The 64,114-nt window shown below is 36.9% G+C and overlaps 6 protein-coding genes and 1 non-coding gene across 9 annotated transcripts; 4 read left to right on the forward strand and 3 right to left on the reverse strand.

Annotated features, from left to right (window-relative positions):
- Positions 1-18,430: 18,430 nt before the first annotated feature.
- On the forward strand, positions 18,431-23,115 carry LOC133782937 (protein trichome berefringence-like 7). Of its 2 annotated transcripts, none has more exons than XM_062222415.1 (4): positions 18,431-19,851; positions 20,206-20,364; positions 21,798-22,088; positions 22,648-23,115. In XM_062222415.1, exons 1-4 carry the CDS (start codon positions 19,028-19,030, stop codon positions 22,670-22,672), a joined length of 1,299 nt encoding a protein of 432 aa, XP_062078399.1. In that variant the 5' UTR covers positions 18,431-19,027; the 3' UTR covers positions 22,673-23,115. The 2 variants fall into 2 exon arrangements, with proteins under 2 accessions (XP_062078399.1, XP_062078400.1); XM_062222416.1 differs by having other exon boundaries at positions 18,441-19,851; positions 21,798-22,104.
- A 12,949-nt stretch (positions 23,116-36,064) lies between these two features.
- Positions 36,065-36,409, forward strand: LOC133785841 (uncharacterized). The gene has a single exon (XM_062225057.1). It carries the CDS (start codon positions 36,065-36,067, stop codon positions 36,407-36,409), a length of 345 nt encoding a protein of 114 aa, XP_062081041.1.
- Positions 36,410-45,279: 8,870 nt separating this feature from the next.
- LOC133785842 (uncharacterized) lies at positions 45,280-45,747 on the reverse strand. Its single transcript, XM_062225058.1, has one exon. The coding sequence runs from the start codon at positions 45,745-45,747 to the stop codon at positions 45,280-45,282; it is 468 nt and encodes a 155-aa protein (XP_062081042.1).
- A 2,763-nt stretch (positions 45,748-48,510) lies between these two features.
- On the reverse strand, positions 48,511-49,020 carry LOC133785843 (uncharacterized). The gene has a single exon (XM_062225059.1). The coding sequence runs from the start codon at positions 49,018-49,020 to the stop codon at positions 48,511-48,513; it is 510 nt and encodes a 169-aa protein (XP_062081043.1).
- Positions 49,021-50,055: 1,035 nt separating this feature from the next.
- Positions 50,056-50,158, forward strand: LOC133787281 (small nucleolar RNA R71). Its single transcript, XR_009872311.1, has one exon. It is a non-coding gene; the product is annotated as a small nucleolar RNA R71 (small nucleolar RNA).
- A 3,531-nt stretch (positions 50,159-53,689) lies between these two features.
- Positions 53,690-56,876, reverse strand: LOC133782938 (pentatricopeptide repeat-containing protein At5g04780, mitochondrial-like). 2 transcript variants are annotated; one of them, XM_062222419.1, is made up of 3 exons: positions 55,128-56,876; positions 54,805-54,879; positions 53,690-54,715 (listed from the first exon to the last, which is right to left on the reverse strand). In XM_062222419.1, the coding sequence occupies exon 1, from the start codon at positions 56,697-56,699 to the stop codon at positions 55,224-55,226; it is 1,476 nt and encodes a 491-aa protein (XP_062078403.1). In that variant the 5' UTR covers positions 56,700-56,876; the 3' UTR covers positions 53,690-54,715; positions 54,805-54,879; positions 55,128-55,223. The 2 variants fall into 2 exon arrangements, with proteins under 2 accessions (XP_062078403.1, XP_062078402.1); XM_062222418.1 differs by having other exon boundaries at positions 54,805-54,976.
- Positions 54,027-55,126, forward strand: LOC133785844 (protein TRACHEARY ELEMENT DIFFERENTIATION-RELATED 7-like). Its single transcript, XM_062225061.1, has one exon. The coding sequence runs from the start codon at positions 54,027-54,029 to the stop codon at positions 54,978-54,980; it is 954 nt and encodes a 317-aa protein (XP_062081045.1). The 3' UTR covers positions 54,981-55,126.
- Positions 56,877-64,114: the final 7,238 nt, after the last annotated feature.

Here is a 64,114-nt window from a genome sequence, read left to right on the forward strand (position 1 = left end):
CCTCAATACACAAGTCAAGCCACCAAGAATCCTCCTACCTACGTATCTAGTTCCCTGCATCACACTAAAAGAAAAAGGAGTGAGCCTAATGTCCAGCAAGGAAAAACTACTAACATATATAACATAGAACATAAGACTATATCGAAACATATACTATAAAACATATATCACAATTCTAACCCATGTACATGGTAAACATTGGGGTTTACTAGCTAAGCAACTATAAGCCTCAAAATCTATTGAGGTTTGCTAGCTAAGCAACTATAAGCCCCAAGAAACATAAAAGTATTGGGGTTTGCTATTTAAGCAACTATAAGCCCCAAAAACATATATCATAACATAATATACTATAGCATAATCATAACATATGAGCATATAATAACTATCCTATTTTCCTTACCAAAACCGGGATATTTGAGAACAAATGCGGGACTTGAAACACTCCTAAAACCAACAATAAGAATGGTGAGTATTTCTAAAGGGTAAATAATAAATGTGGAAACTAAACCTTCAAGAAGAAACTTACCAAGAAAGATCTTTTAGTTTCAAGAACCTAATCAAAAACCAATATCAAAAGTTAGGATCTGAATAAAAGAAACTAAATAAAACTAAAGAGTTTTAAAGAACTGAACTTAAAGAATATGAGTACCTTAGTTGACCTTATGGATTGGTCTAACTTCAATACCGAAATACACTAAACCTCACTTCCCAAGTATTTTATAAAGCTTAAGAATGGCAAAGCTTTTTCCCAACCCAAGTGTTTATCACTCTATGGTAGCACTAACATCTTGGAGTCTCTGATCACAGCTTGAAGAGTGAGAGGAATGGCTAGGTACTAGTACTATTTATAGAGGTAAGGGGTGAAACTAACCCCATTTTGATTTGAATAAAAATAATGAATATAATTGAAAATATTTGAATATTCGTCAATCAAAGGCTTAAGACTCGGTCAAAACGTTCAGAGGTAGGTCTAAGTAGTTAAGGTTTATTTTTAAATTTAAAAACAAAAGAGAAAAAAAAATGTTACTAAGGGCGATATATCGCCCCTATGTGGCGATATATCGGCTCTGCCCTAATCCCGAGCCTCTGTTCGTACGTTCGTGCAACGTCAACGTGTTTTCTGTATCCTTCGTCAGGCGATATATCGGCTCCATGCTGCGATATATCGGCATACGTGAATATTTTAAACACGTAATTGCACTTTTTCAGCATAATTTAAATTGGATAACTGCTTTGACTAAGTCAAAATACAACCCTAACAGTTTCTGGTAGGCACTAAAGCTCCTATTTCTTTATTTTATCATTAAAATACTTAATTCCTTAATAATCATGCGTATGACAAGTGTCATGTTCTTATTGGCTCTATCTAAACTTTAGGTTATAATAAATAATATATCTAGGACTAGCAATATTAATCAAACCTTATGTTATAATTAATATTCTTAAACTATAGGTTAAACTTATAAAATCCATAACTGTTGCTATGATTTTCCAACTAAGTCCCGGTTTGAACCAAAATCCACGAAATCTAAAATATTACAACTACTACTAACTAGCTAACTAAGTAAATATTCTGGGACTCTACAAAAGCATAACTCAGCACTCCTAGTGCCCTTATCTAATATAAAAGCAGCCTTATGCATATCTTTCTCCTTGATCTTCAGCCGGTAATAACCAAATAAAAAATCGACCTTGGAGAATACCATCTTACTCAATAATTGAGCCTTTAGTTCTTACAATTCTGCTGAAGTCGTCCAATACAATGCCCTAGACCTGATTCTATCTCTGGCACCAATCCAATTACCATTCTATCTCTTTGGTTAAAGATAATCCTGACAAATCCCCTAGAAACCCATCCAAAAACTCACAGACTAATTCAGTCTGTCTTGATCCCACTGGCACAACCTAAGTGGTATCCACCACACTTGCTAGGAGTTCTACACATCCCTTTACAATAGGTCTCCAGCTCTAAATACATTTTTCATCAGCATAGTGCCAACTATCACAATGGTTTCCTACTCTTAAACCCAAGAGTTACTATCCTTTCCTTGCCATCTAACATTGCTCCACACTTGGTTAACCAATCCATATCCAAGATCATATCAAAGTTAGTCATAACCAACCCTATCAAATCAACTGATGAGTCCTTTCTACAATAATCTAACTCATTTCTCAAAATTACCAATAGAGTATCACATTCCCATCATAACATAACCATGTAACTTGCATATCAAGTCTATGTTTCTCTAGATGCAACAAGAAAAGAACAACATGACACCAAAACTAGTCAGCATAATACAAAAATCACAATTAGGAAGCTGACCTGCCGCCACTGAGGAACTAACCTCAGTCTCAGTCTCAGTCCCTGATTGCATCGGAGTGCACACTTGAGCTGGAGTCGAGCTGTCCTCCCATTTTTTCTCATCCTTCCTTCGCTTTGGACAATTCTTCTTACGGTGCCCAACCATTCCACAAAAGAAACATACCCTTGCTCATCATTCTCCCAGATGATGCCTCTTTCACCGAGAGCATTCTGGGTAGACTTTCCAATCCTTGTCCTTGCCCGATCCAATAAATGGAGGTATCACTGTTTGAGCTCCGTGCTCTCCGGCACTCTCCTTCTCAATTTGATTTCCTATGCTCTCAACAACAAAAGCCTTCCCTACCACCTAAGTGTAGGTAGATATTTCATGCACTGGGGCAACTCTAATGACTTGGGCTATTCTAGAATTCAATCCCTGGATAAACCTTTCCTTCCAAGCTACATCCCTGGGTACCATATCAAAAGAAAACTTGGCCAAACCATCAAATGTATTAACATACTCCGTTACTATTGCATTTCCCTGAACCAGGTTCATAAACTCATTCATCTTAGCAGTCTTGACTGCATCACAGTAATATCTTTCATTAAACAGCTGCCTAAATTCTTTCTAGTCCATCATAGTTGTATCTCGTGTCTGGGATACTACTTCCCACCATGTCCAAGCATCATCCTGCAATACAAATGTAGCACAGATCACCCTATCATGACCTACCACTCCTATACTGTCGAGAATAGAACTAATCAGGATCATCCATTGCTCAGCTCTGAATGGATCTAGGCCTCCCTCAAAAACTGGAGAGTAATACTCCTAGAATCTTCCACAAGAAATTCCCACCTGTTCTCAACCCTAGGCTGAGCCAATACTAGTGCCACTCCTGGCATAGCAAAGGAAGAGGTGTTCCCTGACAGATTCTACTGTTGTTTCAAACACCTAATCTCCTCCTCTTGCCTCTGCAATCTTAATTGCATATTTGTAAACATCTGCTGGAAATTCTGAGGGGCAGATGAAGAACTCAAACCCTGACCGTAATTCTTAGCCTCGGTATAACCACCACCAAGTCTCATTATCATCCTTGGATACATACTTGCTGATTGAATCTGCAGTCAATAACTTGACCCATTAAACATGATGAGCATATCAAAGGTCTTTCCCATGGGAACAATCATACCACACTACATTCACAACCACTGCAGTGCTAAAAACATGCCCATGGCATTCATACATTAATCATAATCCCTACTCTTCCAACATTCATACCATGCTTTCAACTCCAGCATGCAAATAACACATTTATATATTCACTGAGCATGTAATCATATAATCATATCATTAATCAAGAGTCAGGCTCTATCAAAATCCCATGCTCCCTAATACAATATGCAGGTAAAGCATTTACATTCTATCTAAGCAGTCAAGCACATAATCACATAAATAGTTACCATACCCTGAGTGAAGCTTGTCTTTATTGACGAGTGTACATACCCGGCTTGTCAACAAGAACCCTTAACTTTGGCTCGCTCTGATACCATTACGTTGTCTTTTTAAACAGTGCTAAACTCATTAATCGAGTCATTTGGTCATAATTGTGTAACTAAATGTGATTAACGGTTTGGGGTTAAAGATACAACATTTCACTAAAACGTTTACTGTATACATTGGGATCCCAAAATATATTTTAAAGGTTAATTACAATAAAAGATTTACAACCATCCGACCTAAGTAGTAAAATAGGGTTTAACCATAGTTCCTCTTTAAACCCTCAGCCGTGGTGGTCGAGCAACTGCATATGTACACATCGTCACCTAAGCTCTCCAACTCAAGGATAGTCCAGCTTTCTTTTGCCTTTACCTGCACCACATAGCACCTGTGAGCCGAGGCTCAGCAAGAAAACTCAATATGCTCATGAATAGGAAATAACATGTCACTGAATCATAATAGGCATGCCTAGCTATTGGGAATTATTCCCTAAAAGCATATGCAATAGACATTACTTTAAGAAATAAATAAATAAATTGAATTTGTTCATATATTTTATGGAGTATATTATTCTGTGATAATATTATGTAAATATCAAAAAAATTTCTAAGTTCATATATGTGATCTCAAACATGTATTGGTACGAGAGGATTGTGTTTGAGATAAATGAACTTGAATATTTTGTAGTAAAATAAAGTTATGGAATCTTTAGATTAATTACTGCAAGTACGGTCCACTAGTATTATGAATACATGTGATCTAGATCCAGATCACTAATGTAGTAGGACACTTTAGTGGAGGTACTTTATATATTAGAGAATATATAGAACTGGACCAGATATGTTTATTAATACTTAGTTAAATACCGTTTCGAAGTATGAATTAAATATATCAACTGATGATCATATACACATAGATCTTAATCCTGAAGTTACAATGAACCCATGTTTGTGTTATATGAGTTTTTTTATTCACTCGTTAGGGTCTGTCAGAATGATCAGGCTAGAAACTTTTGTTTTGGGAACTCATTAATGTAAATGGCTGGGGACATAGTATACAGATATAGAATCTAAACCTTCTCGTAAGAGATTGAATAATGGTTCTCTTAAGGGTTGACTTTTGGGACTGAAAGGTTATTGAGCTCAAATTCATAATTTAGTTATGAATTAACCTTCACTAGTAAGTCAATGGAACTTAAGGAAACAAGATATAATTAAAAGGGCAAAACAGTAATTTTATTCCTGATTAATTATGAACAATTATTAGAGGGTTAATTTGTATGTAATGATTATATCAATGGACACTTTATTTTATAAAGTACTCAGTAAATGAAATGTCTATAATTATAAGAGTGCAGTCTCATATTTATAATGGAATAATCATGAGATTAATAAATTAAGATTATTTAATTAAAGAGTTTAATTAATAATCTCAAATTTGTTGGAGCTTAGAATTATAGGTTCATAGGTCCCCACAGCGGCTCTATCAACACTATTCAATGCAAGAGTTGATATAAAGGGAAAAATGGTTAAAAGACATATTTAAGAAGAAATTTATTCTTCGGACCAAATATGCAATTATGTGATAATAGTGATTAATTAATTAATTAATTACAAATTAGTTGTAATTAACAAAATTAATTCATATGTAATTTTTGAGATTATATTAAATTAATTTCGAAACTATATTAAATAATTAATTAATTATAATTTTTGAAATTATAATAAATTAAATATTTAATTTCAAAATTTATATATTGGTTTTAATTAATTAGTAGAATTAATTAAATATCTTTATTTGAGTGGGAGATAATGATCTGATAAGTTCAAATTGGATTTGAATTTAAAAGATTGATATTTATTCAAATAATTAATTATATTTGATAATTAGTTAAAAAAATATTTAATTCAAATTTGAATTAATTATGGTTGTTAGTTTTTTATCTCACAAGATAGTTTGAATAAATAATTAAATAAAAATAGAAAAATCAAATATCCTTAAAATATAGGGTGGTACACGACCACACACAGTCCATGGACTGTGTGTGGCGTATACGGCATAATTTTCAGGGATAGATTTTTTAATTTTATTTAATTAATGGATAATTCAAAAATTAGTTTTTGGATATTTTCATTAATAAGATAATTAATTAATTAAAAGATAAATTGTAAATTAGTTATAGATTTATTTTTTAAATTTGAATATTTTTTTAAGTAAGACTTATGAGAAAATATCAAGATAACTCAAGACACTCAAGTCATTCGCTCTGTGAAAAAGAACCATATTTTTCTCTCTTCCTGAAAAGATACAGAACCAATTTCAGGCCTTATTCTCTTGATGTCATGTGTTGAGTACATCAAGTAGAATCAGAAATTAATCATCCTCTATTCTCGAAGTGCCCACACACTTCTTGAGGTGTAGAGAACGTTGTGAAAGATCTTGGTGTGAGTACCTGGGAGCAGCTTGGATAGGAAGTTTGTTCAAACTACGAAAAGATAGCAAGGACACTTGATAGGCATCAAAAGGTATGGTTTCTATTGTAGAGTCCAAGAACTTTACTTAGCTAGTTAGATAGTAGTAGTAATAGTAATATCTAGCAGTAGTTGTAGTATGTTTATGACTGTGGATTTTGGTTCAAGCCGGGACTTAGTTGGACACTCGTAGTAACACTTATAGATTTTATAAGTTTAATCTATAGTTTTAGAATATTAATTATAACATAAAGTTTGATTAATATTGCTGGTTATTAATATGACAATTATTATAACCTAAGGTTTAGATAAAGTCAATAAGAATATGACACTTGTCATGAGCATGGTTATTCCTAAGGTTTAGATAGAGCCAATAGGATTATCACATTTGTCATATGTATGATTATTAAGGAATTATTATTTTAATGATAAAATAAGGGAAATATAAGACTTAGTCTTCACCAGAATCTGTTAGGAGCATGACATTTGTCACAATTTTATTTATTTGTGGATTAGGTTGTAAATAAATTTTTTGTAACTTTAGGGTACTGTAACTTCCGACCTATTTTTTGACCCAATTATGTTATGAATTTCGAAAAATAGTATTTCTAGAAAGTTGTAGATAATTGAATTAGCTTTCTAACAGTGTAAAGAGAGTCTGAATCGGAGTCCTACATCTTGTTAATTTAACTGCAGGTGAGTTTAGAGTTATGAGATTTAGGGAGTTAGAAGTTAGGATTCTTTTTTTTTATTATTATTTTTGTTTTAAAAATCAAATTTTGACTCCTTAAACCTCTCTCTCTGAACAATTTGACCAAGTCCTAAGCCTTTGGCTGAAGAATATTCAAATAAATTCATTATTTGTATTCAAAGCCAAAAAGAAGATTTTTATTCCTAGAACTCTATAAATAGGACCTAGCACCAAGCCTTTTCATTCATTCTTCAAGCATTGATCAGAGCATTCCAGGTGCTAGTGAGACTATAGAGTGATAAACACTTAGGTTGGGGTTATAAGCTTAATAAACACTTGGGAAGTAATGTTATAGTGTATTTCGGTTTCGAGGTATAGTTCGGTCATAGAAGCATTCAAGATATTCCTAATTCTAGTTCATTTCTGTATTGATTCTTATAGTTCTTCTCTACTCAAATCCTAACTCAGTCTTTTCTATTCTTGGTTAGGCATCTAAGTTCTTGAACTTGAGGTTCTTGTTGGTAAGTATCTTTTCGATGGTGTAGTACATTCTTTTCATCTCTTTTCCTTAGTATACTCACCTCTCTATTATGGTTTTTAGGAGTGTTCTAAAGTCCCGATCTTGTTCTCACATCCTAGTTTTTGGTAAGGAAAATAGGGTAGATTTGTATGCTTTTATGTTGTTCATATATGTTCATGTTATAAGTATGATATGTTTGTTTTTGAATTGTTTAGATAAAAATCACATAATTTGTTTAGATAACAAATATATAACTTGTTTAGATAACAAGTCCCAGTAGTAGATTCCTTGGTCATATGATTGTTTAGATAACGAGCCCCATGAATTTATGTGACATGTTTAGATAACTAGCCCCGTAAATTTATGGGCATATGATTGCTTAGCTAGCAAGTCCCAAGAAGTATGATGGCCATTGTAATAGATGTTGTATTTATATAGTCATATGATTATAGTTTACAGTTTATAGTTTATGTGTGTGTATATGTTTCATGCTTGTAGTAGATTTTCCTTGTTGGGCATTAGGCTCATTCCTTTATATTTTATATGTGCAGGAAAATAGTTTTGGTGGCGGGAAGGTTCTTGGCAGCTTGGGGATGTGTATTGAGGAAAGATGGAATCGGTGGACTGCGCGTACGATTCGAAGATGAAGTTTTTTTTTAGTCTTTTAGTTATGATTTCTATGTATTATTTTTCCGCACTTAATTTTGTAACCAATTTATTTAAGTTATGTTTTGTTTTATTTTCAAAAAAATGGGATCCCATATCCTAAGTGAGATTTTTATGTATTAAGACCTTTACTTTACAGTTTTAAATAAAGTTATGGTGTTTTCATATGTACGTTTTCTTAATATTAGTACAGTAGTTTCTAATGGTCCAAGTTTAGAATAGTTGGGTTGTTACATCTATTTACTTGCTTATGATTAATGTATGTATATTAATGGATCCGCATATTTAAAAGTAATTTAAATATGTTACAAAAATTTTGTTGTACACTGGGCCAACCCAACACCATTCAGCTGTGTATTAGGAAACTCGTCCTAACAATTGGTACCAGAGCAGTCATTAATCTCTGCATACATTAATTACTGTGTGGGCATAATATGCATTATTATGCTATTGTAATATATGTGAATGGATGGATGTATGTATGATTAAAGTTTATTCTTAAGGGTCGTTAATTATATGGTGTTTTGGGTTTATGAATTGTTCTTAAAATTCTAGATGAAAAATGTAAGTCATTATAGGGCATAGGAATTTTTTGTAATTTAAGTTTCTGCATTAAATTATTTGAAAAAATTCTGTAAGGCTTGAGCCCCGGGTTCCGTGCCCCAAAGCCCAAGCCTTTACCCAGCCATGCCCCGCCCCTATGTTTGCTGCCAGCCCAGCGCGCCCTCGCGCACCCCGCGCCCACCGTGCGCCCCAACCGCACCACCCAACAGCTGTCATGCCCCTGTCGCGCGCCCCTGCGTCCCAAATTTGCTAATAAGGCTTAGGGCCTTGATTAGTATGCCGGAAGGGCAATAATGGATTTAATTATGATAATATATGAATTTGGTAATTATGTGATTAGACATGCATGATTGTGTGCATTAAATATGCATGTGGGCCCATTTCTGTGAATAGGGGTGTGTTTGTAATTTTGGCCCGTTGAGGGCATAAATGTAAATATGCATGTGTTGTGAGTAAGACCCCAGTGTTATGGGGATATATTTGAGATGTGTGATCCAAGACGATTCAAGGGAGCAGATTAGCGGAATAGTCACAACGGGGTCAAATGCCCGGCTCGGGAGGAGCCTGGAGGTATTTTGGGGATATAATATGTGTTCGGGAATTATTGAGTAATGGATAATAATTTATCAATGATTTAGTATGTCGGGATTAAATGGGGATTTATAAGAATACTCAGGGACTTAACAGGATTTGGCAAGTGACTAAATTGCCCTTGGTGGCACTTGAGGACTTAGATGACTTAAGGGGCAATCTGGTCTTTTGGTAAGGATAAGCTTGGTTTAGAGAAAGCTGGATATACATTGAGATAGCCTGAGAAACCGCTAGAACTAAGTGAAGAATAAGGCAGAAGCTCTCTGTAATGCCCCAAATTTCCTAATAAGGTTTAGGACCTTGATTAGGAGGCCGGGAGGGCCATAATTGATTTATTATAATATTTAATGATTATATGCATATTTACGTGAATTATATTATTATATGATGGTGAATGCATGCATATGGGAGAATTTATTATTGTGAGGGTATTTTGGTAATTTGGCCACTGTGGGCGTAATTGTATATTCTGGGTGCATGATTGTGATTAATTAATATAGCCACATTATAAGGTGGATTGGTTCGAGCTTTTCGACATGAGACGATCATGAGATGTAAGTGTTCGGTCTAGTCATAATGGGTTTAAGCTCGGGGCTCGGGGTGAGTCTCGGGGTGATATTTATGGTTATGGCGTTACCGGGGATTTTAGGGTAACGGGATATGAAATATTGGAGTTTGAGGATATTGAGATTAGCGGGAATTGGGAAGCGTTAATTATAATTAACGGGTTTAGCGGAATGTACCAATTTTGCCCTTGGGGTGGCTTTGGAGGCTTAAGATGACATGAGGGGCATTTTGGTCTTTTTAGGGGTGGATATATATGACTTAAGTGGCTGAAGCTGGAGGAAAAACAGAGGAAAAAACAGGGGTTTGCCTTCTTTCCCTTCCCGTACACCACTTTCTCCATAGCTTTCCTTGGTGTTTTGTGTTCAAGGTGGGATATCAAGCTAAGGAACCTCAAGGTTGAGTTAGTAGGCTTGGTTCTGCTTGTGTGGGAGTTCAAAACAGGTTTTGAGGTAAGTTTTGGTCATTAAACTTAAGACATGCTCTGTTTTTCGTTTTGGTTTTTAACTCATGGATTTTGATGTGGGGAGTGAGGATTAAAGGGAGTTTTTGGTGTTAGATGGTTGGGTTTTGGTGAGGAGGTGTTATAGGTAAGGTTTGGGGGTTTAATTATATGTTAGGAAGAGGTTTTATGATGATTATAATGACTGGTTTGAGAGGAAATAGCACAGGGAGAAAACTGGTTTGTGTGGCCGACTTAGCCATTCTGGGCTGGGCGCCGCGCCACGGCAGGGGAGCGCCGCGGCCCTTGGCGTTTGGCAGGCAGGGAGCCTCTCTGTCTGGAGGCGCGCCGCGGCGCAAAAGCAGGGAGGGCCGCGGCCCTTAAGGTCAATTTTGCTAAAAATGGGGTTTTTAGCTTGGGGATTCAAGCCATAGGCCTCGGGGTTGATCCTAGTACCCGGTTAAGTAGGGGTTGATGTCCCGGAGGCTAGATATTGATTTGGGAACTTATGTTGATCATTTTTATTGATGAAACCTTATATTTGGTTATGACTAGGTGACCGCTAAAGGACTAAAGGTTGATCGTTCTCAAGGGTCGTTCTTTTAATAGTTCTAGCTCGACTTTGAGGTAAGAAAACTGCACCCGGTGTATATGAGACATGCGTGGTTATTATGATGCGTGTTGGTTGATTAATGAGTATGACATGCATGGCTATTCTTGGTGCATGTTGGTTGACTATTGAACGTGACATGCATGGCTATTTTGATGCATGTTGGTTGGCTATTAAACGAGACATGCATGGCTGTTATTGGTGCATGTTGGATCGTTGACTATATTGCATATGATGCATAAGAAACATGTGATTAGGACATGCTTTATATACTGAGTATGATACTGTTCAGAGCTTGAGCCTCTGTGTTTATGCATGGCCCTAATAGCACTACTACCTGTTTGGTAAGCTTGCTAAATGCCTCGTTTATGGATGTGGAACATGTGATATGTGATTGGTGGCATGTCTTACTTGTGATTGACACTGACTAGTCAGGGACCGACTCTAAAGTCGAGAATTTTGCATTGAATGGCTCTATAGCATTAATGCCAGACCGACCCTAAGGTCGAGAAACTTATAAGCGCTTGCCTGGTCTACGACCAGATGACTATAGCCAAGGTATATGACCCCGGTGACCGTTTGTCACATGGCTAAGGGACGTTTTCCATAGTTTCGACTCTAGAGTCGTGAGGAAGGTTATGTTGGTGACTAAACACCTCGCACCTGTCCTAATCAAGCTTAAGTCGAGAATTATGCATTGAATGGCTCTATGGCATTAATGCCAGACCGACCCTAAGGTCGAAGAACTATTAAGCGCTTTCCTGGTCTACGACCAGATGTTTATGGCCAAGGTATATGACCCCGGTGACTGTTTGTCACATGGCCAAGGGACGCTATCCATTGCACGACTCTAGGGTCGGGAGGAAGGTTATGTTGGTGACCATTCACCATGCACCTGTCCTAATCAAACTTATGAAAGGATCACTTGTCGGTTAAGCCCTGGTGACCCTATCGTCACATGGCTAGAAGGAGCGATGCTCATTATTGTGACTTTTGGCTATTGTCACCTATCTGGATGGACCGTTGGTTCCAAATGGTTACCATGGTTATAGTTGATATCATATCATATCATGTTATATTGTGTTTTCTTGCTGGGCTTCGGCTCACGGGTGCTACGTGGTGCAGGTAAAGGCAAGAGGAAGCTGGACCATCCTTGAGTTGGAGAGCTTAGGTGATGACGTGTACATTTGCAGCTGCTCGTCCGCCACGGCCGAGGTTTAAAGTGGAACTAGGGTTGAACCCTGTTTTGCCGCTTAGTACGGCCTGTTGTAAATATTTTCTGTAATAAACTCTGAAATTATATTTTCGGGATCCCAATATATATATATTAAACGTTCTAGTGAAACGTTACATCTTAACCAAAATGTTTAATCCCTAAAGCGCTAATCATACTTAGATCACGATTTTGGCCAAATGACTCGATTAGCGAGTTTAGCACTGTTTACAAGGCACACCGTAACGGTCTCAGGAGTTGGGGCGTTACACTCTCAAGTCTCTCTCTCCTTCGGTTTCCTCTTTCTCTTCTTGGTGTTTGAAGGCTTTGGATTAGTTGGAGGATTTTGGACTCAGTTCTTTGAGGAATTAGAAGCTGGATGTGGTTGGGGATTAGCTCAAGGGCAAACATATCAGCAAGGTAAGGAATTTTAGCCATTGAAGCTGTTAAACCCCATTGAATTTATGTTAGAACTTTTAAAGCTTGTATGGAAGTGGATTTTAAGTTTAACCATGGGTGTTGGCTGAGTTTATGGGATAGTCTATGGTTTTGTTATGGTGCCTAGGTTGTGTAGACAGGGAACTCAGGTTCAATTATGAGTTTAAGTGATGTTTGAATTGTGAGAATTGGGGTTAGGCTTGACGAAAACGCAGGAAAATAGGTTGTTTTATGGGTTTAGAGGCTTGCGTCGCAGCCTTGTTCATCAAGGCCAGTAGCCCGTGTGTGCGTGAAGACCTGGGGAGGCCTTTGTTCTTGAGGCACGCCGCGGCCCAAGGAAGGGCATGCCACGACCCGTGTCTCCTAACAGGGAGGCATTTTGCCTCTATTTTGGGGCGTGTCGTGGCCCTTAAGGGGCTGGGTCGCGGCCCTAATTCAATGTATTGGCTGTTTGAAGGTCTTTGGCTCGGGAACCCAAAAGTTAAGGCTCGAGAAGGATTTTACCACCCGGATTGGTAGAATCTAAGGTCTTGGAGACTAGAATTATATCCCAAAGTTATTCAATGGATTAGAGCTTGATGGATGGCTATTGTTGATGTGTTTTGACTAGGTCTTACCGCTCAGGCTCGGGATTAGGATCGTGCTTGGAATCGCTTTGGATTGTTAGCTTAGGACACCAAGTAAGAGAACTGTTTGTACCCATAGAGGTATGTGGTGTGTTGTACTGTATGTATTGTTTATGTTTGTTATGTCATACCTGTGATTATGGCTGATCGGCAAGAGCTGGGATCGGCAAGAACCGGGAGTAGCAAGAGTCGGAAGCGGCAAAAGCCGGGAGAGGAAAGATTTGGGATTGGCAAGAGTCGGGAGCGACAAATTCAGCAGAGGCAAGAGCCGGGAGCAGCAAGAGCTGGGAGAGGCAAGAGCCGGGAGCGGCAAGGGATTGGGAACGGTGTTGATCACGCAGAGTGCAAAGTCGGGAACAGTGTTGAGCACGTGGAGTGCAAGCCGTTAGGGAAAGACCCTCCAAGGATGCTGGAGTCATCCTCTCGGTGCATACCGCAAACCAAGGGCTTGGTAAAGCGCCTGGGACGGCATGGCCGCTATGTGTTTAGCCAGTTGGCTGCTTTGTTATATGTTGTTGTAGTATTGAGCTGCTATGTGAATATACTGTTGTATTATTATGTTGTCATGTTATAGTGCTAATGTGTTATTGCGTTGTTGTACTATTAGGCTGTTATGCCATTGTGCTTTTAAGTTGGTCTAGATGTTGTGTCGATTGAGCATGCTAGTAGGATCTGGTATTTGTTTGTTGCTCTGATTGAGTATGGTTTATTGAGATATATTTTTATTGCATGATGTGCTTGAAGTTCTCTTGCTGGGCCACGGCTCACGAGTGCTCTATGATGCAAGTAAGAGCAAGGAGATTGGATCGTACAACCATGAGTTGGAGGGCATAGAGCGGTGTGTACATGTTTGGCCTACTTGGCCACCACGGTTGGAGTTATTTTAAGGAACACATGGTAAACGTTCGGTTTTGTCGCTTAGGTCGATTGTACTGTGTCTTTGGATTTTAAATGTATTTCAAAACAATGTTTTGGGATCCCAATGTAATATTTTTACGAATTTCAATAAAATACCAACTTTTTATACTTAATGTTTATTAAATGAGTCTTTATTTTTATCCAAACACACTTTCTAATCTTAAATCTCGATTAGCGAGCTAATGGCACATTTATAAATCACTTGGTAACAGCTCTAAGGAAGTAGAGCGTTACAAGACATATTTAAGAAGAAAATTGTTCTTCAGGCCAAATATGCAATTATGTGATAATAGTGATTAATTAATTAATTATAAATTAGTTGTAATCAACAAAATTAATTAATATGTAATTTTCAAAATTATATTAAATAATTAAATTAATTTCAAAATTATATTAAATAATTAATTAATTATAATTTTTGAAATTATAATAAACTAAATATTTAATTTTGAAATTTATATTGGTTTTAATTAATTAGTAGAATTAATTAAATATCTTTATTTGAGTGGGAGATAATGATATGATAAGTTCAAATTGGATTTGAATTTAAAAGATTGATATTTATTCAAATAATTAATTATATTTGATAATTAGTTAAAAAGATATTTAATTTAAATTTGAATTAATTATGGTTGTTAGATTTTTATCTGACAAGGTAGTTTGAATAAATAATTAAATAAAAATAAAAAAATTAAATATCCCTAAAATATAGGGTGGTACACGACCACACACAGTCATGTACTGCATAATTTTCAGGGATAGATTTTTCAATTTTATTTATTTAATTAATTAATTAATGGATAATTCAAAAATTAGTTTTTGTATATTTTCATTAATAAGATAATTAATTAATTAAAAGATAAATTGTAAATTAGTTACAACTTTATTTTTTAAATTTGAATATTTTCTTTTAAGTAAGACTTATTAAAAAATATCAAGATAACTCAAGACACTCAAGTCATTTGCTATGTGAAAAAGAACGATATATTTCTATCTCTCCTTGAAAAGATACAAAATCAATTTCAGGTCTCATTCTCTTGATCTCATGTGTTGAGTACATCAAGTAGAATCAGAAATTAACCATCATTTATTCTCTAGAAACCAACACACTTCTTGAGCTGTAGAGAACGTTGTGGAAGATCTTGGTGTGAGTACCTGGGAGCAGCTTGGATAGGAAGTTCGTTCAAATTACGAAAAGATATCAAGGACACTTGATAGGCATCAAGAGGTATGTTTTCTATTTACTTGCTTATGATTAATGTATGTATAGTAATGGATCCACGTATTTAAAAGTAGTTTAAATATGTTACAAAATTTTTGTTGTACACTGGGCCAACCCACCACCATTCCACTGCGTATTAGGAAACTCATTCCTAACACTAGCAATAATAGCTCTATTCATGCATGCAAGCAAGTCAAAATAAATGATTATAGGCCCTGCCCCTGTATAGATGACTATCAAGTCAATCTGTGAATAGATGGCTAATGTGTCCATCTTTGAATAGGTGACTAATGAGTCATACACTTGACCTCTGCACCCTAATCAGGTAAGTGACTAATGAGTCACGCACTTAGGCTCCGCACCCTAATCAGATAAGTGACAAATGAGTAACGCACTTGGGCTCCGCACCCTAATTAGATAAATGATGAATAAGTCACACACTTGGGCTCCACAGCCTAATCAGATAAGTGACAAATTAGTCACGCACTTAGACTCTGCACCCTAAGCCATGTGACGTTACAGTCACCTGAGCCTTTTTGGCCCTAACTCTAAGTAACTAGCCTTTAGACTAGACAAGCACTTTTAGATTTCATCGAACTTAGGGTCGGTCAAGCATTTAATGCTCATGTTGATTAGATCTAATCATTTCGGCTCTACGTTCAATATGCTTATGCCGCTCTTGACTCATAGGTCAATTCCATACGACTAGTGCCGTTTCTGACTAATAAGTCAGTACCAGTCACAAATAAGCAATGCACACAGGCATATATCATATGTCAAATATCCAAATATAAGGCATTCAGCATGCTTACTCAACATTCACTATCATAATTATGATCATGCACATTTACAGAGACTCAAGCTCTGATCAATCTCATATTCAACATTCATGCCATGTCCTAATCACATGTATCTTATACATCACATGCATTACATATTGAGTGCAGTTTTCTTAACTTTGGTCCAAGCACAAGTTACCAATAAACGACTCTCAAGCACGATCCCGTTTCCAAGCCCCTAGTGATAACCTAGTCACAACCATAATATAAAACCTCATCAAAATAAGTAAATAAATACTTCCAGACTCAAACCTAGCCTCCGGGACGTCGAATCCTACTCAATTGGGCAGTAGGATCGATCCCATGCCCTTAAAATTAAGTTCCCATGATTAAAATCCAAATCTAGGCAAAAATGCACAAGCAAGTCGCGACTTGGCCTAGTGAGTCGCGACTTGCCCCAAGTCAGAGAGCCCCTTTCCTGGGCTCTGAGTGCGGGCCGCAACTTGACCCCTCTTGGGTCGGAGCGCACCCCCCAGGCTTCCTCCTCCTAGCTTCTGGCTTCATCCAAGTCGCGACTTGCTAGAACAAGGTTGCGACTTGACCACGAAACCAGCCATATCCTTTGACTTTTCCCACTTAAAACCTTCCAAAAACCTATCCAAACATATCCAAATCCCAAAATCAAAGTTCTCAAACATCCTAATTATCCAACACCAATAAAACTCAAGCTTCAATTCATCCAAAAACTCATCAAAACATAAAATCCAATCAAAGCTTAAAAACTTTAAAAACTTAGAACTTAAAACTTGGATTACCTTTGATTGAGTCGTTTCCTAACTAAATCCTTTGGCTAATAAGCTTCTAATCTTTCCTAGAATCGCTATGCCTCGATCCTTGCTTGAATCTGAGTCCTAAAACTCGAGTTTCCTTTGAAAATGTGATCGAATGTCGAAAAGGGAATGAGAGAGAGAGAGAGAGAGAGAGAACGTTCTTTTAAAATTCTGACAGGTTACTTCAAGCTTAAGTAAACTCAAGCAAATCTTAATGCTCGGGGTCCCAAAAACGCCCCCGGTGTAAAATAGTCAAAATTCCCAGAATTTCCCCCTGATCGTACTAACTCCCAATTTATCATCAAATATTTATTCCCATTACCCAATATCCTGGTAATGTGCTAAATACCCATTGACTCACTCCGAGTCAAGTATGGATCCCGTTGTGACTTTCCCACTAGCTTGCCTCCTAGGATCGTCTCGTGGTAAGTAATCTTAGCATAACCAAATAATAATGAAGCACCACATACATACCATGTATATGCCAAATATATACCCATAATGGGCAAAATTATGAAAATTACCCAATTAAACAAAAATGGGTCCACATGCATATTTAATACACATAAACATGCATATCAAGTCATATTATAATATTATTCACATAATCACATAATGATACTCATAAATATCATATAATCACATAATTCCAAAATTTTCCATAAGCCTTATTAGGAAATTTGGGTCATTACACTCAACAATTGACATGTCCCAATGCATCGCATGGTATGGGAAAACGTGCAGCTCCATTCTGGCAGTGTTAGAGGCATGTCTCCTGTAAAATGGTGGGCTGCAACCTATGAATTAGGCCTCGTGCGATAAGCCTGGGCCCACCATCATAATTAGTGCACCCAAAGATGTTAATTAGCATTAAACTCTCAAATGATTGGGGGTGTTTGTAATAAATCCCCATAAAGGGGATTAATTATCCTCAGCCACTATAAAGAGGGCTAGGACTTCCATTGTAAGAGGATTTTTGATGTTTGAGACTTTTTGATCCCACTCTTTGTACTCAGATCAATATATATGCTGCTTGATAAATCTCCATTGAAGCTTGACATCTCAAGCTTCAATAACACAAATACTAAAGCTTCGTGGATTTGGGTTGTTTTATAATATGAACCGCGTAAAACTTGTGTCTCTTTCCTGCATTTCTATAAGTTCTTATTTAATTAGTTGATAGCGGAAAATGTAGTCAACAAAAGAATATCAAAATGATACTTTGAAGAAAAAAAAAATAGAGTACCAAGTGAGTAATTTCACTTGTAGCACATTTTGTGTGCAAATATCATTAATCTTTGGCCCAAAAGTCCTCAGCCATTGTGATTAGGTCTTGAGGACTTAATAATATGATTAATTCGTTTATAATTAATACTAATAATGAGAGAAGACACTAATTTGATGTTAAACATTTACACGTCATCACCACGAACAAAACAAACACTATTATTAGTTTAATACTAGAAATTTGTTTTTCTCTGTTTTTGTTCTTTTGATATATTACTTGCTTTCAACCACCTCCGATCTCCATCTCAAAGCCCTCAAAGACAAAGCCAACTCTTCTTACCTTGCTTACCCAATTTGGAATCATCCCAAAAGATCTGTAAAAATGGTAGATTTTCTTTTTCTCTATCCTTCTCTTTAAAAAAAAAAGAAAGAAAAGAAAAGCTAGTTTGTTCACTTGCTTATGTCGTTATTCAATATCTCTGCTTTGCTTTGCATGGTTTTCTGGCATCTTGGTACTTTTCTTCTTCCGATTTGAAGCTTGCCCATATTGTTTTTTTTTAATGATTTCTGTAGTGGGTCGGAGTTTTTGAGATTGGAATGTTTGAGTTTTGTGTTTATAGATTGAATGTCTATGTATTCACTCGAAATGCGTTTGTTCTACGTTGAGATTCACGAAATTTGAATAGGTGGGTTTTGCTTTTTTTTGAAGTTTTATCATTTTGATATGATAGTTTTGGGTTCTGGTAGTTATGGGATTGATACTGTTTTTGGAGAGATGCAATGGTTTAAATCTTGATTCGGTAACATGCTCACTATGAATGGTTTCCAAAAACCTTGGTGGTGTGGTCGATTAAGATGGTTACTTTCAACAGGAGTGTTTCACTCAATAGAAATGTGTCCTATAATCGGACTGTTTCATTCAACCGAAAGGCATTGAACGTAGGAAGCCCGAAGATCAATCGAGTGAATTCGCTCTCTCGTGTATTCAAGCTACTTGTAGTGATAGGTTCATTGCTTTCATTCATTTTAGCCTTTCTTTGTGGTTACCATTATGTGCTTCCAAGTCTTAGCCATGCCTTTCATGTGTATGGTAGTATTTCCACATTTAATGATTCTGGAAGTACCTGCAATGTGCTTGATGGAAATTGGGTCCTAGACAATCGTTATCCATTGTACAATGCTACAGAATGTCCCTTTGTTGAACGAGGGTTCGATTGCTTGCATAATGGTCGGGAAGATGCTGATTATCTTAAGTGGAGTTGGAAGCCTAGGAACTGTAATTTTCCAACATTTAATGTGCAAAGCTTATTGGGATGGCTTCGAGGTAAAAAAGTTGTTTTTGTTGGTGATTCTATGAGTAGAACACAATGGGAGTCCCTTATATGCTTGCTCATGACTGGTGTACAAGACAAGAAGAGTGTCTATGAAGTCAATGGGAATGAGATCACCAAACAAATTAGATATTTAGGTGTTCGGTTTGGTTCATTTAATTTTACTATTGAGTTCTTTCGCTCAGTTTTCCTGGTGCAAGAAGGTTCTACGCCAAAACATGCTCCCAAAAGGGTCAGGTCCACGCTGAAGTTGGACAAATTGGATGATATAAGTAACCGCTGGATTGATTCAGATATTCTCATCTTCAATACAGGTCAATGGTGGGTTCCAGGGAAACTTTTTAAAATGTAAGCTCCCTTGATCTTCAATGTTAGTTCCATGGTAATTTTTTTAAGAATGAAATCCCCAACTAGTTGAAATGATCTTTGCTGAGACTTACATTTGTTTTGACTTGTTAAATTTATTTTCAACACTCTTGATGCCATATATTCGTGTACAACAATAAGCACTTTATTAAAAAGTCTTCATTTAAATATTGAAATAGGCATGGATACTCATCAATGTACATAGTAGCTTCATGATCAATGAATCTCTCTTGAAAGTTACTAGTTACTTCCATCTGGCATGCTTATGCTTGGTCTTTGATTTCTGTAGCCATAATTTGTATTTATATTGACTGTATAAGTTTCTATTCTGGACAGTGGTTGCTATTTCCAGGTGGGAAATTTGTTAAAGCTTGGAATGTCAATTCCTACTGCCTACAGAACAGCACTAGATACATGGGCATCGTGGGTAGAGAAAACTATTGATATAAATCGAACACATGTTTTCTTTCGTACTTTTGAACCGTCTCACTGGAGGTACTCATTGATATTGCAGTAGAATGTTATCTTTTAAAGCATATTTGTTGTTTCTTTTTTGGGGGGAATTTTGTTTGGAAACTTTGTTGTCTGCTGCAGAGGAAAACGTGGATTTTATTTCTTTTTGAAAAGCTGTTTTTTAATCTCTTCCCATTGATGAACATGAAACAATTAAAGTACTGTCTTTTGACTCTCAAGTACCAACTTTTATCACTTGTTACCAACATGGATTTTTCCCTCTCTAATTAAATAGGATTACAATAATTTGCTATTACTGTTTTTGTTGAGATTTTTATTGAGCTATAGTTTGCGACTTGATAAGTAATGTGGCCTGTCTATGATCATTAAGACACTATGTATGGGGCTAGGCTTACTTAGAATAAAAATTTGAGCTTTGAATAAATGATTTTAGTTCAATGTTTTCTACAACCGTCGGGTTAGCATTAGTGACTAGGGCATCTTGGAGAAAGAAAGGTTCAATACCATTAAAATCTAATTTATGTTGATAGGGGTGTGGATATTGGAATGGGAGGTTTTGTATATTTTGTTTTTCAATATTTTTTAAAACAGATTTCTAAACTTAGGTTGTCATAACATTATTATTTTTATGATCTAAAGTAGTGTATATCAGAATGAAGTGTTTGTATAAACTAGAGACAGAATTACTTGGCTTTGTGGTCAGTCGATAGGAGTAGTACCCTGACTATTTCATTATCTTTTCTCTCATGAATTTTTGCATCTTTCCAGTTGATTTTCCTGTCTGTAGCACATTCTTTCTCTTGTCTTCTTAAATTGATGCACTTTATATAACTCCATCTCATACTCTGATGTGAAATGAATAACACTAAACAACTTTTAACTTATTTTTTGGAGTTTTCAAGTTATACTGATATGAGAAAAACCATAGATTCTTTTTCTTTTTTGGATAAAAATGCAGATTCTTTTACTTGATTTTCCTGTCTGTAGCACATTCTTTCTCTTGTCTTCTTAAATTGATGCACTTTATATAACTCCATCTCATACTCTGATGTGAAATGAATAACACTAAACAACTTTTAACTTATTTTTTGGAGTTTTCAAGTTATACTGATATGAGAAAAACCCTAGATTCTTTTTCTTTTTTGGATAAAAATTCAGATTCCTTTACTGTTTAATTTTTTCTTTTTTTTCCTATACCAGGTCTGGAAGTTAGTAAGTTTTGGTATACAAATATAAAGTTTTAGGTCTTGTAGTCTTGTATTTAGAGAGTCTGCAAATGAAAATATGTCTGGAAACTAGCCCAAGTTGTTTATGGGTGTGTGTGTTTGTGAGTCATGTGCCGACCACCCTACAATGAAGATTGAAGATTGACTTTTCTTCTGTTGTTTTTTTCTTAATACGACAATGAGAATCTGCATAACTATTAACTGATGATGATGTTTGTTCTGTACCAGTAATTTCACTCGAAGAGTTTGCAATGTGACCCAGCACCCTGTGTTTGAAACAGAAGGCAGAGAACATAGTATATTCTCTGACACTGTTTTTGATGTTGTAAAGAACATGACAATTCCTGTAACCGTGTTGCATATTACTTCAATGTCGGCTTTTCGAAGTGATGCGCATGTTGGCAAGTGGAGTGACAACCCGTCTGTTCCTGATTGTAGCCACTGGTGCCTACCTGGTGTACCTGATGTATGGAATGAAATTCTCCTTTCTCACTTGCTTGTTGATGAGCCTCATGTCAGGTGAATGGCTTAGCGTGTAAGTTCTCTTACTTTATTATGCTTATCTCTTTGTGGCTGTTTTTTGCTGCTTTACATGATTATGTATGTAGTGCTTTGAAATGAATGGTACATAACCTGATATTCATAGTCAAATATATGAGAGAGCCTGTACTTTTCCCTGACTGCTTTCTCTATTAGCAAGGAATTATTTGTTTTTGGTTACTGCTCTTTGGTTTCCACTATACATTATAATCATGCTTGACTCTTATTTGCTCCGTTTGCTGCGTCCATATCTTTAAATCAAAATTTACTTCCCTTAGTATAAATATAATATAATGTTGTAAAAGATTGGACTAAATTATTTTAAGTTCTTATTGTTTTTTTAGAAAAGAAAAACGAAAGTTGCATTTGACTTTTCCATGTAGAGAGATCACCCTATGTCTTACTGTTGTTTAATACTACCTGCCAGCTAACAATATCTTCTGATATATAAACCAGTCCCGTCCTGTGATTTCGCAAACAAAAGAGGTTAATTTATGCCCCTTATTTATTTTTATTTTCTTATCTTTGGTTGGTGCAGTTGGAGCAAAAATTTATTTATCTAGACCTATTATTTTACAAGTTAGTAGTAACTGAAAACAAAACTCATTCATGACAACTTTTCCTGGTTGAATAAGTTGCAACTTTGAGCCTCAGTACTTGTGGAGACGACTCAAGCTCTTAATAAGCACAGAGAGACGCCGGCAAATTCTAACATGCCCTTTGTTTTCGGAAGGTATAAAAATTATTTTACATTTCTTTATTAGGCGGGTCTGGATTAATTGAACGTGGATATGTATGGAACAGTTTTGTAACAAGTTTCATTTTTGTTTTGGTCATTCTTTTAGCAATTCTTTTGTACCTTACAAAACTAGATTTCGGTTACTCAGAGTCAGAGGTCACAGTTTTGTCTATTTTTTGCTCGTTATACAGGCTTGTGATGTGAATAATAAGTTTTGTTCCCAACAAACAGGGAGAAAAGAATGTGATTTATTTTATTACTTTACTACTGAACTGGGGATACCTTGTCCCAATATGTATTTGATCTGACATGATTTATTTTAGAGTAAATATATGTTAACCAAAATTATGTACTAAACTATTACACCAATTGATGTGTCAATTTCATTTAAACAATTAAATTTATTTGCCGACTTTATTGTTTTGGTGCAAAATTCAGAGAAATAGGGTAAAATATTTTCTGATGATATTATTCTGTACACAAAAACATGTATATAAAGCTTTATAGGGATCCATATATACACAAAAACATGTATATAAAGCTTTACAGGGATCCATATATAGGGAAATAAATCAAAGAATGAATACTGAAAAATCAATCCTAATAACTTCATTCCTAAAATAGATATATGGCAGCCATACAAGAATTGTCCCTAAAATAAATAAAAGATTTTCTACACTCCCCGCAAGCTGGTCTAAAAATGTCATCCATAGCCAGGCTTGCTATTTAGGAAATCAAACTGCTTCTTGGATAGCCCTTTTTATAAATATATCTGCTACTTGTTCCTTAGTAGAAATGTAAGACATGCAAGCCAGTCCTTTTTCTATTGTTCCTTAGTAGAAATGTAAGACATGCAAGCCAGTCCTTTTTCTATTTTTTTTTATAAAGTACTTATCGACTTCCACATGTTTAGTGCGATCATGAAGTACCGGATTGTGAGCAATTGCGATTGCAGCTTTGTTATCACAGTATAAGTTAATAGGAGATGATTGTAGAGACTTTAGTTCTTCCAGTAATCTTCTTATCCATAAAATCTCACACCTACCACCACAATCCTGAACTCAGTTTCAGCACTACTTCTTGCCACTATATTTTGCTTCTTGCTGTGCCATGTGACCAAGTTACATCTAGTTTAAATATTTCTGGAGCTGAATTTAGAATGGTTTCAGTAGTAGATTTAGGCTGAACAGAATTCGGATTCAAATCTAATTTGAAGTAGACAGAGTAATATTTGAAGATAAATTAGGAGTAAAAATAGAAGAAGTATTACCTGGGGTACTTGAAGGACCATCGTTCAAGGCTTCTGTTTGACCTTGTGCAGGGATGATTAGAGGATCTCTATTTCTTTCAAATATATTTTTTCTTGAATAAATCACAGGCTCAAGATTATTACGATTTTTAATTAATCGTAGCATTTCTTTTTCTGACAAACCAAGGTCAGATTCGGAATCAGCAAGCTGGGGTTGAGTTTTTCTTATTGAAACATCAAGAATAGTGTTTGGTAAAGGCTCAATAATTTCCCAAAAATTTGGCTCCACTACATTCTCCCCCTGAATTAAATTTTGGGGAAAATATGGGGTATTTTCCAAGAAAGAAACATCTATAATTGTGTAAACACATTTAGTAAAAGGATTAAAACATTTATAGCCTTTTTTTATTAGGAGGATAGCCCAAAAAAACCACATTTCTCTGCTCTAGGATCTAACTTGGACCTAGATATTTTTGAAAGGTGAACACAAGCACTACAACCAAATATTTTTGGAAGATTTACACTCACACACTTTATAATATAAATAATTACTATTTTGAAACTGATATTTTAATATACCTATATTATAATATTAATTAACGTAAACAACATACAATCATATTTTATTTACTTATTTATTATACCAACTTTTTTTTAACATAATATATCATACTAAATATCTTTTCTTATATTACGCCTTGACTTTAAGATTCATCCTTGATATTTTTTTTTATTTTTACTATTTTTTTTATATTAGTCATCATCATTTTATACACTTAAAATCACATCAATTTATTTATATAATAAATAGTATATTTTCAATAAATTAAATACATATTAGTATCAAATGACATAACTAATAAACTATGCCATGGTAGAAATGATGTATATAACTTTATATTTTTACAATTATATACTTACTAGCATCAAACAACATTACTAATTTAAACAAACATATCATTATAATTATTCAACTATCAAATAAAAGATTCACACACTTACAATCAAAGCATATGCTCTATCATTTTAGCACTTGTAGAAAATACTATTAATCGAACAATATTAAAATACTACTTTCAAGTATCTAATAAAAAAATGGTAGAATCATTCCCTTAACAAAACTTGATACAAAATCAGTTGTATGTCATACGCAACAAATCAAATAAAAGACTTGAATAAACATAATTTTTAACAATACCAAATCTTATAAATGACTACTCTTATTTCTATAAAATTAAACCCTTAATCATCATCATTTTATATACTAAAAATCACATCAATTTATTGATATACAAAATGGTATACTTTTAATAAATTATATACTTACTAGTATCAAATGATATAACTAATAAACTATACCATGGTAGAAATGATGTATATAACATTATATTTTTACAATTATATACTTACTAGTATCAAACGACATTACTAATTTAAACAAACATATCGTTATAATAATTCAACTATCGAGTATCATACGATATTGATGTATAAACATATTCTAATTAAAGATTACACCACATAAGTTTGATGATTTAGCCACTATAACAAATAGCCACTATTCACATAACAAATATTTTCATCAAAACTAATTTCAAGAAATATAAGAAATTGGTAAGGTCTATAATTTTTGTATTAGATTGGATGAAAAATAAAAAATAAAAGTAATAGAAACATTAAAAAGCTACCAAATGGTACCCAAAATGATTGTTTTTCTCAATATTGGACTACTTGGTGGCACCTTATGTTCTTCAGTCCCCCTTTATATTACTATTCAAGTTGGTTACTAGTACAACAATGGAGTTGTGTTGCTAATAGCCAAACTATATACAATAGTGATTTGTGTATTGTTTATGTTTGATTCAAATATTATATAAGATGTGAATTAAAACAAAAATACGGGGAAGATAAATGTGTAATAAAGCAATGATATTATGTAATAATTTGGTTAATACATATATTTATTTATTTATTTTTAGATGAAGTTAATACATTTGATTACGGAAAGATTTTATCATGTGAGTAATATAGGGATTCATTTTGTTTTATTACATCTGAAATTGTTAGCAACGTATACATTTATTTAGGGAAATATTATATCAATGTGAGTAATATATGGGATTCTTATTGTTTTATTACATCAGATGAAAATGCTAGCAATGTTAATAATTAGTAGGAATTCAGTAGATAATTTTTTTCATTAACAAATTTGATATTATTTAATGTTATTGGTATAGAAATGTAAACTCCCCAATATTTTTTAAGGCAAATCAACATTAAGTCTAGATTTTGGAAAAAAAAAAACTTTTTAAAACATTCCAAAGGAGTAATATAGTGCAAAACCTTAGTAGGTATCCTATTAATCAAATAAGATGAAGTAAGAATGACATCCCCCCATAAATATTTTGGAATATGCATATAAAACATCATAGCACGAGCAACTTCAAGCAAGTGTTTATTTTTTCGCTCAGCTACCCCATTTTGTTCGGGAGTATTTGGATATGTAGATTGATGCACAATTCATTTTTCCTTTAAAAAATTTCCTAAGGTGTTATTAAAATACTCTGTTCCATTATCAGTTCTTAAAACACTTATTTTTGTTTGATATTGATTCTCTATCATATTGTAAAATACTGTAAAAATTTGTTCAACCTCATATTTTTCCCTCATTAAATATATCCAGCAAAGACGAGTATGGTCACCTATAAAAGTAACAAACCATTTTTTTCCAGAATTAGTGGTAACTTTTGAAGGTCCCCCAAACATCACTATGAAAAAGGTAAAAAGGTTTTGAAGGCTGATAAGATGTTTTAATATAAGATTTTATTTGGCTCTTGGCCAATAAACAACTCTTAAATTGAAAAGATAAATGATTCAATCTCTTAAATAATACGGGAAATAAATGTTTTAAATAAGAAAAACTAGGATGACCCAGTCTGTAATGCCAAACCATTATTTGATCATGAACAGAAAGAGAACTGATGCTACTAAACCCTTGAGCAATTTTATTACTATAAAATTTATCTTCAAAATAATAGAGGTCATTGATCATCCTAGCACTGCTAATCATCTTCCCCAAACTCTGATCCTGAATAAGACAATGAGATTCATAGAAAACCACACAACAATTAGAATCTCTAGATAACTTGCTGACGGATAAGAGATTACAGGTAAGTTTAGGAACATGGAGAATAGATTTAAGATATATTCCCTCGGAAAGTTTAATTAAACATTTTCCTGTAATAGATGAGAAATTACCATCAACTATTCTAACATTTTTATCTCCTGAACATGGTATATAAGAGTCAAAAAAGTTAGAAGAATTGTTCATATGGTCAGATGCTCCAGAATTTATTATCTATGGAGCAGATGATGTCAGAAAATAATTTAGAGCATTTATTTCATGTAGAGTCCAAGAATTTTACTTAGCTAGTTAGATAGTAGTAGCAGTAGTTTAGCTAGTAGTAGTTATAGTATGTTCATTACTGTGGATTTTGGTTCAAGCCAAGACTTAGTTGAACACTCGTACCAACACTCATAGATTTTATAAGTTTAACCTATAGTTTAAGAATGTTAATTATAACATAAGGTTTGATTAATATAGCTGATTATAAAGATGATATTTATTATACTATAAGGTTTAGATAGAACCTATAAGATCATGACACTTGTCGTGTGCATTTTTATTGAGAAATTAAGCATTTTTTATGAATAGTTTTATAAGAGAAATATTTAAAAACCCCAGAACCTGCTAGCAGCTTTAAAAAACGTTATATGACTCAGTCAAAGCTGTTTACCCAATTCAAATTAGGCTGAAAATGTGCAATTACGTGTATAATATTTCAGCGTATGCCGATATATCGCAGCTCTAGTGGCGATATATCGCCACACGGGGAATACGAAAAACACGTAACTTCGCACAAACGCATCGTCGAGCCTCGAGATATAGGCCCAGGCGATATATTGCCTACTATGGGCAATATATCGGCCCTAGGGCAAGATTTTCAAATGGTTTTGAAACCGAGCTCAATTCAACACTTAACCTCTTAGCAAGCCTCTGAACCTTTTGACCGAGTCTTAAGCCTCTGCTAAATGAATATTGAAATGTTTTTCAATTAAATATTTATTATTTTTATTCAAGCTAAAAGAAGATCTTTTCACTCTTGGAACTCTATAAATAAGACCTAGTACCCAGCCATTTCTCTCATTCTTCAAGCTGAGTTTAGAGCCTTCAAGCTGCTAGGTTTACTTTTGAGTGATAAACACTTGGGTTGGGGTTATAAGCTTTATCATTTTAAGCTTTTAAAACACTTGGGAAGTAAGGTAAAATAATGTGTTTTTCTATATCGAGGTGTAGTTCGGTTCTAGTGCATTCAAAGGTATTCCTATTCCTAGTTCATTTCTATATGTTTCATTAGTTTCTTATAGTTTTCTTTACTCAAATCCTAACTCAATGTTTTTCCATTCTTGTTTAGGCATTTAAGTTCTTTGAACTTAAGGTTTCTTTTCGGTAAGTTCTTCTTCTCGGTGGTTTAGTTCATTTCTTTTCATCTCTTTCTTTTAGAATACTCACATTCTTATTGATGGCTTTTAGGAGTGTCCCAAATCCCGTCCTTGTTCTCACATCCCGGTATTGGTAAAGAAAATAGGATAGAATTTTAAATGCTTATATGATATGTTATGCTATTATGATGTTATGATTATCTTATTTTATGTAATCTTATGTTACAATATGTATAGTATGTTTATAGCCTTGGGCATATGACTTGTCTAGCTAGCAAGCCCTAAATGATTTATGGGCATATGACTTGCTTAGCTAGCAAGCCCCACAAATCTATTGGGCATATGACTTGCTTAGTTAACAAGCCCCAAGAGGTATGATGGCCATTGTAGTAGTATATGACATATGTTATAGTATATGTTTATGATGTAGTTTATGTATATGTTTTATGTTATTAGTAGATTTTCCTTGCTGGGCATTAGGCTCATTCCTTAATTTTTTATGTATGCAGGAAAATAATTATGGCGGCGGAAGGATTCTTGGCAGCTTGGGGTTGTGTATTGAGGAGGAATGGATTCGGTGAACTGCGTGAACGATTCGAGGGCGACGTTGTTTTCAGTCTTTTTAATTATGTTTATATGCATTTTCCGCACTTAGTTTTGTAAACAATTTTAATTAAGTTGAAGTTATGTTTTATCTTTCAAACAATGGGATCCCATGCCCCGAATTTATGTATTTCAATATTTACTTTATAGTTTTTAATAAAGTTATCAATGTTTTGTATGTATGTTTTCTTAAGAATAGTGTCTGTATAAGTAGTTTTAATGGTCCAAAGTCTAGAATTAGTTGGGTCATTACATTTCATTACCTGTATTTGTACTAGAGACATTAGGAATACCAGATGAGTTCGAGTTGGTTTTCAGCAGTGCATGAAGATGATCTATTTGCTCCTTAGTGACAGGAATGGTTTCAACCTCATTGGCAGTAGGAGTAGGCTTGCTTGATCTCTCCACTCTGCTTTTCCAATTTGGAGGTTTCCCATGGATTTTCCATCAGGTTTCTCTGGTATGACGTGGTTTGTTATAAACGTCACACCAAACTCGAGGTTTCTCATCAAATTTCTACGGATACGTGTTTCTGCTATAGCCTCCTCCTGTAGTAGCCAAAGTTGAACCCTCAACAGCAACTCCTTGGATCTTTTTTCTGAGCATAACACTCCTCCGAATCTCTTCTCTTCTTACTTCTGCAAACACCTCACCAATAAGAGGCAAAGGTTGTCGTCCAATAATTCTTCCCCTTACCTCATCAAACTCCACATTCAGTCCAGCCAGATTCTTGTAGATTTGAGTGTTCTCAATTGTTTTTTTATGGTGTTTCCCATCTTCAACATATTTCCATTCATAGGTGTCGAAGAGGTCCAGGTATTGCCAGATTCATTTCAACAAGTTGAAATACTTGGTGACTATGACCTCACCTTGTCTTATCTCACCAAGTTTGAGATTCAACTCAAATATCTGGGATTGATTCTCCAAATCTGAGTTACATTTTCCCAAAGTTCCTTTGTTGTAGGATAGCACATATAGTTGGAGTTGATCTCTTCTTCCATGGAATTCACAAGCCTTGCCATGACCATGGAGTCCTCAGCATCCCAGATTTCATAGGTTGGATCTCCTTCTGCTGGTTCCTTCTTCTCTCTCGTCAAGTACCCCATTTTTCCACTGCCCTTCATGTACATTCATATAGATTGAGACCATCTAAGAAAATTATCACCATTCAACCAAATGGTAGTGATTTGGACAGAATTAGAATCAAAAGTAATGGACTTGACTGAACTAGCTTGTGGAATAGTGGTGGAATCGGTTGGAATAGTGGTGGATTCATTGGTTTCAGACATGATGGAAGGGAAGGAGAAAAAAAATATGAAAAAAAACAGAGATATTATTATGTACCAAGAGAATAGGGTAGAGGAAAGCGCTGGCTCTGGTACCAAGAGAAATAGGGTAAAATATTTTCTGATGATATTATTCTGTAAACAAAAACGTGTATATAAAGCTTTACAGGGATCCCTATATAGGAAAATAAATCAAAGAATGAATACAGAAAAACCAATCCTAATAACTTCATTCCTAAAATAGATATATGGCAGCTATACAAGAATTATCTCTAAAATAAATAAAAGATTTTCTACAATATCATCATTCTTTATGGTTTAATGTTTTTGTGCACATATCATTATTCTTTATTTTATTTCTTCATACATACTAAAAAACCAGTTAGTTTGACAGTTTTAATGTCCAAAAGCATTATAATTTATGCATGTGAATAATGGTAAGTTATAACTTGTATAGGTATTACAAAATAATACAATAGAGTTATGTGTCTACCCACAACAGAGTTATATGTCTACCCATGTCCCATGCTATAGAACTAGAGTAAATATCTAATATTTTCAAAACGTTACAAATTTATGTTAAATCTTTTTTTTTCTTTGGTAAATATCATCAATATTTTCAAAATATTGTAATTTTATACCCATTTTAGTTTTTTTGGTGATAAATATACTCAAATATTATCACAATATTGCACTTCTATATATTTATATATAGATATATATTTATATATAGATATATATTTATATATACATATTTGATTTTTTTTTACCATATATAAAAGATTGGGTGTAAAAAAAAATATTGAGTGTAAAAGTGTAATATTTTGAAAATATTGAGTATTTTAACAATCATTTACTTGATAAATTATTATTATTATTATTATGTATACGGTTGTTTTACATTTAAGACATTTATAAATGTCATACTCATAGGCACGATATCTCAGTGACATTATTGAAAATTGGGTATTAGAAACTACGAAAATTATAAAGTGATGTAAGAATCAAAATATTGATTTCTAAACACATTCATAAACTAACCTGTTAGATCATATAAACAAAGAAATAGACATTTCCTTCTCTTAGTTGGTGTGTTGGTACATGTTAGGCTCTCCATTTCTTGCAATTGGACATTTGAAGCACCCCTTGGCGTGGTGGTGGCTTCGGCTTCATGCTCGGGTTTGATGGCGACTTCTCACTACAACAAAAAGGCTCTTTAGAGGCGACGGATGTCGCCCCTAATAATACCCGAAGTCGTCGTTGATGGTCATTAGCGATGACATGTCACCGCTGACGTGTCATCACTAATATTTCGACGCTAATGTTGATTATTAGCGGCGACAAAACAAAAAAAAAATTTATTAAAATAATAATATTAAAAAAAATAAGATATTAAAATAATATATAAAAAATAATAAAAAAATATTAAAATAAGATATTTAAACAATATTTTTTAATTTATAATATCATAATTAAATATGCATAAAAATAATAATACTAAAATTAAATATACATAAAATTAATAATTTATTCAAACAACAATCCAATAATACAATATTATCCAAATTAAATATCCATACAATATTTTTTTTAATTAAAAGTTATTGTTTAATAAAATAATATATAAAACATCTCAACCCTCGACGTCCTCCGTATTGTCTCCTTCTTCTGGTGCCTGCGATGGCTGCAATTCCTGTGGTGTGTGTAGAGGCATCGCCCATGGATACTGTAGAGGCAATGATGATCCTCCAGGTCCATACATGTATGGATACAGATAGGGCAGATGTTGAGACAACGACCCACTCATATGAGGAGGCGGGGGTTGGGACGAAGGTCCGCTCATATGAGGATGATAAGCCTGAGGGTACGAAGGCATCAACCATTGATACATATATGGCTGGGCCGAAGGTTGAGAGGGCAAAGTTGATGCAGGTGTGTCGGGATGGCCTGGTGAAGGCTAAGAAGCTGAAGCTTGAGATGTGTGTTGTGTCTGAGTTTCAGAAGACGAACCTACATACTTCTCGAAAAATCGCTGATATGTATTCTACATCTCCACGTTTGTTGTCAGACATTTTTCAGGTGGAAGTTGTTGATACACGTACTGAAGCTGTTCATTCATGACCTTCACAATGTCAACCAATCCATGTATTTCCTCAATCAACTGTTGAGGTGGTGCCTGAGACTGAGTGTTTTGAGAGGGACGACTTAACGCTTGTCCCTTTAATTTGCGGCCAACACCTCGCTGGTGGCCCCACCTTTCACCAAGAACCTGACTTAGTATCTTCATTTGATTGACCGAGGAAGAATCATCAGTACCAAATTCAACTATCTGCTGAGTCTCAGCTTCAAGAGTTGACTTCAACTTAACCTGTTTTTTAACAAAATTATAATACAAAAGAAATATATAATTATTTGAATTGATAATAAAGTTAAACTTACATAATCTTGTTTAGCATCCTCGTTGACAAAATTCTTGTTCTTTTTGGTCCAGTGATACTCCTTCCATTCTTCAATTAGGTTTGGGTTCAACTAATAAATAAAATGAGAATGTTAGAGAACTTATAAATTCGTACTACTTAATTAAGTTAATATTTTCACTTACTTTTTCGTGACAAGTGGTCGCTAATGATTTCGTGCCTTGTGTTGTAGAGTACTTCATTTGGTCTCGATTTATTTTGTTCTTCACGGATCGCGCAATAAACTCTGGACTCCTGAAAAACTCACAAATTTGTTTCCACTCATCGACGTTGACATCTTTGGGTGGATTCTTTAGGACCTCGTCCCAATCATCTGGTCCTTTGTAGAACTTTTTGAAGTGGGCATGCCGCTTAATTTTCCTATCTCGGTATCTCTCAGCCATCTCAACATCGATACTGTCAATGAGGGGGGTATAATCTGATCGCCCATCTATTTGTTATAAGAAATAATAGCAATTTTCTTTGTTATTAGAAATAATAACAATTTTTTGTTATAAATACACAATCCCGACCCCCGACCCTATCCCGACCCCCGACCCAATAAAGACCCTCTCCCGACCCAATGAAGACACTATCCCAATCCTGACCCTCTCCCAACCCTATAAAGACCCTATCCCGACCCTGACCCTATCCCGACCCCGACCTCATCCTAACCCCAAACCCTATCCCGACCCTATAAAGACCCTGTCCCAACCTCGATCCTATCCTGACCCTATAAAGACCCTATCCCGACCCCAACCTCATCCTGACCCCCGACCCTATAAAGACCGTATCCTGACCCTATCCCGACCCGACCTTATAAAGACTCTATCCCGACCTCTACCCCTATAAAGACTCTATCCTGACCCCCGGCCCTATAAAGACCTTATCCCGACCCTATAAAGACTATCCCGACCTCATAAAGACTCTACCTCGACCCCGACCCTATCCCGACCTCCGGCCCTATAAAAACCCTATCCCGACCCCGACCCTATAAAGACCATATCTCGACACCGACCTCATCCAATCCCTCGACCCTATAATAATCCTGACTTTATAAAGAACTTATCCCGACCTGACCCCGACCCTATAAAGACTCTATCCCGACCCCTAACCCTATAAAGACTCTATCCTGACCCCCAACCCTATAAAAGACCTTATCTCGACTCTATAAATCTACAAAAAATTAGGCAGCATATCCCTTATACTAATGACCTAGCCATCTGTAAACATTTAAAAAAATACAATTCAAACAACACACAATAATTTTCTTCCTTATATCTTCATAGCACACAAAAATTTCATAGAACCTACTTCACTATGGATGAATATTCAGGATATTCAAACTCCTCTAACAATAGTAAATAATAATAATAACAATAATAAAACAATAAATAAGAGACACATACCAATTAATAAAAGGATCCAAAAGAAAATGTTCCTGTTGACCGCGTTTTTGGCCAACGACGTGAGAACGTCAAAAACGATAAAGCCTTCAAGAGAAATTAAACAACACAGACGGTTTTGAAAATAAAGTAAATAACACACGCAATTTTTATAGTGGTTCAGCCCCAATATGTTGGTAATAGCCTAATCCACTTAGAGTTGTGATTATAGATCTGCACTCAAGATCAGATGAACTGAGCCAACTGAGTTTCTTCAGTACAGATTACAAGAATACAAGAATTCTTTCAGATACAAGCACTTTCTCTCTCTAGAAAATTCAGACCCAAAATTTCCAAAAGTCCTTTTCTAATCCCATAAGCCATATATTTATAGGCTTAGGATCATACATCTGCTCTCCCCTAGAATCGGGATATTTCATTATATTTATTATATTTAAATTACAAAAATATTCAAAATGTAACAGAACACCCAATTTGTGGGAAGAATGAGAGATTCCCGCGTATGCCAAGACCGATTCTTGTTGAAGCCGTTTCTGGGAATCTTGACGTAGTCTGTTCTACCTGGTTGATGAATATCACCTTCTGGTCGGCCATACCTCTACTGGACAGTTACGCACTTTGCTGGTAGGACACGCACTCCTCTGGTCTAACATGGCACATCTCTAGTCTGGTCTAACATGACACATCTCTGGTCTAACATGGCACACTGGTCTAGCATGACACATCTCTGGTCTAACATGGCACACTGTTCTAGCATGCACATCTCTGGTCTAACATGACATTTCTCTGGTCTAACATGGCACACTGGTCTAGCATGACATTTCTCTGGTATGACATTTCTCTGGTCTAACATGGCTTACTGAGCTACTCCTAAGCCAAGTCACTTTATCATAACTCTGAGGAGCCAATATATTGGGGCTAAACCACTATAAAAATTGCGTGTGTTATTTACTTTCTTTTCAAAACCGTCTGTGTCATTTAATTTCTCTTGAAGACTTTATCGTTTTTGACGTTCTCACGTCGTTGGCCAAAAACGCGGTCAACAGTTCCAAATGAAAAGACTCCAAAATTTACTCCTATTTATTTTCTCCAAAAAAGAAAACAAAGTTATTAAAATATATATATATAACACATATAACATAAACATGTATATATACACACATACACATATATATAAACAAAAATATATATCAACATACACAAACATATAAATATATATATAAACAAATATACATTTATTCACACATATAAACATATACATATATATATTTATACACACATATATAAATATATGTTTTTTTTTTATATTTATATACATATAATTTATAAAAACATATATGTATATATATAAACTGAAAAAAAACATATATAAATATATACAAACATATATAAACTTATAAAAACATATATGTATATAAATATTAAAAAAAACATATATATATATACCTCTCGCATGGTGGCATGCGGGTGGGGGGCTGGGATGGGGCAGCGGGTGACGGGGTGGGGGGCTGGGCAGCGGGCCGGTGGCTAGGAGGCGCTGCGGGGGGGTAGGAGGCTAGGATGTGCTATGGGAGAGAGAGGGCGGACGAGGCTGACTTGAGGGTGGCTCCAGGGACGTGTTGTGGGCAGGAGAGAGAGGGCGGGACGGGGTGGCTCCGGAGAGGTGGGTGGCGCGGCGACGAGGTCAGGGGCTGGGCTATTCAAGCACTCAACATGGATTTGCAACTTGCAAGAGAAAATAGAATGTTGCAGTTGAATGAATTAGAAGAGATGCACTTATTCTCAAATGAAAAGACCAAACTTTACAAGGAGAAAACAAAAAGATGGCATGACAAGCATATTCAACCAAGAGTGTTTGAAGAGGGCCAGCGAGTTTCGCTCTTTAACTCGCGTTTGAAGCCATTTCCAAACAAGCTCAAGTCAAGATGGTCGTGGCCATTCTTGGTGGTTAAGGTGTATCCCTATGGAGCGGTGGAATTGCGTGGAGAAGGCTCCGAAAGAGAATTCAAGGTTAATGGCCAAAGACTCAAGCCCTATTGGGGTGTAGAAGTTGAGTGAAACAAGTGCTCAATCTCTTTGGAGGATCCTTGAAAAAGATGTAACAAATTGGGATGCTATGGAGTTTGGAGATTTAATTGTAAAGCAACCCAAACAATATATATATAAAGAAAATATACAATATATATAAAAAAAAAGTAAAGAAAAATATATATAGTAAAATTTTTCTTTTAGATTTTGGTTTTTGATGGTTAAATGTGCTTATGGTTGTAGAGAAAATATAATCAAATGGGTCGCAGAGTTAGGCATTTTTGTTGAAGTAACGTCAATATGATGCTACAACATCAATTTTGAGCAAGCTCTCTGACTTACTTTTGCTGCAGTAAAGTTCTTGTAATGCTACAACAAAGTTTTAGTGGACAAGGACGACTCTCTGACTTACCTTTGTTGCAGCAAAGTTCGTGTAATTTTACAGCAAAGTTTCAGTGGACAATGGCAGCTCTCTGACTTAACTTTGTTGCAACAAAGTTGGTACAATGCTTCAGCAAAGTTGCTAAAATTCAAAGAAGATTGATTTGGGCCTAAATCTTCCAATTTCAGCCCTAACCTCTTTTGAAACCCTAATCCTATCATCATCATCTCACACTTTTCTCACCCAGCCGCCCCACCATCTCACCTCCACCTTGCACCACCCGAAGCTCCACCTCCACCTCCCACCCAACCCCATGACACTACCACAACTCACGCGCCTCATCTCCATCCAGACCCATGAACCAGTCGCGCCTCACCATGAACCTAGCCCCATGCCCCCCATGCCTTTGCCCAACCCCACACACAACCACAACCCGTCGCCCCAAGCCCCGACCAACAAGCACCTAGCCCGAAGCCTCCATCTAAGCCCCGCTCACCTCTGCCTTACACTATGAATCACTCTCCACTTCTCAAACCCACGCTCACCTCAAGTGTCTCAAGTTCTTTCAAGGTACCTCATTGATCTGCTTTTATTAACTTTGGCATTTAAATTAATTTTGGTTGTTGGATTTTTTTATTGAGCATTATGCCTAGAACCAAGCAAGTAGCACAGAAAAAGAAAAAGGCAGTGGCCAAGGAACAACCTGTTGTTGAGAAATTCATATCCCCGAGGGCTGCCAAAAAAATTCAAAAAAGTTTTTCAGAGAGATATTTGGTTTGAGAGAGCATTCCCAAATGTTGGAAATCTTGATTATGTGACGACTATGATTGAAAATCGAGGGTGGCTTAAGTTTTGTACAACATATCTTGAGGCTATTGTTTCTTTGGTGAAAGAATTCTATGCTAACTTTGTGTCAACGAAATCAAGAAAAATCACGGTCTGGAGCAAGCAAGTTAGTTTTCGCCTCAGGACATCAATGTTGTTTTTGGGTTGCTCGATGTCGATGAGGCTAAGTATGAAGACCTTGCCCCTCGACAAAGTGATGAACTACTTGCCACTATGTTAACAGAAGTGACTATGGAGGGAACGCAATGGACTGTTTCAAAAAAATATGGAGCTCACACTATCCCCCGCACTGCTTTAACTACTCCTGCTCGCGTATGGAACCATTTTATCAAAACCAACATGTTGCCTACCGCCCATGACACCTCAGCTAGCAAATATCAATTCATACTAATTTTCAGCATTTTGATTGGCCTATCCATTAATGTGGGGGAGCTCATTTTAGAGGAGATTGTGACTTTTGGTGCTATAAAGAGCAAGGGACCCTTTTTTTTCCCACTTTGATCACTGCATTGTGCCTCAAAGCGGGTGTGCCGCTAGCTCTGGATGATGAAAGGTGTCACTCTCCAGATTACATTGCTTTTCATACAATTCGAAAGGTCACCAAAGCTGCTTTCATTCAAAGAGAGCGACCCTCCACCTTTGCTCCACCACCATCGCCTGACCATGACTATATTGCCCCTCCGGACCCCACTGTCACTAAGCTTTATGCCACTCAGCAAAGCATGCTCAGTCTAATGCATCACATAGAGGCCTAGCAGCACGCCTATTGGGGATATGTGCACCAGTGTGACAATGTATTGCATCACTCTTTCTAGCCCACTGAGCCTTTCCTAGAGTTTCTCAAGGCCATCATGGAGCAGTGGCATGCACCTGAACCTTCAGTAGAGGCATTCGCAATGGAAGGTTCAGGTGCATGCCACTGCTCCATGATGGCCTCAGGGAACTCTAGGAAAGGCTCAATGGGCTGGAAAGAGTGACGCAAGACATTGTCACGCTGGCGTACATATCCCCAATAGGCGTGCTGCTAGGCCTCTATGTGATGCATCAAACTGAGCATGCTCTGCTGAGTGGCATAAAGCTCAGTGACGGTGGGGTCCGGAGGGGAAATATAGTCATGGTCAGGAAATGGTGGTGGAGTAGAGGTGGAGGGTCGCTCTCTCTGAATGGAAGCAGCTTTGGTGACCTTTTGAATTGTATGCAGATCAATGTAATATGGAGAGTGACTGTAATGCCCGAAATCCCTAATGCGGTTTAATGACTGGATTAGTAGGTCGGGAGGGCCATAATTGCTTAATTATGCCATTAAATGATTATATGCATGTTTATGTGAATTGTATTATAATATGATGTTATATGCATGCATGTGGGTCCACATTTCATTACAGGGGTGTTTTGGTGATTTGGCCCGTTGAGGGTGTAATTGTATATTTGTATGCATGTCGGTGACCTATTGTTGAGACCACATTATAATGTGGGTTTGTTCAAGCTATTCAGCATGAGATGATCTTGGAATATTAATTAGTGGTCTAGTCATAACAGGTTTAAGTTCGGGGCTCGGGATGAGTCTCGGGGTGATTTTAATGATTAGAGCATTGCTGGGAATTAAAGGGTAGCGGGATATGAATTATTGATGTTTGAGAATAGCAAGAATTGGAGAGCGTTAATTATGATTAACGAGATTGGTGGGAAATACCAATTTTGCCTTTGGGAGCCTTTAGAAACCCTTATTAGACATAGGGGTATTTTGGTCTTTTCACCCCTAGGATAGATATAAGCCATTTATGGCTGTAGAAAGGTGGAGAAAAAAACAAAGTAACTTCAAGAGCTTCCCTGTACCTATCTATCTTCCTTTTTCTTTGTGATTTTTTAGCCTAATTTGAGGATTCAAGCTTGGGAAGTAACTCTTGTGAGCTTGGGAGTGTGTTCCACCATTGAAGAGCATAATAATGTGAGCTTGAGGTAAGTTTCTAGCCATTAAATTCCCTAGTTTGCTGTGTTTTAGCTCTGTTTTTCAGTGGGATTTCTAGGTTGGATGCTTGGTTTTTGTTGGGAGTTTTGGCTAGGGTTCTTGTGGTTGTGAAGCTTGGGGTATGTGAGGATGGTTTTTGGGGTTCTTTTGGCACCAAAAATGAGGTTTGGAAGCTTTGGAATCGAGTTAGAATTGAAGGAGTCGAAGAAGGAGGTTTCAGGGGAGAGCTATTCTGGGGGTAGCGCTACAGCGCCCATCAGAGGGTGCTATAGCGCTACACAGGACTTTTCTTGGGCGGTTGGGGGTTCTGAGTATAGCGCTGGGGCGCTATTGAGCAGCGCTGTAGCGCTACTCTGCTCCTCCAGAATCCCATTTTGAGTGTTTTTAAGGATTTTTGGCTCGGGGTTTCAATCCTTAAGGCCCGGGATCGAATCTACTCACCGTGTGGGCATGTTTCGAGGTCCTGAGAGTGGGGTTTAGGTAAAGACCCTTTCATTGTTGATTTTCATTAATGGAGGTTATAATTGGTTATGATTAGGTAACCGCTAAGGAATCAAGGTCGATCGTTCTCAGGAGTCGTTCTTGTTTTATTTCTCGCTCGAACCAGAGGTAAGAGAACTGCACCCCATATGTGACATGCGTGGTTGTTCATGAAGCATGTTGAATGTGTAAATGTGGACATGGATTGGTTATTGAATGCTTAGCAAATCTTGCTCACTTGTGCATGGTACCGACTAATTAGTCAGAGTTGGCAAAGGTGTCAGTATCAACTGTGAAGCTAAGACTCATTAGTCAGGTTTGGCAGTGGTACTGGGCACTGGTCACACAATGCTGACTCATAAGTCAGGAATAGCCTTAGTGTGTTCAACGCAAGCCAATAAAGGTTAGATCTAATCGACATCTGCCTTAAATGACTCAGAAGAGCGTTAATGCCGGACCGACCTCAAGTTCGATGAAAATTAAAAGCGCTAGTGTGACTTACGCATCAGTCACTCATCTGTTAGGTTAGAGACTTACCCATCAGTCTCTCATCTGTTTAAGCTAGTGACTTACCCAGCAGTCACTCATCTGTTAAGGCTGGTGACTTACCCAGCAGTCACTCATCTGCTTAAATTAGTGACTTGCTTGTCAGTCACTCAGTATGGTTTACCAGAACCTCAAGTGTAATGACCCAACTACTCTAGACTTTGGACCATTAACGAAAACTATACATAGACACTAATTTTTAATAAAACTTACAAGTGAAATAATCATTACTTCATTAAAACTTGTAAAACAAATGTTAAACTACATAAAATTTAAAGTAGGATATGGGATCCCATTGTTTTAAAAGAAAAACATAACATAATTGCGAATTACATAATAAAGTGCGGAAAATACATATAAAACCATAATTAAAGAGACTTCATCCTCAAATCGAACACTCGGTCCTTTGACTCCATTCCGCCTCAATACACATCCCCAAGCTTCCAAAAACCTTTCCCGCCATCAAAACTATTTTCCTGCACATAAAAAAACATAAAGGAGTGAGCCTAATGCCCAGCAAGGAAAATCTAACGCATAAATCATATACGTAAAATTCATAATGCAACATAAAACATATCATAAACATATGTCACACATACTATAATGGCCATTATTACTTGGGGTCCCATAAACAAAATAAGTCATATGCCCATTAGATTTGTGGGGCTTGCTAGCTAAGCAAGTCATATGCCCATAAATTTATTGGGGCTTGTTAGTTGTACAGGTCATATGCCCAAGTCTACAAACATACACAAATCATAAGTTAACATAACACATAAATCATAAGATAACATATGGCATAACACATAAAATCATATCCTATTTTCCTTACCAAAAGTACCGGGATATGAGAACAGGTTTGGGACTTTGGAACACTCCTATAAACCATAAATGAAAGGGTGAGTATACTAAATAAAAAGGGATGAAAGTGATGAAAGAACTATACCATCAAAATATACTTACCAAGAATCTTATGTTCAAGATTTTAGATTTCCTATCCAAGAATAAAGAATAAAATTAGGGTGCTGAGTAGAAAACTATAAGAACTTAAAGAAAACGATACCAAAATGAACTAGAGTTTGGAATACTTTGAATGCTTCTATGACCAATCTAAACCTTGAACCGAAATGAGCTATAAACCTTACTTCCCAAGTGTTTGGTAAGCTTATAATGATTAAGCTTATAATCCCCAACCTAAGTGTTTACACTCTCAAAAATAACCTAGCAGCTTCAAAAGTATATCAAATGAGCCGATATATCGCCCCTTGTAGGCGATATATCGCCTAGGCCAGCATGCCCGAGGCTCGTCGAGGTGCTCGTGCAAAGTTACGTGTTTTTCGTATCCCCGTACTGCGATATATCGCCCCTATAGCTGCGATATATCGGCATACGCTAAATATTTAAACACGAAATTGTACATTTTAAGCTTAATTTGAATTGAGTAAACAACATTGACTAAGTCCTCTAACGTTTTCAAAGCTGCTGACAGATCCTAGGATATTCAAATATTACTCTTAATAAACTTATTCCTCAAAAATACTTAATTATCATTAAACATACACATGACAAGTGTTACTTTCTTATTGGGTCCATCTAAACCTTATAATATAATAAATATTACCATCAATATCAGTCATATTAATCAAACCTTAGATTAAAATTAATATTCTTAAACTATAGGCTAAACTTATAAAATCTACAAGTGTTACTACGAGTGTCCAATTAAATCCCAGTCTGAACAAAAATCCACAGTCATAAAACTACTACTACTATTGCTATTATTACTACTATCTAACTAGCTAGGTAAAGTTCTTGGACTCTACATCAAGTGTTGATTCACTCATTTGATTAGAGCTATAAGCTCATTCATGGTTATTGTAAACACAAAGTGATATTCACTCATCTGTTTAGAGCTATAAGCTCTGTGTGATTATAATAATAATCATTTGTTAATGTTTATATGCATTACTGTGTTTTCTTGCTGGGCTTGACTCATGGGTGTTATGTGGTGTAGGTAAAGGGAAAGAAAAGCTCACCCAACCCTGAGTGGAGAGCTTAGGTGGTGATGTGTACATATGCGGCCGCTTGACCACCACAGCCAAGGAGTTCTCAGAGGAGCTAGGGGGTTTACCCTATTTTTTCCGCTTAGGTCGGCGGGTTTGTAAATTTGAAACAGTAATTTTGAGTTGTAAATAACTTGTAAATGTTTTTATGGGCCCATGAAAAGTTTTATGTATTAAATAAAATATATCCTTTCCTTTTGATTGTGTTTCCACCTTAGCCTGTTAATAACACTTAGAAGCACGTTTTTAACCAAAGGACTTGGGTAACGAGTCAAATTTCTAGTTCACCGTTCACCGTAACTGTTCTGGGGTAACCAGAGCATTACAGTGACGCCTTTCATCATCCGGAGCTAGCGACACACCCGCTTTGAGGCACAACGCAGTGATCAAAGTGGGAAAAAAAAGGGTCCCTTGCTCTTTATATCACCAAAAGCCACGATCTCCTCTGAAATGAGCTCCCCCACATTAATGGATAGGCCAATCAAAATGCTAAAAATTAGTATGAATCGATCTTTGCTAGCTGAGGTGTCATGGGCAGTAGGCAACATGTTGGTTTCGATAAAATGGTTCCATACGCGAGCAGGAGTAGTTAAAGCAGTGCGGGGGATAGTGTGAGCTCCATATTTTTTCGAAACACTCCATTGCATTCCCTCCATAGTCACTTCTGTTAACATAGTGCCAAGTAGTTCATCACTTTGTCGAGGGGCAATGTCTTCATACTTAGCCTCATCGACATCGGGCAACCCAAAAACAACATTGATGTCCTAAGGAGAGTGATTCACGGTGTAAGGCAGAGGTGAGCATGGGCTGAGATGGAGGCTTCGATCTGGGTGCTTGTTGGTCGGGGCTTGGGGCCACGGGTTGTGGTTGTGCGCGGGGTTGGGTGAAGGCGTGGGAGGCATGGGGCTAGGTTCTTGGTGAGGTGCGACTGGTTCATGGGTCTGGATGGAGATGAGGCACGCGAGTTGTGGTAGTGTCATGGGGTTGGGTGGGAGGTGGAGGTGGAGCTTCGGGTGGTGCAAGGTGGAGGTGAGATGGTGGGGCGGCTAGGTGAGAAAAGTGTGAGATGATGATGATAGGATTAGGGTTTCAAAAGAGGTTAGAGCTGAAATTGGAAGATTTAGGCCCAAATCAATCTTCTTTGAATTTTAGCAACTTTGCTAAAGCACCAACTTTGTTGCAACAAAGTAAAGTCAGAGAGCTGCCATTGTCCACTAAAACTTTGCTGTAAAATTACACGAACTTTGCTGCAACAAAAGTAAGTCAGAGAGTTGTCCTTATCCACTAAAACTTTGTTGTAGTATTACACGAACTTTACTACAGCAAAAGTAAGTCATAGAGCTTGCTCAAAATTGATGTTGTAGCATCATATTGACGTTGCTACAACAAAAATGCCTAACTCTACGACCCATTTGATTCCATTTTCTCTGAAACCATAAGCACATTAAACCATCAAAAACCAAAATCTAAAAGAAAAGATTTACTATATATATTTTTCTTTAGTACTTTTTTTTATATATATATTGTATATTTTCTTTATATATATATATATATTGTTTGGGTTGCTTTACAATTAAATGTTAGAGAATATATATTATTGCTCAATGGAATTATGGAAAAACCAAATACAACTCTATGCAAAAATTCAATGGACAAGATAATATTGATTAAATAAGTATTACAACCCAATTGCTCAAAATACAAGTAAATCAAAAGATGTAGAAGAAGAAGATTACAAACTCAATACTATAACAATACCAGTAAATAAGAAGAACCAAAGAATGAAAACACAAACTCTCACACAACCAAAGTGTAGAGTAGTGGGGATCACCAACTTGAACAAGGTTCAAGACCTTTGTCCAAAAGCTTATTTCCCCCTATTCTCTAAGCACTAAGGGATCTCTCTAGGAAATAGCTCTCTGGAATTATCAAGCCTCAAGGTGTATTTTCAGCCAAGTGCTTTGTGGATGAAAAATGGTGTTGTCTTACAAGTGAGCATTAGGCTCCTATTTATAGAGTTTGAGATACCCCTTTGAATTTCAAATTCCACCAACCCTCATGGTTGTTACCAATGTTTAATTGGATATTTATGGAATTAAAATGGAGATTTGGGAGTTATTTGGGATGTTAGAACCGTTCAATTTGGAAAAAACTGAAAATTCACATAGGCTGTCAGCCTCACTGGCCGCGGCCGCGACTTTTCAGTGGCCGCGGCCACAGGCCATTTTCCGCACAAACAAGTCATTTTTCCAAAACGTCCCAAATCCTTTCCCACATGATTTTGTAACCTCCAAACACCTATTGGGAGTTAAAAACATGTCTTCAACAGTCATATATCATCATGACTTTATGAAATCCAATCTCAAATGTGTAACATATAATATACACATTATTGGGTAATATTTGGGAGTTACAAATTTGTAACTGATTTTGTAACTCCAAACTATGTCACATTTGGGCACACACATTAGTCCAATTTTGTGACTCTCAATAATATGTTGCAAGGTGTGACAAATCACATTTTGTCACATTATTTAATCTAATATTATATTATATGAAATAATATAACATTAAATCTCCAAACTCCACAGCATCCCAATTTGTTACATCTTTTTCAAAGATCCTCCAAAGAGATTGAGCACTTGTTTCGCTTAACTTCTACACCCCAATAGAGCTTGAGTCTTTGGCCATTAACCTTGAATTCTCTTCTGGAGCCTTCTCCATGCAATTCCACCGCTCCATAGGGATACACCTTAACCACCGAGAATGGACTCGACCATCTTGACTTAAGCTTGACTGGAAATAGCTTCAAATGCGAGTTAAAGAGCAAAACTCGTTGGCCCTCTTCAAACACTCTTGGTTGAATATGCTTGTCGTGCCATCTTTTTGTTTTCTCCTTGTAAAGTTTGACATTTTCATAAGAAAATAACCGCATCTCTTCTAATTCATTCAACTGCAACATTCTCTTTTCTCCTGCAAGTTGCAAATCCATGTTGAGTGCTTGAATAGCCCAATAAGCACAGTGCTCGAGTTCCACCGATAAATGGCAAGCTTTTCCAAACACCAAACGATATGGTGACATCCCCAATGGTGTCTTGAAAGCTGTTCTATAGGCCCACAATGCGTCATCTAACCTCTTGGACTAATCCTTGCAGTTAGGGATCACCATTTTCTCAAGGACACCTTTTATCTCTCTATTGGACAACTCAGCTTGCCCATTAGTTTAGGGATGGTATGCAGTAGCTACTTTGTGCCTCATATCATATTTAGCTACCAAACTTTCTAGTAACTTATTCACAAAATGAGTGCCTTCATCGCTAATGATTTCCCTTGGGGTGCAAAAATGAGTGAACACATTCTTTTGTAAGAACCTTATGACAACTTTAGAATCATTAGTGGGAGAGGCAATTGCTTCCACCCATTTTGAAACGTAATCCACAGCTACAAAGATGTACAAATTGCCATAAGATGGAGGAAATGGGCCCATGAAATCTATATCCCACACATCAAACAATTCAAATTTGCGAATATTAGTTAAGGGCATCTCATTCTTTCTAGAAATATTACCAACTCTTTGGCATCGATCACATCTCAACACAAAAGCATGAGCATCTTTAAACAAGGAATGCCAAAAGAAACCACATTGAAGTACCTTAGATGCGGTGCGAGTTCCCCCAAAATGCCCTCCATAAGGTGAAGAGTGGCAATGGTGTAGGATATCTTCCATCTCTTGATTGGGGACACATATCCTAATCATTTAGTCGGCACATTGTTTGAACAAGTAAGGCTCCTCCCAAAAATAGTGTCTCACATCATGCAAAAACTTCTTCTTTTGTTGGCTTGTAAAATCTGGAGGCAACAACTCACTAACCAAATAATTAGCAAAATATGCAAACCAAGACGAAAATTGAGAGTGGTTTACCTCAAATAATTGCTCATCCGGGAATGTCTCCTTGATGGGAACTAAAAAACTTGATTCTTTATAACCTTCCATTCTTGACAAATGATCTGCCACTTGGTTCTCCACTCCTATTCTATCTTGAATTTCCACATCAAACCCTTGGAGAAAAAACACCCATCTAATCAACCGAGGCTTAGCATCCTTCTATTCAATCAAGTACTTTATGGCTGAATGATCCGTATAGACTATCACCTTGGTGCCCACCAAATAAGATCGAAACTAATCAAAAGCAAAGACAATGGCCAAAAGTTCTTCTTCTGTCACTGTATAGTTGAGTTGAGCACCTGTCAAAGTACGACTAGCATAGTAAATGGAGTGAAAGACCTTGTTTCCACGCTGCCCCATCACCACTCCCACAGCAAAATCACTTGCATCACACATCAATTCAAAAGGCAAGACCCAATCTGGAGCCACAATAATTGGTGCTGAAATCAATGTACTTTTCAAATCGTCAAAAGCTTTCAAACATGCTCCATCAAAGTGGAACGGTGTATCCTTCTCCAATAAGTTGCAAAGAGGCGTAGAGATCTTGGAGAAATCTTTTATGAACCGCCTATAGAACATCACATGGCCTAGAAAGCTTCTAATGTTTTTCACTGAGGTAGGAGGTGGGAGCTTTTCAATAACCTCAATCTTGGCTCTATCAACTTCAATACCATGCTTTGATACTTTATGGCCCAAAACAATACCTTCCTTAACCATAAAGTGACATTTTTCCCAGTTAAGGACAATGTTTGTTTCTTCACATCTTTGCAAAACATTAACCAAATTGTTTAAGCAGTCATCATAAGAATCACCAAAAATAGAGAAGTCATCCATGAATACCTCTAAGAATTTCTCCACCATATCAGTAAAAAAGGCCATCATACATCACTGAAATGTAGCAGGAGCACTGCACAAACCAAAGGGAATTCTCCTAAATGCAAAAGTACGATAGGGGAAAGTGAATGTAGTCTTGTGTTGATCTTCTGGGGCCACCGCTATTTGATTGTAATCAGAGTACCCATCAAGGAAACAATAATACTCTCTACCAACAAGTTTGTCTAACATCTGATCAATGAAAGGAAGAGGGAGATGATCCTTCCTAGTGGCCTTGTTTAGCTTCCTGTAGTCCATGCAAACTCTCCATCTAGTCACAGTTCTAGTAGGAATCAACTCATTGCCTTCACTTTTCACCACTGTGACCCCACCCTTCTTAGGCACACATTGAACAGGGCTCACCCATGAACTGTCATAGATAGGATAAATAATGTCAGCTTCTAACCACTTGATGATTTCTTTCTTCACTACTTCCTTCATGATAGGATTTAGTCTCTTTTGCCCTTCAATAGAACCTTTTTCATTGTCTTCAAGCAAGATCTTATGCATACACAAAGAAGGACTAATACCTCGAATACCTGCAATAGTCCACCCAATGGCCTTCTTGAACTTTCTCAACACCTCAAGCAACATTTCTTCTTATTCATGAGTCAACTCAACTGAAATAATGACAGGTAAAGTGGATGATGGACCCAAGTAAGCATATCGCAAATGTGATGGCAAGACTTTCATCTCCAACTCAGGTGGGTCTTCAACTGATGGTTTAGGAGGCTTGAACTCCCTGGATGACAACTCCAATGAATCAAATTGGGCTCTTGTTCTTAGCCCTTGAGAATTAGCCTCCAACCAAGCTAGATACTCATCCTCATCTTCATCATTTTGAGAATCAAACAACAATAACCTTTATAATGGATCACAAACACTACTCGTCTCAAACTCCTTTGATGCCAAAGAAACTACCACTGAAACAACAAAGCACTCCTCAATCTCATTAGGAAACTTCATAGCTTTAAGAACATTAAAAGTTACATTTTCATCTTGGACCCTCATAGTAAGCTCACCCTTCTACACATCTATCAAAGTTATTTCTGTTGCAAGAAATGTCCTCCCTAAGATAATGGGCACCTCTCTATCCGCCTCACAGTCTAGCACAATAAAATCAGCAAGGAAAATGAATTTGTCTACCCTTACCAACACATCATTAATCTTCCCATCTGAGTGAGCAAGAGATCTATCTGTAAGTTGAAGAGTAACTGTAGTAGGCTTGACTTTTCCATTCCCCAATTTCTTGAAAACAGAAATTGGCATTAAATTAATGCTAGCACCCAAATCACATAAAACCATCCCACAATAAGTGTCTCCAATAGTACAGGGAATAGTGAAACTCCCAGGATCCTTCAACTTTGGTGGCAACTTATCTTGCAGAAATGAACTACACTCCTTGGTTAGAGCCACAGTTTCAAACTCTCCTAACATTCTCTTCCTTGTAAGAACATCTTTCATGAATTTCACATAGTTAGGCATTTTCTCAAGTGCCTCTACAAGTGGGATGTTGATATGTAACTGCTTCAACATATCTAAAATTGAGAATCCAACTTTTGCTTCTGAAAACGTTGAGGAAATGGAGGTGGCTGCTTTGAAATTGAGTTGTCTTGGCGACTATGCTGCGGCATTCCTGCAGCATTCTGGGCAGAGGTAGATTTTTGTACACTAGGAATTTCAACATCTTTTTGGATTTCCACATTTATTTGGATTGAAGAGGGCTCACCCTCATGCCCAGAATTTGTCTTGGTATTCTCCAACTCTTTCCCACTTCTCAAAGTGACGACTTTACAATGTTCAATGCCCACTTTTCTTGGATTCTCGATATCACTTGGTAATGTACCATGGGGTCTATTTCTAAGCTCATTAGTTAGTTGCCCAACTTGATTTTCTAAGTTCCTCAATGATGCCACTTGGCTTTGAATCATGGCTTCATTCTTCACTATATACTCCTTCAACATGTTCTCAAGAGAGCTAGATTGCATTGCTTGTTGTTATGGCCTTTGTTGTGGTGCTTGTGGAGTATAACTCAGTGGGAAATTTGGTCTTGAAGGCATAGAAGAGTTTCTAGGGTCAGCCTCTTGATTACTGCATGAAAAGTTGGAATGTTGCCTCCATGATGGGTTGTATGAATTAGAATAAGGACCATTCCTATTTTGATTCCCCATGTAACACAAAGCTGCTGGATTGAAAGGATAGTTGTCAAAAGTATGACCCTCACCACAATACACACAAGAAATTTTCTCCATTTGCCCCATTTGTGTCCCTATAGGCTGCCCCATTGATTAATTCATCCCCATGTTCATTGTCTTGAGCATATTTGAAATAGAAGAAACTTGGGCCACCAAAGAAGTGATGGCATCTACGTCATGAATACTAGCCACCTTTCTACTTGTAGATGATCTAGTAGTGGACCACTGATAGTTGTTTTTGGATATCCTCTCAGCGATTTCATATGTCTCATTATAGGACTTAACAAGAAGAGCCCCATTTGTTGAAGCATAAACTACCATTCTAGTATGAGCATTGAGACCATTGTAGAATGTATGCATTTGGATGCAATGAGGAATGTCGTGATGAGGGAATTTTTGTAACAACTCCTTAAACTACTCTCATGCCTCATACAAAGATTCTTCATCAAGTTGCTGAAAGTAATCTCATTGCAGAGCTTGGCATTCTTAGTGGGAGGAAAGCACTTCATCAAAAACCGCTTAACCAACTCTTGCCAAGTATTCACAAAATCAGAAGGCAAAGAGTTCAACCAAGCTCTCGCTCTGTCTCTCAAGGAGTACGGGAACAACTTCAATCTCAGGGCATCCTCTGTAACTCCGGGCAGCTTGAAAGAATCACTCACTTCAATGAATAAGCGAAGATGAAGGTGAGGATCTTCTGTTGGAATTCCACTAAACTGACCCACAGTCTGAAGCATCTGGAACATAACTGGCTTCAATTCAAACTGTGCAACCTGAATTTCTTGTCTTGCAATGCCCGGATTGAGCTCGTTGAATAGGGGGAGAGCGTATTGCTGAATGGCATGATCTCGATCATCAACTACAATAACAGCATTCTGCCCATTATTAACAGCTACTCCCCCTTGAGCTACTCTTTCTTGAGCAACTCCTGCTTGATTTGCTACCCTTTGAGCGGCTTCTTGTTGAGCTCCTTGCTCAGCATCCATCACTACTACTTCCCTTTTGGATTTTTGTACTTTTTGCCTTCTTCTAAATGTACGTTCAATTTTTGGATCAATGGGAAATAGTTCAGGGTCTTGATTCTCGTTCATACACTGTGTGAGCATGAAATTGCATGAGAATCATCCCAGTTAGAACAAAAGAAAATTAAAACCAAATTGCAAGATAATCAACTTTACAATAAATGACTTTAAACAATCCCCGACAACGGCACCAAAAACTTGTTGATATTTTTCTTTTCTTTTAGGATATGCAAGTTTACATAATCGTTTGACAAGTAATAAAGTAGTAAGTAATTTTATTGTCTCCTCAAGAATTTCTTTAAGCTAAAAATTATAAAAATCAACTCTAACAATTTGGGTTGCAAACACTTTCAATTGATGTGAGTAATTAAGAATTTGCAACTATTTTTTTTTTTTAAAAAAAAAGAGCCAATTAAACTAAATCAATGAATAGTCACTTTGTCAAATGAATGATGAAATAGCTAAGAATATCAATTCCCCCTAAATTGTAGTTCACCCTTAATGCTACAGCAAAGTTCACAACAAAGTTACTCTTGTAACTAAGATTCTATAACAATTGTACATGCCATATTTCCAAATGCTCATGCTAAAGTTCTCACAATTAAATCCACATATTCCTATGCTAATCCAATTTCAAGAACACAATTCAAGCATTAATCTTATATGTTTGCATGGTGAATACAATATTCCTATAATATTCACTAATTAACAACATAGTTATTAACATACATCAATTAAGTATTTCCACTAATTTCAACCCTTCCGGAATTAATATTAGCTTGTATATTACTAAAGTTGATCAATCTCAAGAAAGAATTAGCAATAAATATAGCTTAATTGAACAAGAGCAACATAACATAAATTTAAATTAACACATTGATGGTTCACTACAAATTAGGGTTCATTACTATCCCTAGCTTCAAAGGAGTTAGTTCATTATCAAAATCCTAAAACAACCACAAAATGAAAACACCATTGTTCTATGAGTTCAAGATTTAGAGAATGGATGCAAACATTATATAGAAAGAATGAACAAGATTCTAGCCCCCAATGGTGGAATGTTGATTCTCTTCTCTTCTCCCATGTTCTTCCTCTTCTCCTTGGTGTTTCAGCTCAAAAAATTACAGAAAATGGGTTTTTTTCGTCTTGGGTGGCTACTGGAAGTTGAAGAAGATGAAGATTGCATTTTAGGGCTCAAAAATGGGTATAAACCCTTTTCTCTCTCTACGTGGGGACCACAACTTTCCCTAAAAATATCAGCTCTTTTTCCACCTCATCATCCATTCATCATGTCATTCCATCTCATTTAATGACTTGCCGAGTATGCATGACTTGAGTTGCTGACTGTGTACACTTTGCTGCAGCAAAGTTGAAACGATGCTACAGCAAAGTATCAGGATTTCAGCTCCAAGATGCTTTCTTTGCACAATTTTCACCAAGCTTTCCAAGCATCCTTTCTTTTTGGCCTTCAAAATAGATATCACATTTTTTTTAGTTTATAATCCAATTATTTTCCAACAAGATTTATCATTGATTAAAACAAAATTCACAACAAAATTAAAAGACAAAATGACTAAAACCACACATTAGTAACACAAACACTCTACTTCACTTAAATTTTTAAGTCCAAAAACTCAATTAATAACTCTAAAATATAGAATTATCACCGGTCAAACCAACCAATGTGCAGTCCTACTATCTATAAGTATTTTAGTATTTTTGGTTCATGCATAAGTTGTAACTCAATCTTTTTACATGATATTGTATAATGTAGTTTCAGGGAACCTCCCACAAATTTCAGGAAATTTAAGAGAATTTAAGATATTGAAATCAAGATTCAAACAACATATTACATGCTTAATTCATTGCTATAGGCACTCATAGTGCCTAACACCACCTATTATTGCTTGGTACAATTTAGTATCGAGTTCCATATATCATATTTTAAATTAAAATGTGAAATTCAATATTAAATTATACTAATAACAGCATGTCATATAAGGTGATGCTAAACACCATAAGTCTCTATATGTAAATATAGATTAAGGTGATTTCAAGTTATTGATGCAATCTAGCCCCATAGGCTCTAATACTACCATTGGAGTCATTGTGTGAGGTGGGGGAGTGAGAGAAAGTAAACAGTTTTAGTTGAGTGAATTGTTTTAACTTTTACTGTAAATTTGCAATTATTTTATATAATATATAGTATGTAATTTTTTCATTCTTACTTGGTTTCTATTTGGGTTTGTATAACTCATTATTGACATAGCTTATTTGGATTATATCTTGTTAAAATTTGTATTAATTCTTTCAGCTTTTCCAATATTTATGGGACTTGATCTATCTTAACTATTAATGAAATTTCCTTTTAAAAAAAATTAGATTAAATCAGAAATGGTTACTTTTTCATGAAATAATTTAAAATTTTAGTAATGTAAAGTAAATTATTTAATTGGTAAAAAAATAATAACTTTGAATTTGATGACTTAATTATTAACTAATTTCAATAATCAAATGGTTATAAGTGATATAATGTAGTGAAAAATAATGCCAAATACAAATACAAAGAATGATTTTATCTTATTGTAAAAGGCATTTTAACATATATGTTGATTTTAACTTAGACGTTTTAACGTACATACACATTGAATATGAAGGAGGATTTTCATTTTTATCAACTAATTTCTATACTTGATTTTTGCATTATCACAGTTTTCTTTTCATCTAAATCTCTTCACCATGATAAATAAGTAAAAGAGATTCTCTAATAAAATACCAAATATACCACTAAATCCCTAGTATACAATCACTTGAGTTTAAGTCAAATGGTTGGATTCCACGTATACATCCATCCATGAAATAATAAGATATATAGAGAGAGACCTTGCTTAGAAGGTTGCTTAACTTGCAAATTTTACTTGTTATTAAAAAAACAAAGTGTATTTGGAGAGAATAAGCATCTTGTTTGAACACCTCAAATGACACATGTTAAAATATTTGCTTTCAAAAGTTAAACTCATGATGAATACTAGAATTCACATATATTTGGTCAATAGGACTCTCATCTTCTCTAAAAGAAAAACCATGCAATAAAATAGAAACAAAAACTTAAGAAGTGTTTTTCAATGCAACCAAAGACAACCCTGCAAAGCCTTGGCATGAGAGTCAAGTCATTAAAGCTTAGAAGTACTCAATTCAAACCCCTTTTACTCAAGACTATCAAACAGATAGGTATAAGTACTTGCCATATTCTCCATCATCAAACACAAGCGAGTCTCATAACAACATTCCTGCAACAAAACTCCTGTAAGCTTTTCACATCAATATGGCTTCTACCGGTAACGATGACCTCAAGTTCCCTGTTTTTCCTCTGCCACCACCAACCAACTATCCTCCATCACCACCTCATAACTTTCCATTCCCTCCAAATGTTGCTCCGCCCCACACTCCCATTAAACCTCGACCTTCACCATTCCCAACTCCGGCTACACCGCCACCTCACTCTTTCAATCCACCACCTCGTCCTCCAATCACACCGCCTTCACCAACTGTGAAACCACCACCTCGCCCCCCAAAAACACCACCATCACCATCGGTCAAACCACCACCTCGTCCACCAATCACACCACCATCACCATCAGTCAAACCACCACCTCGTCCGCCAATCACACCACCATCACCATCAATCAAACCACCACCTCGTCCACCAATCACACCACCACCCCGTCCCCCCAAAACACCACCATCACCATCTATCAAACCACCACCTCGTCCACCAATCACACCACCATCACCATCGGTCAAACCACCACCTCGTCCTCGTCCTCCTCCTCCACCATCACCACCTCCTCATCCTTTAATCCCACCACCTCGTCCTCTCTATCCTCCTCCACCGCCTCACGTTGTCCCACCTCCACCACCAGCGCCAGGACACCATTCAACTGTTATAATTGTTGTCTTTGTTTCACTTGGTGGTTTATTCTTCCTTGCTTTCCTCTCAGTTGCTCTGTGTTGCTTCATTAAGAAGAAGAAGAAAAGAATGGCTGAGAAAACGGAGATCATAAATGTTGATGAACACATGAAAGTCCAAGAAGCTATCATACCTGGTCCGCATGGTGAAAAAATGAAGATACTAACCATTGAAGAAGATATCCATATAGAAGAAGAAATCAAGAAAACTGAAAAGGTAATGGAAGGATCACAAGTTAAATCTCCACATGGCCATTATCCTCGGGCAATTGAAGTAGGGGAATCCTCTGGGTCTACTCATCATACCTAGAGAAAAATGCCCAATTGAAAGTTGAGATGGCAAGTACTACACTCAACATTTTTCAAATAAATGTAACTTAATTAATGTATTGTTCTTTCCATATGTATCAACAAATATTTTGAAAATAAAAATATATATGATTATAAAAAAGATTACCTCCACGTGCATTTTACAAGAACAAAGACTCTTAATCATTCTTTGAAGAACCTGTCATAGATTCCAAAATAAGGGCATACACAGGTAATATCCCTTTCAAAAATCACTAGCTAATGACGCTACTTTAACCATTCTGTGTAATGTTTCATATATCAGCAAAGTTGAAGGATGAGAATGGTCTCCTTGGTAAAACTTATGAACTGTTCCATAAATGGTTATCCAGCTACAACCAGGAGTTTTGACCAAGCCCAATTCCTTCATTTTTGCTCTAACTGCAGCAACACCATCCCACAAACTGAGAGAATCATAAATACTACACAAGGCTATGTAGTTGCTAGAGTTTCTAGGTTCCAATTCAAAAAGTCGATTTGCTGCAATTTCTCCAATCTCAACATTTTTGTGCATCATACAACCAGCAAGTAGGGCACCCCAAACACTCGCAGGCGCCATTGTTTGCATATTCTTTACTAATCCAAGTGCTTCATCAAGGTACCCAAAACGACCCAAAAGGTCCACCAGGCATGCATAATGTTCTACACTTGGTTCAAGCCCGTAAACTAATCTTATAGAATTAAAAATTCCCCTCCCTTCATCTATCATACCTGAGTGGCTGCAACTAGCTAACACTGCCGTTAGTGTTATGGGATTTGGTGTGAATCCACAACCTATCATTTTCTTAAACAGGAGTAAAGAGTCCTCTCCTTTTCCATGAACTCCATAACAAGATATCATTGTAGTCCAGGTTACTAAGTTGATATTGTTCATGCTCCTGAAAACTTTTTCTGCATCATCTAAACACCCACATTTCGAATACATATCAATCAATGAATTCCCAATCGCAACATCTGTATCATACAAACGATTCTTAATTGCTCGGCCATGAATTTCTTTCCCTTTAATCAAGTCTCCATCTCCACCACAAGCATTTAAAACACTAGGAATTGTCATTGCATCTATCTTAACTCCAGCTACAAGCATTTCTCTAAAACAATTCAGAGAATCCCTATACAAACCAGCTCTTCCAAACCCAGAAATCATCAAACTCCACGCAACAGAATCTTTGCAAGACATATAAGAAAATACCCGTTTGGCATCTGTTATACATCCACATTTTATACAGAAATCCAAGAACGAACTGCTCACAACTACGTATCCATCAAGCCCGAGCTTAATCACCCACCCATAAAGCAACCTACCCAGAAATTCATCTCCAATCCCTGCGCACGCCTTATACAGAGGAGGTAATGTATAATGATCGGGTCGAAGACCCATTTGCCTAAAATTCGCAAAAACATCCAAAGCAACAGAAAACATTGAATGCTGGACGTACGAGAAGATCAAAATGTTCCAGGAATGCATGCTTCTCTCAGGCATTTTATCAAACATTTGGCGAGCATGAGGGAGAGAACCACACTTCGAATAGGCCAATAAGAGGTCAGTTTGGAGAGTGAGATTGAAAAGGAAACCGTGGACGATGATTTGAGCATGGGTTTGCCTAACTTGAGGAATCTGACACATTGAAACATAGCTCCTCAGTAAAGAAGACAAGTAAAAGGGTGTTTTCTTTGACATTATTAAAACGTATATTCTGACTGGAATGAACCAAATTTCAGAATGAAGAGGCAGCCGAGCATCATCAGATCCTCAACTATTTTAAATCAAAAAGTTCAAAACTATCACCTTTTTTTTTTTTTTAAATAAATTTTTCAGTAGTGATTGTTTTTCAGTTTTTTTTTTTTATTAACATTCTTATTGCAGTTTGTTAAATTATCGCAAGGGATATCCTAGGTTTTATTTTGTTTTAAAAAAAATCTCAAAAAATAATTGTTTTTAAATTTTTCAATACGGAATTTTTTAATTATATATTTTTTTTAGTTTTTTAATTGAAAAACAACACTTTGGCCCTGTATCCTTTATATAAAAAATGTGTAGATAATAATTTTTTTTTTGTTTTAACAGTTTATTTTGTTAATTTTAACCTAATATTCTAAACATTTAATTAAATATACATTTAAAACTAACTAAAGATAAATATTTATTAGTTATATTAATATAAATTTAAATATTATAAAATATTATTATTATAATAATATATAATAATAATTATATTAATATAAATTTAAATGTTATAAAATATTATTATGATAATAATATATAATCCTAATTTTTTATTATAGTAAAACCTCCTTATAAGAATAACTTATATTTTATTATAAAAAAAATTGGTCCAAATTTGGGCTAGTTATATATAAGAATAACTTCTAAAATATAATTAGTTTTACGTTTTTTAAGTACCGCATTAAGAAAGTATACATCTATATAGTAATAATTATATATAAAGTCAAATAAATATATATATTATGTCATTTATTTGTACACAAATAAGAAAATCAAAGATTTATTCTACATTTGAATTACTTAAATTACTTTTAAATATGTAATAGTTATTAGAGAGTTGTATTGTTATTATTGTTAAAGTTGATACTTTTGGGTGTTTGTAAATTTTTTGTACCAATACTTCTATTTAGTTATAATCTCTCAATTAGAATAAATTTAGTTTAGTCTCAAAATTATTCTTATATAGATGTTTTACTGTAATTATATTAATATAAATTCAAATATTATAAAATATATTTATTATAATAATATTTAATACAAGACTAGATAGAATACTTATGTTAATATAAAGTTAAATATTATAAAATATAATTATAATAATATATAATACATAATCTTAACTTTTATTAAAAAATTTATGTTTAAAAAAATTATGATATTATATATATATATATATTAAAAAAAATCATAAATAATCTTTTGGTTTAGTTTTCCATTTAATATATGTTGACTCAGATTTTGGCCAACTGACACGGAGTCAAAATACGCTTGACGTGGATGAAAACGTTGAAAAGAATGTGATGACAAAAATAATAAAGACACAAGATTTTATAGTGGTTCGGCCCCAGAATCTGGTAATAACCTACGTCCACTTGAATTGTTATTAAAATAAGATTCAAATGGGTGATCAAAGAACTGGGGTTCAATGAGTTTCACTAACCTTTGAAGAAGAAAATACAATTATTCTCGTGTAATCTCTCTCTAATCTCAAATGATCTTTTTTGCTCCAAAAGAAAAGGATCCGCTTCCCTGAGCCATCTTCCTCTATTTATAAGCTCAGGGAAGATTTACATTGATTTGTTACAGATATTTTTTCCTAAATAATTAGATATTCAGGAAATCATGGGAGATAATTTCGGATTCTATCATAACTGCCTAAGATTTCCTTCGCGTATAATGTGCGTACGACCAGGCTGGTCGTATGAAGAAACCGATCGCATGATACTGGATGTCTTCCTGGTCGATAGTCGAACACAGATTCTGCCAGGTGTCAGCCACGTGTAATTAATGTCTGCCATGTCATCCACTTCTGATTTTAGGGATAACATTTGCCCCCCAAGTTTGTTTAGTGCGACCAGCAGTAAAGAAACTTAAGGGAACAACTGTTCACATCCCCATGATGTCTGTCAGAATCCCCGTGCATTTTCAAAAACTGTGACATAATTATGTCTAATCAAGCCTTTTCAGTTTCCAAAAAGGCAATTTGACGGCTTATACACTTCCCCACGTTTCGAAAGTGGGAAGTGATGATTACTGTCTTTTGGCTATCCCTTCGATCCCTATAAGTAGGCTTTTCTTCCCCTTTAAGAAATTTTTAGTCACCATCTTTTCCAATATTTTCAAGAACTTGCACCAGAGTTTAGAGCTTCAAAAACAAGTCTGACGTCTAGCCGAAGGTCTTCCGGTTCGAGTTTTCATCTTCTTCCAAATCTCCATCTTCGCCCAGGTAAGAACTCCATTCTTTAAACTCTCTAATACGCCATGCATGCCGTTTTTATGCTCTGCGACTTTTGTGTTCTTGAGTAGGATTTTAAGGGTTTTTTGGTATAAACCGCCTATTGCTTGGTAAAAGTGCATTTTTATGCTTTGTATAGGTTAAGACTATAGTTTGATAGTTAGGATCTCTGGTTTGGGACGTTAGGTTGACGAAAGATTCAACCTTTAAGCAAGGTGAAAAAATCAAAAAAATTTCCCGCCCCTCAAGAGTCGAAAAAGTTCTCTTTTCAGAAAACAATTTACTTTCCTTTTTGTTTTTATCCAGCTTTCAAACTACCTACGTTGAAGTTAGCGTAGGATTAGGATGATGCTGGTTATTTAGGTACGAGCAACGTTATCCCAATCTTCCACACTACTCCGCGAATTGTGTCTTATCTCCTCCATTGTCTGTTTGCAGTTCATATGCAAGACCCTGGGGGGGAGAAAGACCTATTGAAGACGAACTCTTGGCCCAACTACTCGAAGGCGAAGAGAATCCATACACACTGATTCCAGAAATCCCCTTTTCACGTCCTAACCCAAATCCTCCACCAATTCTCAATCAGAAAATGGCCAGAACAAAAACCAAAGCTAGAAAAAGAAGCAACCTTGACTCTCCAAGTCAGCCCTCTACTGATGCCCCCTCGACCAGTGGTCGAGGTGAATTCCCTCCTGAAACCGAAGTTCAAAGGCGTGCCCGTCCTCGTCATGCCGACCAGCCGGCTGTCGAGTGGCACGTCGTTTCCCCAAGTTCGGTGACAATTCATATGATTACCAACTATTTAAACAAATACAATCTGCCGGGGGTGACCCTGGTCAGACCTTCCATCGACCAGCGAGCCAACCTGCCAGGGGGGGCCTATAGCGCCTGGTCGAGGTACCATATCGAGGCGGGTGCCACCCTGCCTCTTCATTCGTTCTTTCAAGGGGTGGCAAACTACTTTGGGGTGGCCCCTTTTCAAATCACCCCAAATGGGTATAGGATGTTGACCGTGCTCTATATCCTCTACAAGCTCAAGAAATGGCCAACTCATTCTCCTCATGAGGTCAATTTTCTGTTCGGCCTCAAGTCCAACCCCAACCAGGATGGTACGGGGTTCTTTCATTTCTGCCACCAGGAGACCGGACGCACCTTTCTGTCCGACACCACTCATATCTCCAACGTGGGGAAATACCATCAAGAGTATTTCCTTACGCCCGACATTGCCGCGGATAATCTGGCCTTCACTCGAGGAGGTAAAGAACATAATAATCCTTGAACCAGTAGTTTCTGTACTTTAATTCTTTCTTGTCGTAATACTTCGTTGTTCCAATGTGTTCCAGGTCCATGGTTACGCCCGACCCCCACTCCAGGAATGGAGTCGAGGGCAGCACTCTTAGCCAGTATGCCAAATGCTGCTAAGAGTGTGAAGAACTTAATTAATGAGGCTAACCTTAGGTTGGCTGGCCTTTGGGGCTCCCAACCTGCGACTAACGATCCCGCGGCGAGTGGTGTCCATGCTGATGTGGAACCTGAGCAGGGACCCGAGCAGCAATCTCAGGCACCCCCTCCTCGGAGGAGGCCAACTGGGGTTACAATCAGGGAACCTGTCGTTCCCCACCGAGCAGCGAAATCATCGGTCCCCAAGGGCAAGGGGAAACAAAAGGCTGCTAAGCCTACCGAACCATCTGACGACTCGTCGGATGTAAACGGTACATCATTCTCGTTTTTGAATAATCTGTCAATACCTTCCCATCTATTTGATGGGGATGGCAACTTTAGGAACGCCCCTTCTTTAAATTCAGATTTCTTCCAGGAACTAAGTAGTTCAGTAGATAATGTTACGACCAGTAGGTGTAGCTCGGATACCTTACTTTTGTAATCCTTCTACTCTAATCTATGTTTTCCCGCGACCCTTTAATCTCATTGTTTGAATTGTTTCTCTTTGTGCAGGTATGGACTCCGGGGACTTCTTTGACCATTACCAAGCTGCCGCTGACTCTTCTGTCCCAAAGAAGGACAGTAAAAGGGCTCGAGGGGAAAGTAGTAAGACCCCTTTGAAGAAGGCCCGGACAGAAGATGCTCCTGCCACAACCCCTTCCAAGGAGGACTTACCACCTCTACCCCCCTCTGAGCAGACGACCCCGGCGCCCGTCAATCCACAGCCCTTCTCAAAGGCCGCAGACAAAGAGACTTTGGACCACTTGTCCGAAGGCTCCCTGTCCAGCCACATAGTTGGCATGGCCAGGGAGAGAATATATCGGCTCTCGAAGAATAGACGCAGCCAGACCGCCATCAATGACACTGCTACTATGGACGTCGACCAAATCATCAACAGTGGGTTGAACGAGATAGCCAGCGTAAGTCATCTTTTTCTACTTCATGGTTTATATTATACTTCTTTCCCTATCTTCTCATTTTTTCTTCAGGGGTTGCTGTCTTTAATTGCTAGCTGGCGCCGTGCTGGGGCGCTGGTCTCCCGAGAACAGAACTTCGACTCCAGGCTGGCCCAGGCCAAGCAAGCGCTTGAGGCTGATAATACTAAGCTGCTCGAGGATAACAATAAGCTGCTTGTGGAGAACAAGGAGCTGTCCAAGCTGAACGAGCAACTGTGCGAGGACCAAGCCACTCTCACCCAGGAGCTTCGGGAGAGTCAAGGGGCCTTGAAGAAAGCCAATGAGGAGCGGAATAAATGGAGGGAAAGTGTTGTACTCAACACCCAAGAGTGTAAGCAGGCCATACTTGACCTTACTAGCAGCAGGGAGGAGACAAAGAGGCTCGAGGGACGGGTGCAGGAGCTTAAGGGGCGCGTTCAGGAGCTTGAAGGGCGCATTCAGGAGCTCGAGGAGGACGGGGCCAGAAATCTGAAGAAGTACAAGGAAGCCACCTTCCTCAGTTTCTACGATTTCTGGAAACACAACCGGGGGGCCAAAATTAACTACCTCTCCGAGAAGTTGCAAAAGACGCTGATGGCGCAGTGCACTGCCCGGTTGGAGGCAGAGGAGAGAGCTAAGGCCAAGACCCCTGCTGTTGATGCTAAGGCTGATCCTCTGGCTGATAAGAGTGCTCCTCGTCCAGAAGAACCTCCTGCTCCCCAGTAATTCTCTTTTTATCTCACAGTTTTTATGGCCCACGGGCCTACTTGTAAAGACAATTTATTTTTTATTGCTGCGAGGGCAGCTTTTTACTTACACTTGAACGATTACATCTGAGCAGTACTGCTCGCGGTGTAAAAGGTTTTTCCTTTTAATGACATATTTACATCCGAGCACTAATGCTCGCTGTGTAAACGATTGCTTTACTGATATTATAATGTTTCTTTTATTATAATACCTGTTCGCATGACCGAACTTAGCATAGTACTTTGGTTTGATTTTTCAAAACATAAAATTTGAAAAATGTTCTAAGTACCGTAGCATGCTTTCACTCATTTTGTTCATGTGTTTACATACCTTATGGTACGCTTTGCTATCGATGTACCTTATATGCCCCCCAAGTAATCGAGGAGCTTTAGGTCCTTGGTCACTTGCCCTAACCACGACCTGTTCGAACATTACTGCTCGTTGTAAAATTCAACACTTGTAATACAGCAAATCAACACACGTAATGAACAAATACTTGTAAAAATAAATTTACAAAGGTTGGCAAGAATGACTGGCTGTGCACAGTCCCTTATAATCTCGTATTAAAATGGACTAAACATGTCTGTACGAGGGATCTTAAAAAAGATCTTACACTTATAAGCGATTAGCCATACAACGTGGCTAACCCTTTTTCGAAACTTGTAAAAAGTAAGAATTAATACAAGCCAGTCCTTTAAGAAGGACTGTTCATTGGTAATACTTGCACAGGTGTTATCCATTCCAGTAGCGTGGAACGAGATCTCCATTTAAGCGTGCAAGTTTATAGGTGCCTGAGTGAAGGACTTCTTCGATCTGGTACGGTCCTTCCCAGTTTGGTCCGAGTACTCCAGCAGTGGGGTCGCGGGTATTCAAGAAAACCCGTCGTAGCACTAGATCTCCGACGTTGAATTTTCTTTCTTTTACCTTTGAATTAAAGTACCGGGTGACTTTTTGCTGGTACACAGCTACTTGGAGTTGGGCTTTTTCTCGTTTTTCTTCTATTGAGTCTAGGGACTCCATCATCAATTGGCTGTTCTGATCCTGGTCGTATGTAATTCGTCGATGCGAGGGCGGATCTAACTTGACTGGCAACATGGCTTCGTATCCGTATGTTAAGGAAAATGGAGTATGACCTGTCGCTGTTCGGTGAGAAGTTCTATACGACCATAGGACTTCAGGTAACTATTCTGGCCACGCTCCTTTAGCGTCTTCAAGTCTTTTCTTCAGGGTATCCTTAAGCGTTTTATTCACTGCTTCGATCTGCCCGTTCGCTTGTGGATGAGCAACTGAAGAAAAGCTTTTGATAATCCCGTGTCTTTCGCAGAAGTCGGTGAACAGATCACTGTCAAATTGGGTGCCGTTGTCTGAGACGATTTTTCGAGGCAAACCATATCGGCAAACAATGTTCTTGATGACAAAGTCAAGAAATTTCTTGGTCGTTATGGTAGCGAGTGGTTCAGCTTCGGCCCATTTGGTGAAGTAGTCAACTGCTACGACTGCATACTTCACTCCACCTTTCCCAGTTGGCAAGGATCCAATCAAGTCTATTCCCCATACTGCAAAAGGCCAAGGACTCTGCATCGATTTTAATTCATTTGGAGCTGCTCATGGGATTTTGGAAAATCTTTGACAATTATCGCACTTCCGCACGTACCCCGCAGAGTCTTCATTCATAGTCGGCCAGAAATAACCCTGCCTCAGGATCTTTTTCGCCAAACTTTGCCCCCCAGCATGATCTCCGCAAAAGCCTTCATGCACTTCCTTCATCAGTTCCTTAGCTTTCTCGGGCGTAATACATCTGAGTAGTGGCATGAAATATCCCCTTCGGTATAAAACACCATCGACCAGTATATATCTCGCGGCCTGCCTTTGAAGAGTTCTTGCTTTGTTCCTATCTGTCGGCAGTGTACCGCTGGTTAGATACTCCAAGTATGGCGCCATCCATGTATCTTCCATCCGGATTTCCATGCTAGTCACATCTGTTCATATGCTCGGCTCGCTCAATCTTTCTA

Source organism: Humulus lupulus, chromosome 6, assembly GCF_963169125.1.
Source record: "Humulus lupulus chromosome 6, drHumLupu1.1, whole genome shotgun sequence".
Taxonomy (NCBI): domain Eukaryota; kingdom Viridiplantae; phylum Streptophyta; class Magnoliopsida; order Rosales; family Cannabaceae; genus Humulus; species Humulus lupulus.

What these genes read in the sequence shown, in the direction of transcription:
- LOC133782937 (XM_062222415.1), top strand. Translation starts at nt 19,028, where the DNA reads ATGGTTACTTTCAACAGGAGTGTTTCACTCAATAGAAATGTGTCCTAT. An exon ending in CCAGGGAAACTTTTTAAAAT is followed by an intron (nt 19,852 to 20,205) that starts GTAAGCTCCCTT and finishes TATTCTGGACAG; the next exon opens with TGGTTGCTATTTCCAGGTGG. An exon ending in GTTGATGAGCCTCATGTCAG is followed by an intron (nt 22,089 to 22,647) that starts GTGAATGGCTTA and finishes TGGTTGGTGCAG; the next exon opens with TTGGAGCAAAAATTTATTTA.
- LOC133785841 (XM_062225057.1), top strand. Translation starts at nt 36,065, where the DNA reads ATGGATTTGCAACTTGCAAGAGAAAATAGAATGTTGCAGTTGAATGAA.
- LOC133785842 (XM_062225058.1), bottom strand. Translation starts at nt 45,747, where the DNA reads ATGTCACCATATCGTTTGGTGTTTGGAAAAGCTTGCCATTTATCGGTG.
- LOC133785843 (XM_062225059.1), bottom strand. Translation starts at nt 49,020, where the DNA reads ATGTTGAAGCAGTTACATATCAACATCCCACTTGTAGAGGCACTTGAG.
- LOC133785844 (XM_062225061.1), top strand. Translation starts at nt 54,027, where the DNA reads ATGGCTTCTACCGGTAACGATGACCTCAAGTTCCCTGTTTTTCCTCTG.
- LOC133782938 (XM_062222419.1), bottom strand. Translation starts at nt 56,699, where the DNA reads ATGTCAAAGAAAACACCCTTTTACTTGTCTTCTTTACTGAGGAGCTAT.